General features: G+C 47.5%; 1 pseudogene; it reads right to left on the bottom strand.

Moving 5' to 3' along the window:
- Positions 1–19,421: 19,421 nt before the first annotated feature.
- On the bottom strand, positions 19,422–67,318 carry LOC124703991 (annotated as a pseudogene).
- Between the last annotated feature and the right edge of the window lie 4,771 nt (positions 67,319–72,089).

Genomic DNA, 72,089 nt, shown 5'->3' with positions numbered 1-72,089 from the left:
AAGCAGTCTATATTGCCTCCACCAACCTCCTATAGTTGTTGGTTGGTTATCGAGTCTTCCCTTGCGAGTCGTAGTGCATGCTAGTATTGTTTTATCTTGTTACCGTTATCGCTATCTTATCGGATTATCTGTTGGGGAATCATGACACATGGTCTATGGATATATTGTTGGAGATATTCGCACTTTACTTTAATGTTAACAACTAAAAGGGTAAGCAGAGGCATCTGTGAGCCCCTTTGCGAAAGCATCGGAACTTTGACTCACTAATGTCCCCTAGGACCCGAGTTCTTCTTATCTGTTCCGAGACTGAGCGCTCTAACCACACGTGGGTATGTTTTTGGGTCTCCCCTCGACCACTGCCGAAATCTACAGCTTTGTCCAGTGGCCACAACTAGTTTGCAATATTTTACCATTTGTTGTTGCGTGCATGCCAGGTTGTTACTTATTTACTTTGGGAAGCCCCTGGGTGCCTTGTATCCCTTGTTTATGGTATGCACGTATAGGTTTGCGGCCTGAGCGTTTATCGCATGCTGAAGCGGGTCATTCGCCCCTGTGTGTGTTTTGACCCTCGGAAGCCGTGCATGCAATAACTAGGTCCGCTTCGGAGATTCGGCCGGACTTCGATTCGGGTTCAAGTGGCTTCCTGGACATTGTTGTCGTGAAGGAGAGTGCGAGTTGTGATATCCATCTGTCGCAAGTGGGTTGATCGTGCGTGTGGGCACATTTGGGCACCCCTGTAGGGTTACAATCTTATCGATAAGCCGTGTCCGCGGTTATGGATGACTTGGAGCTGTATGACTCGACCATAGATAACTTACACCTGATGTTTCAATCATAATAACTTGTGTAGTAAGTTAGCACCACTTCAATAATAAATGATTAAAACTTGATAAGCGTGTGAGTGCCTTTGTAAGTACTTCTTTGCGAAGGGGGAACACATCGGCTGTGTTATGTTTGCAGAGTATAGAACTGGTAGTTTATACGCTCTCTCATCTTATCTGGTAGACGAATGTTGTAGAGTGTCTCTATAGGTTTTTAGTGCTTGCGCGCTGCCGCTTAACCCCACCATATTGCCTATGATGTTCCTCTTGCGTCCTCTAAGTCCCCTGCGTGCCTCAAGTACAAAGGATGACTGGTTGACGAACGCTTATATGTCTTGAAGTCTTGTTAAGTACGAACCCGTACTTATTGCTGCTTCTTTGGGACATCACCGGGCAGGTATGAAGTTGTGTTCGATGAAGACGATGTTAGCAATGTTACCCTTCCGGTTTGGCCTGGGTAAGAAAGGACTCTTAGTCCCATTTGTATATTGTCCATACTCGGACATTTTGATCTTCTGTATTATTTGGATCTTATGTTGTATGTTTGTATCTTGACTCGTTGGAGTCGTTGTTGTAATATATGTTTCTTGTGGGCTCTATTGTAATCCTGTTGTAATGTGACCGCTCATGTTAATTCCTCCGGCATCACATGTGTGATCCGTCACGCACGTCGTGTCGGAGGGCATCTCAGAATCGATATCGTGCGGATTTCGGCAAATTCACTGGGATCCTCATGGTACCGGTTGCGGGGCGTCACACCCCGTTTCTTCCTCAAAATTCTTCCTCTCCTTTTCAGTTTCGCAACCTCTCCGTGCATCAGCAATGGTCCGACCAAGATCATCAGCGGGCTCATCACGTGCATCTTCTTCACCTTCCCCTTCACCTTCCCCACCTTCAGCATCCTCCATGAAAGTATCACCGAAATGATCAGGATAGTTGTCATCGATGATATCATCCCCTTCTTCATCTTCTTCCATTATAACCCCTCTTTCTCCATGCTTGGTCCAACAATTATAGCTTGGCATGAAACCGTGCCGAAGCAGGTGCAGATGAACTTCTCTTGAGGAAGAGTAACCCTTCTTATTCTTACAGCCAACACATGGACAGATAACAAAACCCCCATGCTTGTTCGAATTAGCCACTACGAGGAAATCTTTCAAACTCGTAGTGAACTCGCCGGAGAGTCGGTTGCCGTACATCCATTGCCGATTCATCTGCATTATTATTATATAAAGTATATAATTAACCATCATGTATTTGTTAAACTAACTAGCTAGAAATAATAGAAATTAAACAATGAACTACACACATGCATATTTTATCAATGACACATGAAAGGTTCAAGTTGCTAACCGCGATCGAGGAGGAAAAATAAATGAGAAAGCTCAAGTGTGGCTCGGACACTTCATATCATATTTGTTTCATGCTCTCGGGCATTTCATCGAACACCTTATGTGCATAAGAGGAACCGAAAGCAAACCCACCACCCCTTGTGAAGATTGTGAAGACAAGTGGCACCAAATGGCTAAGTGAAATGAGCTGAGCTACCTTTTATAGGGATGGACCTTTAGTCCTGGTTGGCCTGGCCAACCGCGACTAAAGGCCTTCGGGCCAGGCCTGAGGGCCAACCGCGACTAAAGCTCCTCCCGTCCACCAGCTGGCCACCGAGCGCGTTGGGCCCAAGTCTTTAGTCGCGGGTCGCCTCCCGAACCGCGACTAAAGACCCCTTTAGTCCCGGTTCCTATATTTTGGGGACTAATGGGGCCGGATGGAAGCCTCTTTTTCTACTAGTGAAAGCCTAAACCGTGGCAGCGACACCGACCGCGCCACTCGCTCCATCGTCCCAGATCTATCCGGATCAGCATTGTCTCTGCTTGGCGGCGGCTCTGAACACGGTTTCCCAGCCCCTAGCCCGGATATCCCAAAGATGCCGACATGCATCACGCCTCCGAGACACCACGATACCGCCGCCGGCCGCCGCCACTCAAGTCTCCCAGCCGTTGAAAGCGAGGGGCTGGCGGGTGTCGGAATCTGGAGCCCTAGCCACCCGGAGCAAAAGCCTTCCAAGGGCCATGGCGGAGAGAGCCCCCGAGCAACTCCACCAGCTGAATGAAGCTCCAAAGAAGGACGGACACCATTGGCCGGAGTGGTGGACTGTCTGTTTCCCTTTCCAGATCCGAATCCACCCGGTCATTGTCGGCGGCGGCCGGCGAGCAATCCACCTCAGGCTCCCCTGGCTGTGCCTAGAACCTTCCCCGACACATCCCAACCCCCGGGGACGGCACCGAGCCCATGCAGCCCTCGCCGCGACCGTCGTCGCAGGCGGGCGGCCCCGGCGAGGTCGCAGTTGAATTCAAATTTGAATCGCCACTTTTGTCGCACGAGCCCATCTGTACGGACATACCTATTCGCGCACCTCCTCCCCAGTTCCTCCGCTCTAGAATTATTGAAGATGGTTTCGCCCCCTGCGCCCTAGGGCGCATTTTCGTTGACGGCTGCTTCAACAAGAACTGAAGCCATGCATGCGAGGCGGGCTGTGTCCGATGGTCTTTCTTTTCCGCTGCTTGAGCTGCCCTATATGTCCTGTTTGCGTGATTGTTTTGTATCTCTGTTTTTCTCTCTGCCTCTCTTCTGATTGAAAAGTTGGGTTCGCGTGCGATCCTCTCCTAATTGTTGTAAGATGTCTGCTGTAATGGTAATGTATGGTTATGTGACATCTGTCCGTCTAAGTTCTTCAACTAAACGCTGTTCAAAACAACTTCACCTCAAATAATTAGTACTTGCATGCGAATAGGTTGCCACTTTGATTCTCAAATATACACTGAATTCGTGCTTCTTCCTGGGACGTTGCAATCGCTGCTCCTTGGGCGTGTGTGTGCAGAGGATAATAATGTAGCATATCATTGGTCTCGCCGTCAAGCATCCACAATTCTTCAATTAACATGCTACGCCATTCATAGCCGAGTTAATTGAACATGACACACGCTTACGTTACAGGGAATAATTGAACATCCCAAAGAAAATCCCCTCACATTTTAGATTTCTCAAAAAGAAATTGAACACCACGTTCGTTTACACAGAAAACTAAACAATGCGACCTTTCCAGATATTAAACATGTGTCGAAAATATTCGTCTTGCCTTATTTAGGTACCAAAGTACCTTTTGGCATTTTAGTATTCATGGAACAACTAATATCAATTTTGTCAAGTTTTTAAAGCTCTATAAATCTGGGGATATTCACTTTGGCTCATAGGAGCATATGCTCCCGTTATGTGAATCTACATTTCAAAGTGTCGAAAAATCCTAAAATAAATTTCCCATTTACATCTACACATTTTATGTTCGTACACAAGTTTACAGAAAAAACTAAAAAAATATGTGATCCCTGTAAAAAAGATAAATTTTGATGCTATAACATGACTACGTATAGAACATTTTTTTGTCTTTTTTGTACGCGCCACATAAAATGTTGTTTCTCCATGAAAACTTGTGCACTAACATAGAATGTCACGACGTACACCAAAAAAATTATGTCAGAATTTTTTAACATTTTAAAAATTGTTTTTTAATTATTTGATATAATGGAAGCATTTGCTCCTGTGAGCCAAAACGCCGCCTCCTATAAATCAGTCACTAAAAAATATTATATTTACCTAATACTGAAAGCATTAACATTTTCCCAAATTTGTTGTGAGTTTACACCCATATGGCCTATTTATCTGCCCACCGAATTACTTAATATGTTATATTATACTAAATGGAGACTAAGTAAATTTAGTCATTGCATCTAAAATCTGTGGTTATGATCATATAAAGTATCGATGAGTTGTATTTAGATCTGGACTTGGGAGTCTTATAACTAGGTACGACGCCAACGTGTTAAGAGCATCTCCACTAACGGCCCTTGTAGTGACCCCAAAAACCCTATGGGGGTGCCAGGCACAAAACAATAATTCCATCGAATTGAGTATGACTCTATGTGTGATAGCATCTACTATACAAGGAATATCAATGAACCCCCATTCTTGCAATTGCTCAGAATACCCTCTTTTAGTTGCTAGGTCTATTTCTTTCAAAAAAATATACAAGAAGTGTGGGGGTTTAATCATGAATCCATTAATTCTTCTTGTTAATTAAAACTTATTTTTACTTAACCTCTTTTTTATTTGCATTTGAGGGTGAGGGGAGAGGATTTAGTCTTTATTTCAGAAGTGGTATAGCGGATCTTGTATCTGTGTATTCAGTATAAAGAGATATGTCGAAAAGGGACTTGCATCTGAAATCTTTCTAGGCGTTAGTGGATCTTTTTATATGGCTATGTTCTACTTGTACGAGCAAAATAGGGATTTGGCTGTGGAGAGATGGCTGAGTGGTTGATAGCGCCAGTCTTAAAAACCAGTATAGTTCCAGGAACTATCGAGGGTTCGAATCCTTTTCTCTCCTTTTGCTTATTGAATATGCTTGTTTCTTGATTTTTTATCTTTATTCTCTCTGATATCTTTCTTTCATAAAAAGGAATGAATGGCTCGGCTAGATGGAATAAACGAGCTAGAACAGAAAAAATAAACATTAGAATAGGTATAAATAAGAAAATCTTAATTACGAGGGTTTATTGATGGGGATATGCCCATAGGGGGTGGGTCGCCAGTCCCACTCGTCGTGAAGATGAAGGCCCAAGTGGACTGCCAGTCGCCCAAGCGACTGGGCCCAAAGGCGACTGGGCCGCGATCCTAAGGAGAAGATTTGTGCGACTGGATTAGAAGATTACTTGCAAGGGGGTTAACGAATCCCGGATTAATAGCAACGAATACGATTTGGAGTTATCGCCATGTAACCCTAGATCGGGGGTGTCTATATAAACCCCCGAGCTTAAACCCTAGAGGACACTTGATTCGAGATCTAATCTCTCCTTGTAAGCTCACGGCGTAGCCGCCGACTGAGCCCCCCCATTGTAATTCTCCACTGAGCAATAAAGATCTAGCAGGACGTAGGCCTTTTACTCTCCGGAGGGGCTGAACCTGGGTAAAACCCTTGCGTCTCTTGCACCTCGATCCGTAGATGGCGATGTTCCCTTCCCCTCGCATCAACGAAGTGCTACCCCTGTAGCATCTGCCGTGGCCACATCCACGACAGTGGCGCCCACCGTGGGGCATGGGACATCAAGCCTTCGAGCTACGGCGAGGCCCTACTCGCCAGTGCGGCGGCCGGTTGCTTCCGGCAGGATGATCGCCACCGGCAATTTCTTCCACATCCAGCCAAGCACCTACCGGCCCGCCTCGTCGCCTCTCAAGCACGCCTGGATGGTGCCGATCGGCTCCATCAACCTCTTCGTTGGGCTCGCCGGCGTCAGCGACCCCTCTGAGCCTCGCCCCAGTCGCTCGCACGACCCCTTCGCGCCAGGGCAGCTCCTCACTGCTACTCGCCCGGTCACCGGCGAGGTATACGCGGAGGCTGAGGCGGCCCTGGAGGACGATGCCGAGTCGGCGGTCGTGGCACCGACTGCCAACTCCACCATTGCCTTGGCAGCCGTTGACTCCGCCGACACCGCTCCAACCGCCGACTCCACCGACACCATCCCAGTCATCGACTCCGTCATCGCCGCGATCGACGCCGACTTCACCGACATCATCGCTATAACGTCGGTCGCAGGATCCACCGCTGCGTCCCCGACTGCTCGCTCCATCGCCACAGCGTCAACCAAGGACTCTATCTCCCTGGTCTCCCACCCGAGCGATTTCGAAGGTGGTTTCGAGGACGACTCCATCCTCTCCATCTTCGGCAGCGACTCCGACTCGGACTCCGTCGAGGCCCCGCGCTACCGCTACCCAACCGCAGTCTTCATGGCAGGGGGTGAGGAAGAGCACCCAGTCGACGCCTTCACCACTCCCCTCCCTGCAACCGCCACCGCAACCGAGATCGAGGCGCACCGAGCGGCCCTCGAGGAGCAGAGGAAAAAGGAGCTCGCCGAAAGGCAAAAATTCCGCCTCGAGCAAGATGAAGTGAGAGCCGTATCCCACTATCGCCAACAGCGAAACCGCCGGCGCATGGAGCGCGCCCGTGCGAACGACTTTCCCAGCGCACGCCTTAACTTCGACGACCCAGACGGAGAAATCCGGGTCGCCCGAGTCCAAAACCCTGACATCCCGGAAGGAAGTCGGGCTGCTGCGGATAGAGCGGCGCACGGAGCACCTCCGCCACCCCCACCACCACCACCCGAAGTTCCTCGGGCAGAAGTCGACGCCAACGGCCTACCACTGCACTCGTCTCCAGCCGACAACGTTGCAGCTGCGCAGGCTGTCCTCGCAAGAATCCCCGAAATGGGAGACGGTGCAATCCTCGTCCAGCACGCCAAGGCTTTGGTAGCCAAGGCATTGGAGCAGCAACACGCCGCAGCCGACTCGCAAGGGCGACTCTATTCGCGCACATCCGTCAGTCGCGCGGCGTCGTCAGACGCGGCAAACCGCGCAATCGTCAACGCCAACAATGGCCCGCCCCCAGCACCGCGCGCGGCCCACTCGTCTAACAACCGAGTCGAGCCGCGCCCTGCGCGGGTGATGGTCGCCGCCAACGGGCAGCCAGTCGATGCCCGAACCCACATCGTTAACGATCAAGAATGGCGGGCGCGCAACCGATTGAACGACCGCCACGCCGATGAAGCCCCGCGCCAGAGCGCGTTCACCCGAATCGGCCCCGCTTGCTTCGGACCGATGATCAGAGGCGAGCCGTACCCGGTGGGGTTCAAAGGACCCCGCGACATCGAGAAGTACGACACACACATCGACCCTACCGTTTGGATCGACTCGTACGCCATGGCAATGGGGATCCAGGGCCACTCCGAGCTACTCGCAGCACGCTACCTGCCTCTCATGATGGACGGCGTAAATCGTCCACCGGTTCAACACCCTCACCGCCAACAGCATCGACTCCGGGAAGAAGCTCGCGCCGCATTCATCCAGCACTTCGCCAGCGCATACACCCGTGCCACAACCATAGAAGACCTGGATCGCTGCGTCCAAGGCCCGCGCGAGTCGACCCGCCGGTGGGTGCAACGCTGGCAGGACATGTGGACGACCTCCAGCGGCATCAGCACGGACACGGCAATCTACTGCTTTCGACGCTGCTGCCGGTATGAACCACTAAGCGCCAAGCTCCGTCGCGTCAGTAGGGATAATATCTCAATATCCGAACTCTTCGACATCGCCACCCGCTACGCCGACGAAGACCCTACAGTCGACTCGGACGACGAGTACGGTCAACGACGCAATCGCCGCCCTGCACACACGGAGCCCCGGCGTGGCGACTACCGATTCGCCGGCCGGTCCAACAACGGCAAGCGTCGCGGAGAGGGAGGACACAACGAGCTGGTCGCCACCACCGACTACGAGCAGCGCGAGCCAAAATCATTCCGGCGCAACACTCGCGCACCTCGGGAGGATCGGCCCCAACCCAAGCGCTTCGACGCCCGCAGCCTCCTAGACGCACCATGCATCTATCACAGCAAGGAGGGCAAGCCCGCCAATCACACGACCGGAAATTGCTACTCCCTGAAGCAGATAGAAAGAGCTCGCCGCGCCAAGGAAAGCGACGGCGGCAACCAGCACAAAGACCGCGCCAAGGACCAAGACCAGCACAAAGGAGAGGGCTTCGGTCGCAGCGCCGGCTCGCTCCACACCTTCACCGGGGTCGGCGACCGGCGGGACAGGAAGGTCCTCGCAAGGGCTGTGGCGGTACACGCAGTCATACTTTCTGACGTGCCCCGGTGGCTTAACTGGTCCGAACAAAGTATCACCTGGAGCCGCGAAGACCACGCCCCCCGCATCGAGTACCCCGGGCGAGTGGCGCTAGTCGTCAGGCCTAAGGTCACCGACTACTGGCTACCAAAAACCCTGATGGACGGGGGAAGCTCCATCAACATTATGTACTACGAAACCTTCCGGCGGCTTGGCCTACCAGACTCACGCCTCGAGAACACCAAGGTTACGTTCCACGGCATCGTCCCTGGGCGGAAGGCCTTCCCGATCGGCAAAGTGACGTTGCCAGTCACCTTCGGCACGCCCGTGAATTACCGCACCGAGCGGATAACGTTCGAGGTGGTGAACTTCCGCAGCTCCTACCACTGCGTACTTGGCAGGCAGGCGTTCGCCCGCTTCATGGCGACCCCACACTACGCATACAACATGATGAAGATGCCAGGGCCTCGAGGCGTCATCACCGTCCACGGCGATCCGGAGATGGCGCTGGAATGCGAGGATGACAGCGCCAAGCTCGCCGACGCCGTCATTGCCGACGAACAAGACAACTCCGCCGAGCTCGCCAAGTACCCAGTCGACCGCAACAACCCCGCCATCCTGGAGAAGCCAACCGAGCTCGACTCGTCCGCAACAACCTTCAAGGCCGCAGCAGGCACTCGCCAAGTAGATCTTGTAGAAAACGATCCAAGTAGGCAAGTTACCATTGGGACGGGCCTGTCCGCCCAATAGGAAAGCGCGCTCATCAAGTTCCTCCGTGAGAATCGAGATATCTTTGCATGGAAACCATCTGACATGCCAGGTGTCCCGAGAGAACTTGCTGAGCACAAATTACACGTCGATCCCACCGCGCGACCCGTTAGGCAGGCAATGCGCCCTGTGGGAGAAGAACGGCGACGCGCAATCGCCGAAGAAGTAAACCAGCTACTCGCTGCCGGCTTCATCATAGAAATCAAGCACCCAAAATGGCTGGCGAACCCAGTCCTAGTGCTAAAGAAAAACAAGACGTGGCGAATGTGTATCGACTACACAAGCCTCAACAGTGCGTGTCCCAAGGACCCATTCGTCCTACCGCGAATCGACCAGATTATCGACGCGGTCGCCGGGTCCGAGTCGCTATGCTTCCTTGATGCATACTCCGGGTACAATCAAATAAAGATGGCCAAGGAAGACCAAGAGAAGACAGCATTCATCACGCCCCTAGGCGCCTACTTGCTACACGTCCATGACCTTCGGCCTCAAGAACGCCGGAGCAACATACCAGCGGTGCATGAACAGCTGCTTGGAAAGCCAGATCGGCCGCAATGTGCATGTCTACATCGACGACGTGGTGGTCAAATCGACTCGCCAGGCCGACCTCGTCAGCGACCTCACCGAAACATTCGCCAACTTACGGCGGTACAAAATCAAGCTCAACCCTTTAAAATGCACCTTCGGGGTTCCATCAGGACAACTGCTAGGCTACGTCGTCTCCAAGCGAGGCATCGAGCCCAACCCGGAGAAGACACTGGCAGTCATGCGCACCAAGCAGCCGACTTGCCTAGTCGACGCGCAAAAACTCGCCGGTCGAGTCGCCGCACTCAGTCGCTTCATACCCCGGCTCGGAGACAAGGCTATGCCACTCTACCGCTTGCTCAAGAAGTCAGAATCATTCAGGTGGACAGACGAGGCGCAGCGGGCCCTGGAAGAACTCCAGCACGCTCTCTCGACTGCCCCTATCCTCGCAGCCCCACTGCCAAAAGAAACCATGCTCCTATACGTCGCCGCGTCGAATCACGCTATAAGCGCAGTCATGGTCGTCGAACGGAAGGAAGAAGGAAGGGAGCAACTGGTACAACGCCCGGTCTACTACATCAGCGAAGCCTTAATCGAATCCAAGCAGCGGTATCCGCACTACCAAAAGCTGGTGTACGCAGTCCTCAGGGCCCAGCGGCGACTGGCCCCTTACTTCCACGAGCACCCCATCAAGGTAGTCGCCTCAACACCACTCGCCGACATCATACGAAACCGCGACGCAACCGGCCGAATCGCCAAGTGGGCAGTCGAGCTCGGCGTCCACAACATCACCTACGAGTCGCGCCACGCCATCAAATCTCAGGCACTCGCCGACTTCCTCGCCGATTGGGAAGAGGCCCAGCAGCCAAGCTCGCCCGCGGACCTTAAACACTCGGACACCGCACTTCGACGGTTCTAAAAACCTCGAAGGGGCGGGCGCGGGAGTCGTCCTCACATCACCAAAGGGCGACACGAGTGAAGTACGTCCTGCAACTTAGATTCGAGCCCTGCACCAACAACATGGCCGAGTACGAGGCGCTCCTACACGGCATGCGAGTCGCAAAAGAGATGGGCGCAACACGGCTGCGCTGCCTCGGCGATTCCGACCTAGTCGCCACCGACGCCAACATGATCGCATACAAGCGCGCCGTCGACCATGCCGGCGCCAGCTTCGCCGGCCACATCGTCGAATGGGTCGACAGGCGCAAGAACGAAGAAGCCGACGCGCTAGCCAGAATCGGGTCCAAGCGACTCCAACCCCCTCCGGGCGTCGTCCTGGACATCCTCAGCCACCCCTCGGTGCGCGCACCACGCGAGCTGGACATTGCCGAGCCACCTGCTCCCGACTCCACCTTAGTCGCACTCACCGCCGATAGCATCGATTGGACCGAGCCATACATAAGTTACCTTGAGCGCCAGGCACGCCAATGGATGAAGCCAAAGCACGGGCCATCGTGCGCGGATGCAAGTCCTTCACCATTATCAACAATGAGCTATACAAGCGCGGTGTCTCGGGAGTGTTCCAACGATGCGTCGCTACTACGGAAGGGCGCAACATCCTGCGCGACATCCACGCAGGGGACTGCGGCCACCATGCGGGCGCGCGTTCAATCGTCGCCAAGGCCTTTCGTCACGGCTTCTACTCGGCCAACAGCCCACGAAGATGCAGTCGCCCTCGTCCGTTCGTGCGCCGGGTGCCAAAAGTATGCAAGCCAGTCGCACATGCCAGGGTCGGCATTGAAGACCATCCCCCTCACCTGGCCCTTCGCCGTCTGGGGCGTGGACATGGTGGGAAAATTCAAAACGGCCCCCGGCGGATACACTCACCTCCTGGTGGCGGTGGACAAGTTCACCAAATGGGTGGAAGCAAAGCCCATAAAGAAGTGCGACGGGAAGACAGCCACAAAGTTCCTACGCGAGCTTATCTATCGGTATGGCTACCCTCACAGTATCATAACCGACAACGGCACCAACTTCGCGAAGGGGGAAATGGCTGATTTCTGCGAAGAGAAGGGCATCCGACTCGACCTCGCCTCAGTCGCCCACCCCGAGTCGAACGGCCAAGCAGAAAGGGCAAACCAGAGCATCCTTCATGGACTCAAACCGCGCCTGGTCGTGCCCCTAGAGCGCGCAGCCGGTTGCTGGGCAGAGGAACTCTCTTCAGTGCTATGGGGCATCCGCACAACGCCTAACAGGTCAACCGGCTTCACGCCTTTCTTCCTGGTGTACGGCGCCGAAGCCGTCATGCCTACGGACATCGCCTACGACTCGCCTCGGGTCGCCAACTACGCCGAACAAGACAACGAGCGAGCTCGCCAAGATGACGTCGACCTCCTCGACGAGGCCAGAGACCTCGCACTCTCCAGAACCGCCATCTACCAGCAAGACCTCCGTCGCTACCACAGTCGCCGTGTTCGGAGTCGCTCCTTCCAAGTCGGCGACCTGGTACTCCGGCTAATCCAGGACAAGAAGGGGATGCACAAGCTGTCCCCGCCACAGGAAGGACCGTTCGCCGTCAGCCGCGTACTCGGCAACGACTCCTACTACCTCATCGACGTCCGCAAGGACGACAAAGGCGAGCCACTCACCAAAGAGGTGGAGCGCCCCTGGAACATCAACCTCCTCCGACGGTTTTATACCTAAGGACAAAAATGTAGCCCGACAATTCGAGAGGTTAATAAAAATCGCCGACCATTTTTGATCTCCAGCTTCGACTACCTCACCCTCACCCGCCAGATATTCTCATCTCTCATCCCGGTATATACCGGCCCAGTCGCCGCGATAAGCGATTAGGTACTGAGAGACCTCCGGTCGCCGCTGCTGGCAGAGCGAAGTCCACGATCGGCCAAGTAACCGAGCTAACAAGGGCACGACGGAGTGACCGGTCGCAACACCAGGCCCGGCCACCCACCACCCCTTACGCTGTCGGGTGAAAACGGCGACTGGAACCCACAGCAGGGCCGCATGCTCGGCCAGCCCCACGGGCCACGGCGACCGCCTCGTGCTACGATATACAGCACAACAATGCCCTCCTCTACCTTAGGCTGGCGACTTGCGTGGCTAAGTACTTCGACTAGGGACCCCGCAAAACGGACCCGCGGCTCGCCAAGGAAAACACGCCCGCAATGACCCCCTTTGGAGTCGCCCAGCGACTGGCTCACCGAGCCACGACGAGTGGCGCGCTACATCCGAACAGCGCAAACTACAACTCACCGCTACTCCACCCATGAGGCTGCTATTTGCACTATAATGACTACGTACTTGCGGCCGGGGACGCCCAGCTCGAAAAGGAAAACAGTCAAGTCAATAGCCCTCATCGGGGTCGCAAGGCGACTGGCCCGAAGGCCATGGATAGTCGGAACCAACTCCAACACATTGCCGCAACAAATAACGCAAATTCAAAAGCAACCACCAAATTATATTTAAGCAAAAGTTATCACTGTATTTACAACTGACACCCGCCCGCGGGAATCCAAGCTCCTTCTTACACAGGGACTCAAGAAGCTACGAGGACGACCCCGGAGCCCCCTCTACGACAGGCTCGGCGCCACCATCGCCGTGACGAAACTTCGGCGTGTACAGCACGACCGGGTATGTCGACAACGAGCCGGCGGCCGCGGCATGGAAGAGGCGCTCCGCAGGGAAGTCCACCGGGCCTGGCTCCTTCTCCGCGTCCCCAGGCGCCGCTTGGCTGGGGATGTGAGTCTCCAAGTCCGCAGTCGCCAGCACTCGGTCGGCAAAGGGGCGTACCGCGTCCATCAGCCGCAGCACTTCGGCAACATCAAATTCGCCAGTCTCCGAGGGGAAGCCCGCGAGTAACCTCCTCCACGTCGAACCCCTCAGAGTAGTGCGCCAGCACCATGCTCAGAGCCATGGTAATACCAACGCGGCAGGAGGAACGGCGAAGCCAGTCCACAACAGCAGGAATATTGGACACGGCCTTGAAGACGGACGACGTGTCCCGCGGCATTACCTCCCGCGGACTCAGGTACTGGAGCGCGGCCAGTATCTCCCCCGCACAGGCGATGATATGCGCGGTCGCGGTCGACAGGCATTCCCGCGGGGTCGCCTTCTCCACGAAGTCGCACGTACCTGCCATCAACAACACAAAGGGAAAATGAGAACTCCACTCCAAAGCCAACTCGCCATGCTCGGGGACTGGCCCCCGAAACCGACTCGACATGCTCGGGGACTGGCCCCCGAAGCCGACTCGCCATGCTCGGGGACTGGCCCCCGAAACCGACTCGACATGCTCGGGGACTGGCCCCCGAAGCCGACTCGCCATGCTCGGGGACTGGCCCCCGAAACCGACTCGACATGCTCGGGGACTGGCCCCCGAAGCCGACTCGCCATGCTCGGGGACTGGCCCCCGAAGCCGACTCGCCATGCTCGGGGACTGGCCCCCAAAGCCGACTCACCGAGACCCGGGGGGCGACCCCCGGAGCCAAGCCGCCACGACCGGAGACTCGACGCCTCGGCAAGGAAAAACAGCAAACGTGAGCACAGGAGCTTACCGAGAATCTGCCGCGACATCTCCCGGACGAAAGCCTCGAAGTTGGTCTTCTCGGCCCGTACCGCCAGGACGGTGCCTTCGGACGCCTCCTTTTACGCAGCCAACTCCTTGGCGTGCTGCTGCCTTCAAGGCCGCAATCTCCTCCCGCGAGACGCGGCAGCCCCACGCGCGGAGTCCCGCGCTTCGGTCGCGGCCACCGGCTTCCCTTGTATTCGGTGATGACGTCTTCCGAGTTCCCGGCCCTTCGCTCCGGGACCTTGGTCAGATCGCCACCTCCGCTTTCGCCTTTTTCCGGGCCTCTTCGGCCTGCTGCGCCCGGAAGTCGGCTTCACGGTAGAAAGACTCCTTGACGAATCCTTCCCGAGCCTCGGCAAGAGCCTTTTCCTGCGCCTCTGCTGCCAAAAATAGAAAATGGTGAGAACTAAAGCTCAGCCAGGAATAGCGATACCGAAAGAAGAAGGCGAGTGGGCGTGACTTACTGCCCAGAGCAATCAACTTGCGGTTCTTTTGAGCCGCCTCCTCCACGAGCGTGGTCAATCTCTTAACCTCCGCCTGCAAAAATTCAAGAACAATGCAAAAGGTCAGCAAAAGGAAAACAAATAAAAGGAGACTCGACTCGCCCCTTCAGACCAAGTCGACCCTCGGGGACTGGGGGCGACTAGACTACGAGTTCAGAAACACTCACCGCGTGTGCTTCACCAAGTGCCGTGTGGAGCTCAGCGAAGGTCAAGGTAGAAGGCGGCGGGTGGAGCGACCCGGTCGCCTCTCCCGCCTGCGTCACCGCCTCAGTCGACGGCGCCTCGCCCACCCGAGTGTCGGCGTCATTGGGTGGGGCTCGGTCCCTGGCAGCCTTGGACCGGCGCTCCTTCGATGGCTCCGAGAGGCCGCCCTTTTCAACAATGATATCCTCGACCTCGGGCGCTTCCTGCTCCTTGGTCGACTCGACGACCGCCGACCCCTTCTCCCCCATGGGCGGAACGACGTCCGACCCGGTCGCTGCACTCGCCATCCCCCCATGAGCCATGCTGGGTAGAGGGAAGACCTTGGCGGTGGACTCGGCATGGCGGGCTCCCACTTTCTCAGCTTGGCTCGCGGCGGCAGGCTCTTCCGGAGCCAACCCCGCGCCCCCAAGATCGGACGGCGCCGCTTTCTTCTCCGCGGCTTTCTTCTTCGCCTCAGCCGCCCTTGTGGCCGCTGCCCCAGCCACGGCCGGCTTCACCAAGGTCTTCTTCTTGGACCTGCGGGGAGGCAAGGTGAGTCGGCACCCAATCCCGCGACAAGGAGAATAAGTCTAGCGAGGAGCACTTACTTCACGGTGGGGATTGCTTTTACGCCGGGGCCGGCCCGGGCTCCCGCGTCAATCGCATCCTTCAGAGGACGCTGAAGCCTCATGGAACCCTCCAGGAGAGTGGGGCGCAAGCGCTTCGACAGCGGCTCGGCCCCTTCCTTGGAAGGCTCTGCCTCGCCCTCCGGACGCGAGGTCGCCTCCTCCTCAACCGCGCCCTGGGATGAGGACCCGGCATTCCTCTTCGTCCCGCGCGGGAGTCTGATGAAGTCTCGCGCCTCGGAGTCCGACTCGGTGCGCTCCTCCTCATCATCGACCTCCTCCTCTTCGCCTTCGGTCATTTCTGGCGGCTCCTTCCCGGCAAGGGGGGGAAGGTGGTCAGCGATTTTCTGCCAGCGCTACATTTGGATCAAGGAAACAAGTCAGAAATGAGAAAATGAGGCCAAGCCATGCGGAGTCCCCATACTAAAGTGATACCTGGGGCGCCGGGGTTTCTTCAGAGTAAGGCTGCAGGCCGTCCTCGAAGGAAGTAAAAGTAGCCGTGGTGATCTTGGCGAGCGCCTTCCGGTACTCGCCCTCGTCCCACTCAGTCGCTGTCGACCGGGTGCAGTCGTTTTGCCCCCGGTATTCCCACATGGGGTGAGCTCGGCACCGCAGGGGGATCAGCCGCCGACCAAGCCAGCAGTTGTACATATCAACCGCCGTCAGGCCACTATCCTTCAGCGCCTGGATCGCTTGGCGCATCTCCTTCACCACCTCCTCCTGCTCGCGCGGTAGCGACCGGACATTGAGGCGCCGCGGGACGCTTGGCTCGGGGCTGTACTGGGGAATGCAGACCTCGCCGGGGGGAGTGTACTCCTTGGCGTAAAACCAGAAGCGGCGCCACAGTGACTGCGCCTTCTTGGGAAGCGCCATGTCGATGAAGCTTTCCCCGGACTTCACTTGGAAGGTGATCCCGCCGTTCGGGATGAGTGCTTCGCTGTTCTTGCTGGCCCGAGTCGCCCGCCCGTGGAAGATGGACACCCACAGCGGGAAGTAGGGCGGACAGCCCAAGTAGCATTCGCACAACGCCACGAACGAGAGAAATCTGTTGGACGCTCGTGCGGCCCGAGGTCGGAGACCTTGATGCTCGTAGAAGGCCAGCAGCTGCCGGAGGAAATCAGAGGTGGGGAGAGCGAACCCGCGATCAAGGAAGCTCAGGAAGAGCACGAACTCCCCAGGCCGCGGGAGGGGCTCCACTTCGTTCGCCGGCGGAACCCGCCATCGCTCCTTATTGAACTCGGGGATGACCCCGGACGCAACGTACGGGAGGAGAGACTCCCGCGTGACCTTCGATTTGCCCCAGCCTTTCGTCGCCATGGATGCGCGTGAGGCTCGGAATGAAGATGAGATGGGGAGAAGATGGGAGAAGAGTGCGGGGGAGTGACGAACCCTAATCCCAGGGGTGATCCTTTATACCACCCGCACTCTCCCAGATTAAGGATGAAATCTGTTCGTTAAATCGGCCCGGAATCGCCGCCCCGCAATCAACGGTCGAGATCCGCGCCGGTTCCGGCTGAATAGTCGTTAAACTAGCCGTTAGCGGTCACGTCAGGTCCAACGGTCAACAGCATGCAAGTGGTTCACGCCTCGGTCAACGTGAAATCCAGCCGTTGGCTCCTCCACGTGTCTTCATGGTGAATGCGCGCCGACTGGCCCACGACGACTGGCTAACGCCGACTGTCATACGCCGACTGGCCCACGACGACTGGCTAACGCCGACTGTCCTACGCCGACTGACTGATCAAGGCCTGGCAATTAGAGACTGGCGCCGAACCCGCAACTTTATCTTTGGGAGCCCGGAGGCGATTCAACTTGATCCATGACTGCACCTCTCCAAGACTTGCCATAAATCTACGCTTCATCACCACCGCGCTCGGGGACTACTGATGGGGATATGCCCATAGGGGGTGGGTCGCCAGTCCCACTCGTCGTGAAGATGAAGGCCCAAGTGGACTGCCAGTCGCCCAAGCGACTGGGCCCAAAGGCGACTGGGCCGCGATCCTAAGGAGAAGATTTGTGCGACTGGATTAGAAGATTACTTGCAAGGGGGTTAACGAATTCCGGATTAATAGCAACGAATACGATTTGGAGTTATCGCCATGTAACCCTAGATCGGGGGTGTCTATATAAACCCCCGAGCTTAAACCCTAGAGGACACTTGATTCGAGATCTAATCTCTCCTTGTAAGCTCACGGCGTAGCCGCCGACTGAGCCCCCCCATTGTAATCCTCCACTGAGCAATAAAGATCTAGCAGGACGTAGGCCTTTTACTCTCCGGAGGGGCTGAACCTGGGTAAAACCCTTGCGTCTCTTGCACCTCGATCCGTAGATGGCGATGTTCCCTTCCCCTCGCATCAACGAAGTGCTACCCCCTGTAGCATCTGCCGTGGCCACATCCACGACATTTATGTAAAGAACAGGTTCCAAATCACGATCGATTCCCTTTTCAAAACCTATTGCATCTGCTCAGGCTCTTCCTACATGCCACAAATGGCCCACAAAAAAGAATAATCCTAGAACAAAATGAGAATTTGAGAACTAAATTTTAGGAGAGACATAATTAACTGCATTGATCTCGGTAGCTACGCCACCTACATAATTTTAAGAGCCTAAAGCGGCGTGGGTCATATATTCTACTGAACGTTGTTCTTGCCAATGTTGTATGTCTTTTTTCAACCTATTCAAGTCCAAACCATTGGGGCCCCTTAGGGGTTCTAACCATGGATCTCGAAGGTCCCAAAAAAACGCATAGTTTCCCCTCCAAAGATAACCTTCCTAGTTGGGGAACACATTAGATATTTACCTAAACCTATGGGTCCTTGAGCAGATCCCACATTAGCTCCAAGACGCTGATCTCTAACAAGAAAAGTAAATGCCTGAGATTGAGAAGCTTCTGGCCCGGTGGGTCCATAAAACCCAGTCGGATAAGCCGTATTATTGAACCATACAAAATAACACACGATAAAACCAAAGACAGATAAATAAGCTAAACTATAAGACAAGTAAGCTTCTCCAGACAATACAAATGCACCGCGAGCACATGCAAATGGTTTGGTTAAGATATGCCAAATTCCTCCAAATACACAAATGAAACATGTCCACCAATTATATCTTCTAAATCATCCACACTAACAATCCACACTTCTCCCCAAAAGGAGATTTTAGTAAATAACCAAATATAACACTCAAGGTAAGAGTCAAATTTGTGATCTTTCTTACACCCCCACGGGCCAGGTATCATATACACCGCCAAAATATAGAGCCTTAATTACTAAAAGAAAATAACCTAGACCTAACAAAATCAAGTGAATACCCAATATTATAGTCATTTTATTTCTATCTTTCCATATATAACCAAAAAATGGAAAAGATTCCTCAAGAGTCTCAGGGCTTAGAAGCGCGTGATAAATGCCACTGAAGCCTAAGGCTGCGAAGGAAATTAGGTGAAGTACTCCAGATACAAAGTACCGAAAATATCGCGAACTTCTCCCCCGGTCCTACTCCACAACCTAGAGTAGCTAAGTGTGGAACTAAAATTAAGCCTTGTTCATACATGGGATTTTCGGGTACAAAATGAGACACTTCAAATAGGTTCTCCAGCCCAGAATACGATTAATCCGACATGAGCTACGTCGGCTCCAAGTAACTTATCGGACAAATTGATAAGTCTGGCATTCCCATCCCACCAAGTAAAGCCGGTGGTTTCTTGGTCACGACTAGCTAAATGAAAGTTCCATTAAAGAGCGTTTCCACATGGTAGAACCTCCTCAGGGAATATAAGATTTTCATGAGGCTGGTCCTGCGCTACCATCCACGCACGAATACCCCCGTTTAAATGAATATTTTTTGATGTAGAAAATGTCAAATTCAGGATCTTCGGCTGCACGGATTTCCTTGGAAACAAAGTCATAGTCATGTAAGTTCAGAGCCAGGCCAACTACGCCAAGAGCAATAATTCATAAACCGGTGAGGGGTACACATAGCATAAATAAATGTAGCCAACCGTTTATTGGAAAAAAAGCAACACTAAAGATTTGGGACCAAAAGCGGTTAGTAGTGACCATTGAATAAGTTCCTTCAACTTGAGTTGGGTTAAAAGCGCGGAAGGTATTGCACCATCACCGTCCTCAAATAGAGTGTTTTCTACGGTCTCTCCATGAATAATGCATAGCAGAGCCACGCCTAATACTCCGGGAACTCCCATCATATGAAATGGGTTCAACGCCCAATTATGAAATCCTTGGAACAAAAGAATGAATTGAAATATCGCTGCTACGCCAAATCTCGGCCCAAAAAGCCAACCAGATTGCCCCAGTGGATAAATAAGAAATACAGAAAAAACTGCGATTGGTTCAGAGAATGAGATTGCATTATAAGGCCGCAATTGACTAGACACCGAGCAAGTTCAAATTGGCGCAAGATGAAAACTATTAGTGCAAAAGCCCCGTGGAGAGCTACTCCATAAACCGCCTTTCACAACCACTGATGAAGGATTCCTCGAAAAGTTAAGAATTAGTAGCTCTTTTTTGAAATCATTTCAAAAAAGAATGGATTCGGTCTTATACATACGCGAGAAACGTAATCAACAAAGAAAGAAGACGAGTTCTTCTTTATTTTATCACCTAAGAGTCATGCGATATGAAAGTCCCCCACACGGTTTTGCATGAGAGAAAGAAGTGAGGAATCATCTTTTCTACTCTGACTCCCCCACTACAATCGTTGCTTTTCTTTCTGTTACTTCAAAAGTCGCTGCTTCAGCTTCAGCGACATGAATTCTCGATAATGTCCACGAATTCTCGATAATGTCTGAAGTTACTACTTTATCTCCAGACCTATAAACAATGGGTCTCAATTCGGGAGGATTAACCGGTAATAGGAACAAAACCATCCATTCTGGTTCTACGTTTGTTTGAATAAAATGTTTCACCAATTGCATGCGTCTAATAAAAAACATTTCTTATTCTTCTTTTTCTACCTTCCAATTCATCTCCACTATACCCGACGTCTTCTAATTACTTCCATTCGAACAAGGAATTCTTTTGTAATAATTCGTAAATCCAAATCTGCTAATTGTTCTCTAATATCACCTGCTCTTGTTGCAATTTCCCGATTTCAAAATGTTGCAAAGCTTGGGGTAGGAACAAAGAGAGAAATGTTGTGGTTACAAGATGCAACTTCCTCTACGAATAAACCGCGTAATCGTAAAAAAGTAGGTTTATAGTGTTGGGCCTAGCAAAAGATAAATCGTCGTATACTAGGCCTTCCAACTTCTTAAGAGGTCTAACTAAAATATTCACGATATAACAAGGAATACATTTCAAATACCACACATGAGTCACAGGACATGCGAGTTTGATGTATCCCATTTGATATATTCGTATCCGAGTATCCACAAATTCTACTCCGCATTTTTGGTAAAATCTTTCGTCTTTGTTATGAGCTCGACTCGCTCGAGAATCGCCAGAAGCGCAAATTCCGCTTTTTATGGGTCCAAAGATTTTTTCGCAAAATAATCCATCTTTTTCTAGTTTATCGGTTTTATAATGCAAACTAGAGGGCCTTGTGACTTTGCCAATGACTTCTCCATTAGGTAGTTTTTTGTTTGCCCAAGCCTTTATTTGTTGAGGGGAAACGAGTCCAATTTGAATTATTTGATGTTTATATTGGTCAATCATAAAATAGAAATAAGAAATAATTTATATTTATTCCGATCAAACTTCCTCCCTAGTAACATGGAAGTTCTTCTCAGATGCAAGGAAATGATTCAGTTCTAGAGCCAAAGATCGTAGCTCTTGAACGAGCACTCGAAAAATTCTGGAGGATCCTCGTGATTAGGTATTCTTTTTTCCCAGACCGTAGCATTAAGTATTTCTTGGCGAGCTATAAGACGGGCAGACTTATAAGTAAGTATCTCTTGTAAAATATGAGCAACACCAAATCCTTCTAAAGTCCAAACTTCCATTTCTCCTACTCGTTGTCCCCCTTGATTGGCTCTTCCTCTAACTGGTTGTTGTGTAACAAGTGAGTGGGGCCCAGTAGAACGCCCATGAATTATCTCATCAACTTGATGAATTAATTTTAAGATATAGGACTTCCCTATTAGAAAATGTTGTTCGAAGGGGTCTCCTGTTCTTCCAATATTCTTCTTTTTCCCGGGTACTCGGGTTCAAATACCCATGGATTTTTTGTTTTTTTACTGGCTTTATATAATTCTGAAAACACAAGTGTTCTTGAAGCCTCTTGCTCATATCTCTCATCAAAGGGTAATATTCTACAATTTTTCTTTAGCACATCCCCCGCTAATCCGAGTGAGCTTTCAAATATTTGTCCCACATTCATTCAGGAGGGTACCTGATACGTCTCAAACGAATCTATATTTTTTGATGTTTCATGCTTGTTTTACACCAATTACACTATGTTTTACTTACAGTTCGTTGCAATTTTATACATTTTTGGCACTGACCTATTGACAAGATGCCACAGTGTCAGTTCCCTATTTTCTGCTGTTTTTGGATTCAGAAATTTTTTACAGGAAATATTCTTGGAATTGGACGAAACAAAAGTCAAAGTGCCTATTTTACTATAACAAAGAAGGAGTCCAGAGGGGAGTCAAGGAAGTGCCACAGGGCGGCCAGACCAGGCCTAGGCGCAGCCCAGGCCCTGGCCGCGCCTAAGCATGGTGTGGGGCCCTCGGGCACCCACCGAGCTGGCCCCTTCGCCTATAAGTTGCCTACCGATGCGAAAACCCTAAATAAATAAGCCTCCGTTCCAGAAAAATTCCGTAGCTCCGCCGCCGTCGCAGACAAGATCCGGGGGCCAGAAGTCTCTGTTCCGGCATCCTGCCGGGACAGGAAATTTCCCCTAGAGCCATCTCCATCAACTCCACCGCCATCTCCATCGCTGTTGCTGACTCCTACGATGATGATAAGAAGCGGTAGAAAACAGTTAAGTCTGAGTTACAGTTGTGCCAAGGTTATTGCCGGTGCACCAGGGACCTGGTGCACCGGCAATAACCTTGGCACATCTGTAACCTGGGACTTGTTTAGCAATATGAGTTATATATACATGCATTACAAAATCCTATACTATTTTTATTTCTTTTCTCTTTCTTTTATGTTTCTTTTCTTTTACCCCAAATGCTATACTATTTTATTTTTCTTATCTTTTCAATATAATAACAAAGCAATATGCATGAGTTATGCAAAAACAAAAAGATATGAGTTATATATACATACATAAAATATTGACCAACACAATATTAGTTATACATAAAATATTGGCCAACACAATATGAGTTATGTATTACAAAAAATATGATTTATACATTGCAAATAAAGTTTTACATCATCGATTGAGAAGAGTGTTTCACTTTCTTCTTGATTTTCTTGCTCGTCGTTGAATAATTTAGCCCCGTGTCGTGACTTCTTCTTTTGAAGGGTTGACTTGACCTCGATAGCATGGTCCTGCTTCTTCTTGTGGTGTATGTTGTATCTTCGTCCTCGGATTCTTCCATCATTATTGGGTCTCCGACATGTCCTTCGAAGTCTTCCTCGTTGGTGACTCCATCAATTCCGACGATGGTCCTCTTGCCTCTCCTCACAACAACACGGCTAAGCCTAGATGGGTCTGTTATTAAGAAGCATTGGTCCATGTGTTTAGCCAATACCCAAGGCTCATTTTGCGCGGTGGCTTTCGTGGACTTTGATTTGTTGGCTTCGGGTAGAAACATGGTGGTGAAATACAGGTCTTCTTTTGTGACGCTCTTAGCCCATCTGATACAGAACATCGGCACTTTCTTCCATGCGTAGCTAAGCTTCCAGATTTCATCTATCCTTCCGTAGTATATAGTCTTTACGTCACCCGTATAGGATTCCATCGTTACCCCTGAGTTCTGGTAAACGATGTTCTTGTCTTTTTCTTCCGTGTAGAATATGTACCTGTTGATATCGTACGCTTGGTAAGTCATGATGTTGGGCGTGGGGCCATGTGACAAGGCCAATACTAGTTTATCATCGTTACAATCCATTAGTGGGGGATTAGCATCAATGTGGTCTTTGAACCAGGGCGCGAAAGAGGAGTTGTGCTCTCTGAATATTTCTGCTTACGTCATCGGCTTGCCACTGTTCTCTATGATGGTTTTGTGCTCTTTCAACCAAGGATCGATCAAGTCAATGTGTTGTAGCGCTACTAAGTTGGCCCTGTCAAAGTCGGTAGTCCGACCAGACATGTGCACGTGCAGTTCCTATGTAACATCCCAAAAACTTCAAAATCAATAAAGATATATTCTCCCTTGTTCAAATTTTGGAGCTAACAAAAACTTTATATAATTTCCATGTGTTGCATAATATGGATGCATGTATGTGTGACTTTGCCATGCTATGTGTTTGAGTTGCTTGACACCATCCCTAAACCCTCACCATGATCCTTTGAGATCAAAAAGGGAAGTGATACGTCTCAAACGTATCTATAATTTCTTATGTTCCATGATACTTTTATGATGATACTCACATGTTTTATACACATTATATGTCATTATTATGCGTTTTCCGGAACTAACCTATTGACGAGATGCCGAAGTGCCAGTTCCTGTTTTCTGCTGTTTTTGGTTTCAGAAATCCTAGTAAGGAAATATTCTCAGAATCGGACAAAATCAATGCCCAGCATCCTATTTTTCCACGAAGCTTCCAGAACACCCGAGAGCCAGCAGAGGAGGGCCACAGGGCCACCAGATGATAGGGTGGCGCGGCCACGGCCTGGGCCGCACCCCCCTATTGTGTCACCGCCTCGTCAGCCTTCCGACTCCGCCTCTTCGCCTATTTAAAGGTCCCTGATCTAAATCTTCGATACGGAAAAGCCACGATACGAGAAACCTTCCAGAGCCGCCGCCATCGCGAAGCCAAGATCTGGGGGACAGGAGTCTCTGTTCCGGCACCCTGCTGGGACGGGGAATTGCCCCCGGAAGGCTCCTCCATCGACACCACCGCCATCTTCATCACCGCTGCTGTCTCCCATGAGGAGGGAGTAGTTCTCCATCGAGGCTAAGGGCTGTACAGGTAGCTATGTGGTTAATCTCTCTCTGTACTCCAATACAATGATCTCATGAATTGCTTTGCATGATTGAGATCCATATGATGAGCTTTGTATCACTATTAGTCTATGTGCTACTCTTGTGATGTTATTAAAGTAGTCTATTCCTCCTTCACGATGTAATGGTGACAGTGTGTGCATCGTGTAGTACTTGGCGTAGGTTATGATCATAATCTCTTGTAGGTTATGGAGTTAATTATTACTATGATAGTATTGATGTGATTTATTCCCCCTTCATAGTGTAAAGGTGACAGTGTGTATGCTATGTTAGTACTCGGTTTAAATTGCAAAGATCTATTATGCTCTAAAGGTTACTTAAATATGAATGCCGAATGTTGTGGCGCTTGTTAACTCCGGCTTGAGGGAGCTCTTGTAGCCCGACACAACGAATGGTGTTCATTATCAAACAAGAGTATATGTAGCACAAAGGAAGAGAACTTATTTATTTATGGGATCAATGTTGAGAGTGTCCACTAGTGAAAGTATGATCCCTAGGCCTTGTTTCCAAATACTGCAATCATCACTTGTTTACTGTTTTACTGCATCTTTACTTCATGCAATATTACTACCATCAACTGCACGCCAGCAAGCACTTTTCTGGCGCCGTTACTACTGCTCATATTCATTCATACCACTTGTATTTCACTATCTCTTCGTCGAACTAGTGCACCTATACATCTGACAAGTGTATTAGGTGTGTTGGGGACACAAGAGACTTCTTGTATCGTGATTGCAGGGTTGCTTGAGAGGGATATCTTTGACCTCTTCCTCCCCGAGTTCGATAAACCTTGGGTGATCCACTTAAGGGAAACTTGTTGCTCGTTCTACAAACCTCTGCTCTTGGAGGCCCAACACTGTCTACAAGAATAGAAGCACCCGTAGACATCAAGCACTTTTCTGGCGCCGTTGCCGGGGAGGTAAGGTAAAAGGTATTCACATCCTCCGACTACTAAGCTATTTCCTAGCACTGTTGCCGGTGTGTGAGTGCTTGAAGCTGTTTCCTTTAGATCCTGCAATTGCATCTTTTTGTTTCTTGTTTTACACTAGTAAGGCATAATGGAAAACATCTGTGAGCTTTTTAAACTATTTCCTGAGTCAAGACATGAATGGTTTAATGCAAAAATTTAAAAACCTATGGAACCTTATTTGCATGCTAGTAGCAATGATATTAGTATGAACGCTTTGAACACCATTGTTGCTAATGATATAGAAAATTCTAAGCTTGGGGAGGTCGGTTTTGATGAAAATGATCTCTTTAGCCCTCCGGGTATTCAGGAGAAAGTTTATGTTGATTATGATATGCCTCCCATATATGATGATTATAATGATAGTGGTCTTCTGGTGCCGCCTACTATGGAGAGTAAATTTTATTATGATGATACTATACCTCCTATATTTGATGATGAGAATAATAATGATAGCTACTTTGTTGAATTTTCTGCCACTACAACTAATAAAATTGATTATGCTTATGTGGAGAGTAATAATTTTATGCATGTAGCTCATGATAAGAATGTTTCATTTGATAGTTATATTGTTGAGTTTGTTCATGATGCTACTGAAAGTTATTATGAGGGAGGGAAACATGGTTATATGCATCTTAATAATATTAAGTTTCCCCTCTTTATGTTGAGAATCTTGAAATTGTGCTTGTGTTACTTTTCTATGATTGTTGCATTATGCTTCATGAATTTGTTTATTTACAAGACTCCTATGCATAGGAAGCATGTTAGGCTTAAAATTTGTTTCATACTTGCTTTTGATGCTCTCTTTTGCTTCAACTCCTATTTCTTGCGAGTGCATCATTGAAATTACTGAGCCCATCTTAATGGCTATAAAGAAAGCACTTCTTGGGAGATAACCCATGTGTTTATTTTACTACAGTACTTTTGTTTTATATTTGAGTCTTGGAAGTTTTTTACTACTGTAGCAACCTCTCCTTATCTTATTTTATTGCATTGTTGTGCCAAGTAAAGTCTTTGATAGCAAGGTTGATACTAGATTTGGATGCTACCGCGCGAAACGGATTTACGTCTGTCACGAATTTGGGCAGGGTTCTCTGTAGGTAACTCAGAAAAATCTGCCAATTTACGTGCGTGATCCTCAGATATGTACGCATCTTTCATTCAATTTGAGCATTTTCATCTGAGCAAGTCCAGTGCCTCTAAAAAATTCGTCTTTACGGACTGTTCTGTTTTGACAGATTCTGCCTTTATTTCGCATTGCCTCTTTTTTTCTGTGTTGGATGGATTTCTTTGTTCCATTGACCTCCAGTAGCTTTGGGCAATGTCCAGAAGTGTTAAGAATGATTGGGTCACCTCTGAACATGTGAATTTTTGATTATGCACTAACCCTCTAATGAGTTGTTTTGAGTTTGGTGTGGAGGAAGTTTTCAAGGGTCAAGAGAGGAGGATGATATACTATGATCAAGAAGAGTGAAAAGTCTAAGCTTGGGGATGCCCCCGTGGTTCATCCCTGCATATTTCAAGAAGACCCAAGCATCTAAGCTTGGGGATGCCCAAGGCATCCCCTTCTTCATCAACAATTTATCAGGTTTCTTCTCTTGAAACTATATTTTTATTCGGTCACATCTTATGTACTTTACTTGGAGCGTCTGTTTGTTTTTATTTTCGTTTTTGTTATTTTCATTCTCTGAATAAATTCATGCTTGCGTGGGAGAGAGACATGCTCCGCTGTTGCGTATGAACACATGTGTTCTTAGCTTTACTCTTAATGTTCATGGCAAAGGTTGAAACTGCTTCGTTCATTGTTATATGGTTGGAAACAGAAAATGCTGCATGTGGTAATTGGTATAATGTCTTGAATAACTTGATACTTGGCAATTGTTGTGCTCATATAGATCATGTTTAAGCTCTTGCATCATGTACTTTGCACCCATTAATGAAGGACTACATAGAGCTTGTTAAAATTTGGTTTGCATGATTGTTCTCTAGAGTCTAGATATTTTCTGGTTAAGGTGTTTGAACGACAAGGAAGACGATGTAAAGTCTTATAATGCTTACAATATGTTCATATGTGAGTCTTGCTGCACCATTTTATACTTGAGTTTGCTTCAAACAACCTTGCTAGCCTAGCCTTGTATTGAGAGGGATTCTTCTCGTGCATCCAAATCCTTGAGCCAAAAAACTATGCCATTTGTGTCCACCATACCTACCTACCACATGGTATTTCTCTGCCCTTCCAAAGTACATTACTTGAGTGCTACCTTTAAAATTCTATTCTTTGCCTTTACAATACATAGCTCATGGAAAAATAGCCTTAAAAACTATTGTGGTGAAGAATATGTACTTATGTATCTTATTTATTAATAAGTTGCTTGTTGAGCGGTAACCATGTTTCTGGGGACGCCATCAACTTTTACCTTTGTTGAATATCATGTGAGTTGCTATGCATGTTCGTCTTGTCTAAAGTAAGGGCGATTTTCATGATCAAATGGTTTGAGTATGCATATTGTTAGAGAAGAACATTGGGCCGCTAACTAAAGCCATGAATCATGGTGGAAGTTTCAGTTTGGACATAAAACCTCAATCTCTTATGAGAGTATTAACTGTTGTTGAATGCTTAAGCATTAAAAGAGGAGTCCATTATCTGTTTTCTATGTTGTCCCGGTATGGATGTCTAAGTTGAGAATAATCAAAAGCGAGAAATCCAATGCGAACTTTCTCCTTAGACCTCTGTACAGGCGGCATAGAGGTACCCCTTTGTGACACTTGGTTGAAACATATGTTATGCAATGATAATCCGTGTTAATCCAAGCTAATTAGGACAAGGTGCGGGCACTATTAGTATACTATGCAAGAGGCTTGCAACTTATAGGATGTCTTATACATAACACATATGCTTTATTACTACCGTTGACAAAATTGTTTCTATGTTTTCAAAATGAAAAGCTCTAGCACAAAAATAGTAATCCATGCTTCCTCTCGCGAAGGGCCATTCTTCTACTTTATTGCTGAGTCGGCTTTTCCTACTTCTTTCTATCTTAGAAGCAAACACTTGTGTCAACCGTGCATTGATTCTTACATGTTTACCTATTGCACTTGTTATATTGCTTTATGTTGACAACTATCCATGAGATATACATGTTACAAGTTGAAAGCAATTGCTGAAACTTAATCATCCTTTGTGTTGCTTCAATGCTTTCTACTAAGAATTTATTGCTTTATGAGTAACTCTTATGCAAGTCCTATTGACGCTTGTCTTGAAAGTATTATTCATGAAAAGTCTCTGCTATATGATTCATGTGTTTACTCATTGTCTTCATCATTGCTTCGAATCGCTGCATTCATCTCATATGCTTTACAATAATGTTGATCAAGATTATGTTGGTAGCATGTCACTTAAGAAATTATCATTGTTATCGTTTACCTACTCGAGGGCGAGTAGGAACTAAGCTTGGGGATGCTTGATACGTCTCAAACGTATCTATAATTTCTTATGTTCCATGCTACTTTTATGATGATACTCACATGTTTTATACACATTATATGTCATTATTATGCATTTTCCGGAACTAACCTATTGACGAGATGCCGAAGTGTCAGTTCCTGTTTTCTGCTGTTTTTGGTTTCAGAAATCCTAGTAAGGAAATATTCTCGAAATCGGACGAAATCAATGTCCAGCATCCTATTTTTCCACGAAGCTTCCAGAACACCCGAGAGCCAGCAGAGGAGGGCCACAGGGCCACCAGATGATAGGGCGGCGAGGCCAGGGCCTGGGCTGCGCCCCCTATTGTGTCACCGCCTCGTCAGCCTTCCGACTCCGCCTCTTCGCCTATTTAAAGGTCCCTGACCTAAATCTTCGATACGGAAAAGCCACGGTACGAGAAACCTTCCAGAGCCGCCGCCATCGCGAAGCCAAGATCTGGGGGACATGAGTCTCTGTTCCGGCACCCTGCCGGGACGGGGAATTGCCCCCGGAAGGCTCCTCCATCGACACCACCGCCATCTTCATCACCGCTGATGTCTCCCATGAGGAGGGAGTAGTTCTCCATCGAGGCTAAGGGCTGTACCGGTAGCTATATGGTTAATCTCTCTCTCTGTACCCCAATACAATGATCTCATGAATATCTTTGCATGATTGAGATCCATATGATGAGCTTCGTATCACTATTAGTCTATGTGCTACTCTTGTGATGTTATTAAAGTAGTCTATTCCTCCTCACGGTGTAATGGTGACAGTGTGTGCATCGTGTAGTACTTGGCGTAGGTTATGATCATAATCTCTTGTAGGTTATGGAGTTAATTATTACTATGATAGTATTGATGTGATTTATTCCCCCTTCATAGTGTAAAGGTGACAGTGTGTATGCTATGTTAGTACTCGGTTTAAATTGCAAAGATCTATTATGCTCTAAAGGTTACTTAAATATGAATGCCGAATGTTGTGGCGCTTGTTAACTCCGGATTGAGGGAGCTCTTGTAGCCCTACACAACGAATGGTGTTCATTATCAAACAAGAGTATATGTAGCACAAAGGAAGAGAACTTATTTATTTATGTGATCAATGTTGAGAGTGTCCACTAGTGAAAGTATGATCCCTAGGCCGTGTTTCCAAATACTGCAATCATCACTTGTTTACTCGTTTTACCGCATCTTTACTTCTGCAATATTACTACCATCAACCGCACGCCAGCAAGCACTTTTCCAGGCGCCGTTACTACTGCTCATATTCATTCATACCACTTGTATTTCACTATCTCTTCGCCGAACTAGTGCACCTATACATCTGACAAGTGTATTAGGTGTGTTGGGGACACAAGAGACTTCTTGTATCGTGATTGCAGGGTTGCTTGTGTAACATCCCAAATTTCAATAAAAGAGAGAAGCAAAGTTTCAGAGATCCAAAATTCAGAACAAACAAAAACTTTTCTTTTGCATATAGTACCCTGCATAGGACTTGTGCATTTTGAGTGATATGCCATGATGATTGTCTAATTGCTTATGTGATGAACTCTAAAACCCTAAAGTGATCAAGTGAAGATCACCAACCAAATAAATCAAAAAGAGAAAGAAATCAAATAAGAGGAAAGCCCTAAAAACCCTAACATATGGCTTATGACATTTTTGCAAATTTTGACCCTAGACCCATTTGACTTCACCATTACTTGTAATATGCTATTAGATGGTTATTACAACCTTGGGGAAATCAAAGAGATACCTTTTTGAACCAAATCCAAATTCAATTTTGGCTCACATGAGATACTGGTCATTTTTGAATTTTATAGTCTGGTCACCACTTTGAGCCTCTAGTTTTCAAGTTTTCTAAACCAAACAAATCCTATTCTTTGCATGTCATCCAAGTAATCAACAAGATGAACAACTTTTGTAAAGATCATCATACCAGATTCTTTTTGCATCAAGAGTTATGATCAAGCAAAGATGAGACTTTGAATCAAATGCAAGATTCCCAATTTTCAAAATGTGATCAAACCATGCCAAGTCTTGACCACCACCTGCCCTAGCACTGACCCCTGGACACCACCACACCTAGCCCATGCAAAGGAAACACCAAGAGAGGGTCAGACATGGCGTGGCCATGGCCATGCCGGCCACGTTCCACCTCGACACCCTCCCCTCTCTTCTCTCCACGACAGGCCTCACCACCTTGCCAAACACGTAGCCCTGGATCCCAGAAGATCGCCCGTACTCGCCATTGACCGAGAGGACGACGCCACGACCCGCCATGCACGCGCCCAGTATGCTCCAGGTACGACGCGAGCGGCATGGGCGACGTCACCGTGCACGGACGCGCGCGACACGGCCACGCGGCGCTCGCCGAATCTCGCCGTACCCCGACCATATCCGCACGCCCTGGTACCCTCCTCGCCACGTGGAGCTCGCCGGACAAGCTGGTCATGCCTTAGCGCCCACGGTCACCGGAGAGGACGAGCGCGCCCGCCACGGCCGCGCCAGTACGAGCAAGGACCCGACCACCCTAGGCACCCCCTTGCCGCGCCATTCACGCTCATAGCCTCGCCATGGCGTCGTGAACACGACCGCGTCGTTGCCTAGCCCTCTACGCCGCCGGAGAAGCCGCGCCCTTGTCGACTTGCTGCAGCACCACGGCACCCTCATGTGCCTATAAAAGGAGGCCTCCCCTCGACGATCTGAGCACACCACCATGACCACCTCTCACCACCGCTTCGCCTAGCACCGTTAGCCACCTCGATTGACGCCAGAGCAAGCCCAATTGGACGATCGGAGCCGCCAGTACCCGGAGGTCACCGCCGTCGATTGAAGCCGCCCCTGGAGCCGCCGCCGGTACCAGGAGCTTCGCCGTCGTCCACAACTTCACCGAGCACACTGCCAACCCTAGCTGGAGCCACCGTAAGCCCTCCGACCCCCTACCTGAGCCGCCGGCGAACTCCTCTCTCGCCGTCGACGACGACGAGCGTGAGCCGTCGATCTGTGATCTAATCCAACGCCCCACGTTAGTTCATACCGCTTCGGGTTTTTGACTCGCTGATGGGTGGAGCCCACTGTCAGGCAGCCTGCGCGTGCGTGGACGCGTAGTGGGCTGGCCTTGGGCCGTTTTTAAACTAATTAGGCCCAACTGTGTTTCCCGCCGGCCTTTTAATTCAAATCTAGTTTAAATAATTTAGTTCAAATTCAATACTGGACCCAACTTTGGAAATTCATAGAATCTATTTGGCTTGGCCAAATTTGACAAATTTCATATTATTAGAAAGCTATGGAAAAGCTCTACAACTTTCCACTGGTCTCACCTTGAGATTAGTTGTAGAAATAATGTGACAAAAAGAACAAGCCAGAGACTTTTGCACATTCAAATAAATCTTAAAAATCAACAAAAATAGATATTAAGTTAATTCCAACTCCAATAGCTCACAATTGACTTACACTAATTGTTTCTGCAAGAAAATGGTGTGGTCACTTTGCATGATCATGCCCTAGTTTATATAATGGACAATATGGCTATTTTACTTAAGTGATATCATCCAAAACTATTATGCAAACCATATGAAGTATTTTTACTTCATTTAAATCTTGTCTCAAGTGAATTCATGAGATGTTTGAACCCCTGGTCAAACACTCTTATATGAAATACTTGGAGATTTAAATCATTTGTAGAGTTATGAAATGGTATGAGGTGTTCTACCTCATTTAAATCATTTTCTCCAATAATGATAATGAATGGTTGACTTAGGTCAACATAAGTTCATGTATTATTGTTTGAGAAATTAAATCTTAAGAAGATTTCAATGAGAGGAAATTATTCCTCAAGCACCCTATGGAAATTAACTTTCACATATGAATGTGAGAAAATTCTTTTCCTCAAGTCACACAACCAATGCACCTTAATTGAAATATTTGTGTGCTTAGAATAGTTTGTGTGTTTGTTTATGATGTTTGGGAATAGCCATTGAATTAGTGAGTAATTATACTCATATTCAAATTTAGACGCTAGCACCGGAGAATACCAAGAAGAGGAGGGATACTATCAAGAGGAGGAAGAAGAGAACCTTGAGAACTACCAAGGCAAGCTAATACTCTTGCAAAGTGCAAAGCTCCTTTCGAGCAAGGCACCATGATTCTTATCTTGTTTAACACAAGCCTATCCCAAGTTTTTACTATACAAGTTTTACTTGTTTATTTCAAAGAGTTACTTTGGATAACTTAGCTTGATCTAAGTGGTTATGAATATTAGGGTAGCAAGTTAGTCTCAAACTAGCCAAGCAAGATAGCACCCCTCATGATTAGTGCTAGTGCTAAAATACAAAAACTTGACTACTCTAGATGGGAACTTGTGACTTTGAAATAAATTTGAAACCTTGGAATGATAGGTCATTCCATTGAATGATGTTTGAAGGTGAAAATGACCAAGAGAAGATGGTGATTTTTTTTATACAAAACTGATGTTGGTTTGGATGCGATACCTTTCCAATATTGAGTACCCCCACAATACCTGATTATGGGTAGGGCTTAACTGGAAGTTTATGCATCTTAGTATGGGTTCCCTCTGAACACACATCATAGGGGTTATGCCGAGGCTGCCTCCGTTGTTGAGAAAACATGTGAATTGAGGTGACTTGTAAGGCCAAGCCCTGTGCAGTTCCCAGGTTGACAGTTGGTCTTCACTGGGAGGCCAAGCGCATGGGGAGAGGTGCTCATACTAGGGTTTGTAAGTGAAAGGTTATGGTTTATGATCCGTGTACTGTGTTATGATGATTCGGGGTTATCCCGAAGGATGAAATCAAATGTTGTGGCACCAGTGTGCAAACTCTGCAGAGTGTAAATCTATTCAAATAGCCGTGTCCACGGTTACGGACGGTTGGAAAGGCCATACAGTTTCCGGTGTCAGATTTTTGAAAACATGGGTGAAGTGAATGATGACTTTGTGACTTGTTGAAATACAACCAATGTTGTGGGAATGACACTAATGTTCCCACTTGAGTTAGTTAGCTCATGAATAAGTCTTTGCTCAAAAACTTGTGAACTAAAATTGGCTTTATGCAAATCAAACTAGAGCTTAGCACTCCTTACTAAAATTGTAGCACTTACCTTAGTATTAGTTTGCAAGTACTTAAAGTACTTACGGCTTTGTCCCTGGCTATTCAAATGGCCAGAGTATGAAGATGAACAGAATTACCAAGGAGATGACCAGCAGGACGCCTACGACAACTAGGAGTCTTCCGACGTCAAGCGTTGGCCTGTGGACTAGAGAGTCCCTTTATCTGTACGCTTCCGCTATGAACTTGTGTTTGTTCGTTGATCAATAGATCAACTATTTGTGTAATATGGATCATGTGATTCAAGCTGTAAGACAATATGGTTTGTAATAAATGATGACTATGCTATTCGACTATTATGCCTCGCAACAACATTATCCTGGGATTGCGATGAATGACATAATATTAATTCAGACTTAAAAATCCGGGTGTTGACAGCTTGAGAGGGATATCTTTGACCTCTTCCTCCCTGAGTTCGATAAACCTTGGGTGATCCACTTAAGGGAAACTTGCTGCTGTTCTACAAACCTCTGCTCTTGGAGGCCCAACACTGTCTACAAGAATAGAAGCACCCGTAGACATCAGGAAGAAAAGAAGAAAAAGAGAAATTGCCAAATGTTGGCGTCAGAAACCCACCGTCGAGCAACGACTGGCAACACAGTAGAGCCGGGAACAACTAGGGCTGCGGCTGGCCCCAGTCCCTCTGAGCGACGGCCCGCAAAGCCTTCTGGTCACACGCCCGATGCTGTCGCAAGGGCGTGCCACCTGACCTATACCTGGTCAGGAAGGTGTGGATGATGCCTCGCTTAGTTTCCTGCAGGGCACACACGTAAACGTTAAATAGTAAACGTTAAATACGAGCCTCGATCGGCTCTCAGGTTATCCTGTGAATCGGCTCAAAGAGCCGATCCACCCATGATTCGTACAAGGTGTCCGAATATATGGTGGTCCTGCTTGATCAAGATAAAGCTGAAGTGATCTACGACGATTTAGGGTTTTCACCGCATAATCGGATCATCCTACTCACGATTGGGCCTCGCGCTCGCGTACGGTGATCGTAAGCCGATCCTAGACAGGGCCTAAAAACCAACACGAGGTTGATCCTCGAACGTCCCGTCTAGGGCTAGCAAACTACACCCTACACGCCGCTGGATCCTCCAACCCTTTGTAAGGCCTAACTATTGCGGATATTAAACTAATCCTTGAAGAATCAAGGAGCAACCGTAACGGATCGGATCTACTAAACCATAATCAAGCGGGGTGCCGCCCCTACACCTAGGATAGGTGTAAGGGCGGCTAGACATGCAAGGGTCGCACTACGATAGCATATGATATGAAGAACAATGCTAACCCTAACATATCTAAGATAACTACGTTGCTCGCCATCAAAAAGGCTTCAGTACGAGCAACGCATGCACAACGTGATAGGCATTACGCTGCCTAGATCGCAAGATGCGATCTAGGCAGCATTGTGCTTACCGGAGAAACCCTCGAGACGAAGGAGTTGGCGATGCGCCGAGATTTGTTTGTGGTGAACGTTGGTTGTTGTTTATTCCATAAACCCTAGATACATATTTATAGTCCAGGGGACTTTCTAATGTGGGCGTGCACCAAATCGTGCACGGGCAAAACTCTAATTTCTAAACTAAGATGCGATCTAATATGTTACAGATACACGGGCAATTAAGCCCAGCTTGGTATAAAAGGCCGATTCACGTATTTCTTCCGTATATAATCTTCAAGCCCATCTTGATCGCGGCCCACCTCTGACTCGGTCAAATTCTGGTGATAACACCAAAAACCTCACATATGGGCCTGTGGTCATTTTTTAAAATCTTTAACCTAGGTCATATTAATTTGTGCCAATGGTTTGGAAACACATCTAAACTCAAAAGAATCCCTTTTGCATCAAAGAAACCCAAATCAAATCAAAGAAAAATTCAAAAACTAGCCACATGTGATAATGGTCATTTTTGACTTTCACATCAGGGTACCCACTTTGAGCACCTGGATTAAGAGATTCTTAAACCAAACTCTCCCAACTCTTTGCACCTCATTCAAGACCTCATCAATTTGAACAACTTTGCTGTTGACCACATTGACTAATTCTCTTTCTATTGCTTAATACAAAGAGGCAAAGTGGCAATATCAAATCAGATTCTAGATTGGGTCCATTTTGGATTTTCACAAACTTACACCATTTTGCACACCACCACCACCAACATGTGCCAAATCATATTTAAATCAACTCCACCAAAAATCTTTGCAAAATTCAAAAATAAATCTCTTGCGGCCATTTGGTCGAGGACCTTGTGTGCAACACCCTGCCAACCCTAGACATGCTATAAACTGCTGGGTTTTAGCCTAAACCATCATGCCCAAGTCAGCACACAAGCTCTACTCAACCCCCTGGACCAAAGCCAAGCGCCAGAGATAGAGTTTGAGCATGATTGCATCGAGGACAAGGCCATGTCGTGGCATGATGCCACTCCACCATGCCATTCTCCTCTCCCTCCCATCCAACGTGCACCACCATGTCCTGGAGGCTCTACATCATCCCTTGGTCACGCTCGTGCCAACCCCTGGCCAGTAGACGCGCGGCAACGTCGAGATCGTAACATGCCCGTGACGCACAGACGCGCCAGAGCGTGCACGCTCGGGTCACCGGAGCGTGCCAGAGCATGGCCTGCCCTCGTCACTCTCGTCCTCCCCTTGACTTCTCCTCTCGCCCGTAGCACCACCACGTCACCCTCTACCTACTAGACATGCTCACCTACGCCGGAGAGGACGCTCGCCGTCGTCACCATCGAAGATTTCCGCCGCAGTACTGAGCGTTCACGTCACCCGCCAGCTCGCGTCACTGCATCGTTTTCAACGCCGTCATGCACGTCGTGCTCGCCATGACGTCGCCAACACTGCAGCATCGTCGCCCAGCTCGCTCCGCCCCTATAGCATCGTTGACAACGATGACCTACCGCACCGAGCCGCTATAAAAGGAGGCCTCCCGCGCCTCAATTCACCACACCATTCGCCTCCTCTCTTCTCTCTGACCCTCCTCGAGCACCGCCGCTTCCCAGTTCCACCTGTAGACCACCAATCGACCGCCGGAGCTCCGCCAGTACTGCCTCAACATCGCCGGAGCTAGGAGCCGCCCCTGGAGCTGCCGCTTGTACCAGGAGGACCGCCGTCGTCCACAACCCCGCCGTACATCATCGCCGATCATCGCCGAAGCGCCGGTGAGCTGCCAACCCCTGCCCTCGCCGCGCTAGTGAGCTGTGCTCGTCGTCGACGACGACGCACGCCAGCCACACGATCCTCTTCTAATCCTGCGTCCCAGATTGATCGATACCGTTTCGCTGTTAAATAGTCACTAACTAGTGGGACCCATCGTCAGACGGCCCGTGCATGCGAGACGCGTTACTGGGCCGGTCTGTTAGGCTTTTGCACTCATGGGCCCATTTGCGTCTCCCGCGCAAGCCCAGTATTTCAAATTTCGTTTAAATCTTTTCAGTTGAATTCAATACTTGTTCCTTTTTCAAATTTAAATTTAGGAAGATCCACTGGGCCAAATTTTACGAATTTGGTATTGTTGGAAAGCTTATAAAAAGCTCTAACCAACTACACTGGCCTCAACCCTAGATCTATTGTAGAATTAATTTAGCAAAAAGAACAAGCCAGTACCTTTTTAAAATTTAAAATTTTATTAAAAATCAACCATAAGTGATTTTGAGTTGATTCCAACTCTCATAAATCACATTTAACATACTCTACATGAATATGTAAAAACATAACCTACTTATTTGCATGATCATGGGCTAGAGCAAAATAATGGCTATGTGGCTATTTCTAGTCCATTTAGGGGGTGTTTGTTTGGGCTTTTTTTAGCTTTTCAGTGGAAAAAGCAGGCAAACAGAAACAAACAGGGTGCTTTGAAAACTGGCTTTGCCAAAGCCAAAGCAGCCTACAGGCAGATACGGAGAAGCACGTTTTGAGGTGCTTCCCGCAGCTTCCCCTTTCCACCCGAATCGTTTTCTAGATCTAGTCATGTCGTTTCGCAGTATTTACGTTAGAATGCCACCCCGCTGGACCGATCAGTTTTCTTCAATGGGATGGTTTCTTCCCCATCGCGACAGGAGACGTGGGGAAATCGCCCGCGCCTCCGCGGCCACTCCGCCGGCGACCCTCCCCATTCTCCATCTCCCGCCGTCGTCCGCCGTCTCAGGCCGGTTCCCACCTTCCGCGTCCTACATTCGCCGCTCGCGCCCTATCAGATCGACCGCGCCCGTCTTCTGCCGATCCAGATCTATGGAAGCCACTGTCGACCTGGACGGAAGGACGCGGGAGGGCACCGCTGCTGTCCTTGCTAGAGAATCTCAGCTCCAACGTGGTTACGAGCTCCGCGTGAGATCCTGTCGCTGGTTACGGCCACCCTTGACATCTCCTTGCCATTATCAAACGCGACCAGGTCTTGGCAGATTCTATGTACTAGTATTTCTTGCAGCTCTGCTGAGTACAAATACGAGTTGCAGCTTCTTTGTACAACTAGTAGTATTGAGCCATGGACACATCCAAGTTAGCTCTGTACGTGGAGTGTAAATATATAGAAATGTATGTGTGCAAGTCAATTGTGCAATAATCTAAGAAACAAATTCATGGTAGTTTATAGTGATCAATATTTTAAATTAGTACAAATACATGTTATGAAAACTCTGGGTATTTTAGTCATTTCTCTATTCACAGCTAAACAGCCAGCCAAATTGTCAAACAGTGAAACTAGGAGCAGCAGCTTTTCCTGCACAGCTGCTTTCCCTACACAGCAGCTTTCCCTACACAGCCAGTCAGCTATAGCCCAAACAAACATGCCCTAAGTATTTCAATAGGAGGTAATTAATTTGGTCTATAGCACCTCATAGTTGATTACTTAGTGATGTTAAATTGTGCTTAGTAGTGTTTAAATTGCATGAGGTTTAGTACCTCATTTAAATCCTTTTTATCAAATAATAAGGGTGAAGTGTTGACCTTGGTCAACATAATCCAACAATTATTGTTTGAGGAAATTAAATCTTAATAAGTTTCAATGAGAGGAAATTATTTCTCTTACAAGTTTTCTTAAACACAAAGCCAACCCCCTTGTGATTAATGTTGTGAGGATATGATGGCTTGTGTGACCCATTTATGTGTTAAGTCTAGTACTTAAACTTTGTGTGGTGATTGTATACCTCATATCCGTTTATAGACGCTAGTACCGAGGACTACCAGAAGGAGGAGGTATTCTACTAGGAAGAAGAAGAAAGCTTTGGTGGTGCTCCAGCTCTGAATCATTAGTGAGTTCATCAAGTCTTGTGCTTAATTATATCTTCTAGAGCCGTAGCTCACGCGTATAGATATAGGCACGTGATGATCCATACAACTCTGGATCGATACATGTGAGTACTATGTGAGGAATTAGTTTTTGCATGCGAGCGGATCCATCCATGCACTAGTGGAAAACGGGGCAACATGCCCGGTTTGTTTGGGCCTTCAGTCCCGGTTTGCAAACCGGGACCAACAAGGCGGGACTAAAGGGTCCCCCCTTTAGTCCCGGTTTAAAGATGCACCGGGTCCAAAGGTCCCGCCACGTGGTGCGGCTCTGGGGGTTCTCTGCCGCGGCACGGGTTTAGGGTGGAGCAGCGTTTCTCTGCCGCGGCAGAGAAACTTGGCGTTTCTCTGCCGCGGCAGAGTTTCAGCAATGCATACATATCATTCAAGAAACCACAAAACATCGTCATGAATATATAGACATCATCAACAGTACACGTAATGCATACGTATTTACAATATAAAGTCGAACCTCTTTACTAAATCTATCTCATATGCCTAATGACTACGAAGTACACGATCAAGATCTACGAACTTCCGATAGTACTCTCCCGTTGGGCAATGGCCTCGTTAAGAAAGAATCCCGCGAGTTCCTCTTGAATTGCTCGTATGCGATCCTCCGTTATGAGAGTGTCCCACAGGCGTATCATCTATATTTAAAAAAGGAGATCAATATATATATGAATGGAACTCAATACAATTGATGGTACTAAGATTAATTGTCAAATATTGTTCACGTACACGAGTGTGGTGTATAGCTTCCTCTGCATCCCTGTGATAGGCCATCTCACGAATGAAGTCGCAGACGTAGTATCCACATAAGTTATTCCCGGATTCCTGCCTCATACACTTTACGAAAAAATAGTTCGATCAAACTAATAATCAAGCATCGTATTGAAAGAAAATATATCAAAGAGATTCACAGACATAGATATATATATAGTACAACTTACAGGGTAATCTTTAAATGTAAGCTCCGATTTCCATTTACCTGGAACAGTAGTGATGAACCATTTCCAAGCCCTGCCCGGCAGAGAAAAAAATGAGTAAATGAGTTATTGATTAGTTGATGATATCGTTGAATTAAAACAGATGAAGATGCTGATTCGAAATTGATTGAAATTACCTCTGGAGGATGGCAGCCATGTCCGCCCATTCCGCATGTTATTTACGTTTCCAGTCCATGACAAGTACGACTCCTTTGTTAAGTTCAATGATTAGGAGAATAAAGTGGAAGCTGCACAAACATAGCTCAATGATTAGGAGAATAAAAGTGGAAGCTGCATAAACATAGCTCAATGATTACGAGAATAAAAGTGGAAGGTGCACAAGCATAATGTATGCTATAACACTCACTTGAAGTTGTAGGGAAAGAATATATCCTCTTTGCTTGCTTGCTTCACTAAAAACCTTAGCATGTTGTCCTCTGTGTCCTTTGCGTACTGTCGAACCGTAACTTCATGAACTGTGTTTGGGTCAATGAACCCCATGTCGTGGAGCTTGCCTCTTTTGCATTCAAGCTTCTTCATTCTGCATAATTAATATATAGCGTACACAAAGAATATAGTGAGGATAATTCTTAGTGCAAATGAATGAGCTGAGCTACAGACTTAATTACATAAATAAATCACTTACAGGCAGTAGCAACTGATGACTTATTTGTCCAGGGCATTTTGATTGAATAACTGAAATAGTTCTTCTAACTCAAGGTTTATCTCCTCCTGCCCCCGGAAGTAATGCTCATCTCTGAGATGCACCATGAGATAGAGATCACCTCTTCGACAGGCTTTCAGGTACCATTCATGCAACCTTCACATCTATATTTGTCGAGATCATATCCGTATCTATATTTGTTTACGACTTGAGTCATTGGATAGTAATCTTCATATTGAACATCTGCTCCCTGACCTCTAGCCTCCCGTTCGATCATCGATGCCGTCTCTGGATCATCATAGGACTGCACGACGAAGTGGGGTATGGACTGATTGTCCTGATGTCCAAGATGGGCGACATTTTTTTGCTTTGCTTGCTCTATAGGACTGTCCAAGAGAGCGGTCATAATCACTTCTCGGCTCAGCTCTCTTTATTCTCATCTCGACAAAGTGCTTCATTTTTTGCGGTGGAATAAACATCTTATTCGGTGCAAGAAACGCGTTTTGCTCATCAGTCTGCTCATGTGGTAACAACTCTGGAGTCTGTGCCCTCATCGGAGTTGATGATCTCTTTGGAGCTGTAGGAGGTGTCGCGGTTAGCTTCCTCTTTTGCTTAGGTGGAGGCGGCGGAGTCTCCTGACGAGGAGGAGGAGGCGGCAGAGTATTGTCACGCGGAGGAGACTGCTCATGCACAGGGGAATCATCATCGCGCAGAGGAGAATCATCACGCGGAGGAGACTGCGCAGGTGGCGGAGGAGGCGGACGAGGTGCCTGCTTGGTGGCTTCTCACCTGGAAACTGTAGGGATTCGTTGCATAGAAAATAAAAAATTTCCTACCGCGAGAACGCAATCCAAGCCAAGATGCAATCTAGAAGACGGGAGCAACGAGGAGATCATCGAGACTCACCCTTGAAGATTTCCAAAGCCTACAAGATGAGGCTCTTGTTGCTGCGGTAGACGATCACTTGCCGCTTGCAAAAGCGCGTAGAAGATCTTGATCACGGCGCCACGATCGGGCAGCACCTCCGTACTCGGTCACACGTTCGGTGTTGATGAACATGACGTCCTTCTCCCCGTTCCAGCGGGCAGCGGAAGTAGTAGCTCCTCCTTCAATCCGGCAGCACGATGGCGTGGTGGTGGTGGCGATGGAGAACTCCGGCGGAGCTTCGCTAAGCGTGCGGGAGAGGTGGAGGAGGTGGGGCGGCTAGGGTTTGGGATAGGGGGGCGCCGGCCACTATAGGGTGCGGCCACCTTGTGGTCTTGGGGTGGCCGGCCCCCTCCCCTTGGCCCTCATTATATATGTGGAACACCCAAGAGTTGGTCTACAAGTCTTCGAATAAGACCCCAAACCAAAACCTTCCATATGACATGAAACCTACCCAAAGTGGGATTCCCACTTGAGGTGGGATTCCCACCTTTCCTTGGGAGGGGGTGGCCGGCCACCTTAGGTGGAGTCCACCTGGGACTCCACCCCCTAGGGTTGGCCGGCCATGGTGGTGGAGTCCCTCCGGGACTCCGCCTTCCAAAGTGATTTCTTCTAGACTTTTCTAGAACCTTCCATAAATGCACCGGATCATTTCCAAACTTGGAATATGACTTCCTATATATGAATCTTATTCTCCGTACCATTCCGGAACTCCTCGTGATGTCGGGGATCCCATCCGGGACTTCGAACAATACTTCGAACTCCATTCCATATTCAAGTTCTACTATTACAACATCAAACCTTAAGTGTGTCACCCTACGGTTCGTGAACTATGTAGACATGGTTGAGATCTCTCTCCGACCAATAACCAATAGCGGGATCTGGAGATCCATAATGGCTCCCACATATTCAACGATGACTTAGTGATCGAATGAACCATTCACATACGATACCAATTCCCTTTGTCACGCGATATTTTACTTGTCCGAGGTTTGATCATCGATATCATTCTATACCTTGTTCAACCTCATCTCCTGACAAGTACTCTTTACTCGTACCGTGGTATGTGGTCTCTTATGAACTTATTCATATGCTTGCAAGACATTAGACGACATTCCACCGAGAGGGCCCAGAGTATATCTATCTGTCATCGGGATGGACAAATCCCAATGTTGATCCGTATGCCTCAAGTCATACTTTCCGGATACTTAATCCCACCTTTATAACCACCCATTTACGCAGTTGAGTTTGATGTAATCAAAGTACCTTTCCAGTATAAGTGATTTACATGATCTCATGGTCGAAAGGACAAGGTAACTATGTATCGAAAGCTTATAGCAAATAACTTAATGACGCGATCTTATGCTACGCTTAATTGGGTGTGTCCATTACATCATTCATATAATGATATAACTTTGTTATTAATAACATCTAATGTTCATGATTATGAAACTAATCATCTATTAATCAACAAGCTAGTTAAGAGGCTTACTAGGGACTCATTGTTGTTTACATAACACACATGTATCAATGTTTCGGTTAATACAATTATAGCATGGTATATAAACATTTATCATAAACATAAAGATATATAATAACCACTTTTATTATTGCCTCTTGGGCATATCTCCAACAGTCTCCCACTTGCACTAGAGTCAATAATCTAGATTACATTGTAAGGTACCTAATGATGACGCATAAAGCACACGCCCGTTGGGAAGCCCAAGTGGAAGGTGTGATGCGTACAGCAGCAAGTTTCCCTCAGTAAGAAACCAAGGTTCATCGAACCAGTAGGAGCCAAGAAGCACGTTGAAGGTTGATGGCGGCGGGATGTAGTGCGGCGCAACACCAGAGATTCCGGCGCCAACGTGGAACCTGCACAACACAACCAAAGTACTTTGCCCCAACGAAACAAGTGAGGTTGTCAATCTCACCGGCTTGCTGTAACAAAGGATTAACCGTATTGTGTGGAAGATGATTGTTTGCGAGAGAAAACAAGAAAACAAGTATTGCAGCAGATTTGTATTTCAAGTATTAAAAGAATGGACCGGGGTCCACAGTTCACTAGAGGTGTCTCTCCCATAAGATAAAAGCATGTTGGGTGAACAAATTACAGTCGGGCAATTGACAAATAGAGAGGGCATAACAATGCACATACATGTCATGATAAATATAGTGAGATTTAATTGGGCATTACGACAAACTACATAGACCGCCATCCAACTGCATCTATGCCTAAAAAGTCCACCTTCAGGTTATCGTCCGAACCCCCCCAAGTATTAAGTTGCTAAACAACGGACAATTGCATTAAGTATGGTGCGTAATGTAATCAATAACTACATCCTCGGACATAGCATCATTGTTTTATCCCTAGTGGCAACAACGACAACACAACCTTAGAACTTTCGTCACATCGTCCTGGTGTCAATGCAGGCATGAACCCACTATCGAGCATAAATACTCCCTCTTGGAGTTAAGAGCAAAAACTTGGCCGGAGCCTCTACTAATAACGGAGAGCATGCAAGATCATAAACAACACATATGTAATAACTTGATAATTAACATAACATGGTATTCTCTATCCATCGGATCCCGACAAACACAACATATAGCATTACAGATAGATGATCTTGATCATGTTAGGCAGCTCACAAGATCCAACAATGAAGCACAATGAGGAGAAGACAACCATCTAGCTACCGCTATGGACCCATAGTCCAGGGGTGAACTACTCACTCATCACTCCGGAGGCGACCATGGCGGTGTAGAGTCCTCCGGGAGATGAATCCCCTCTCCGGCAGGGTGCCGGAGGAGATCTCCGTAATCCCCGAGATGGGATTGGCGGCGGCGTCTCGGGAAGGTTTTCTCGTATCGTGGTTTTTTCGCATCGTGGGTTTCGCGACGGAGGCTTTAAGTAGGCGGAAGGGCGAGTAGGGGGCCGACGAGGGGCCCACACCACAGGGCGGCGCGGGCCCCTCCTTGGCCGCGCCGCCTTGTGGTCCGGCCACCTTGTGGCCCCACTTCGTATGCTCTTCGGTCTTCTCGGAAGGTTCGTGGCAAAATAGGACCCCGGGACTTGATTTCGTCCAATTCCGAGAATATTTCGTTACTAGGATTTCTGAAACCAAAACAGCAGTAAAACAAAGAATCGGCCCTTCGACATCTTGTTAATAGGTTAGTTCCAGTAAAATGCACGAATATGACATAAAGTGTGCATATAACATGTAGGAATCATCAATAATATGGCATGGAACATAAGAAATTATCGATACGTCGGAGACGTATCAGCATCCCCAAGCTTAGTTCTGCTCGTCCCGAGCAGGTAAAACGATAACAAAGATAATTTCTGAAGTGACATGCCATTATAACCTTGATCATACTATTTGTAAACATATGTAATGAATGCAGCGATCAAAACAATGGTAATGACACAAGTAAGCAAGTGAATCATAAAGCAAAGACTTTTCATGAATAGTACTTCAAGACAAGCATCAATAAGTCTTGCATAAGAGTTAACTCATAAAGCAATAAATCAAAGTAAAGGTATTGAAGCAACACAAAGGCAGATTAAGTTTCAGCGGTTGCTTTCAACTTGTAACATGTATATCTCATGGATAATTGTCAACATAGAGTAATATAACAAGTACAATATGCAAGTATGTAGGAATCAATGCACAGTTCACACAAGTGTTTGCTTCTTGAGGTGGAGAGAAATAGGTGAACTGACTCAACATAAAAGTAAAAGAATGGTCCTTCAAAGAGGAAAGCATCAATTGCTATATTTGTGCTAGAGCTTTTATTTTGAAAACATGAAACAATTTTGTCAACGGTAGTAATAAAGCATATGAGTTATGAAAATTATATCTTACAAGTTGCAAGCCTCATGCATAGTATACTAATAGTGCCCGCACCTTGTCCTAATTAGCTTGGACTACCGGATCTTCGCAAGGCACATGTTTTAACCAAGTGTCACAATGGGGTACCTCCATGCCGCCTGTACAAAGGTCTAAGGAGAAAGCTCGCATTTTGGATTTCTCGCTTTTGATTATTCTCAACTTAGACATCCATACCGGGACAACATGGACAACGAGATAATGGACTCCTCTTTAATGCATAAGCATGTGACAACAATTATTATTCTCATATGAGATTGAGGATATATGTCCAAAACTGAAACTTCCACCATGATTCATGGCTTTAGTTAGCGGCCCAATGTTCCTCTCTAACAATATGCATGCTCCAACCATTACGGTGGTAGATCTCTCTTACTTCAGACAAGACGGACATGCATAGCAACTCACATGATATTCAACAAAGAATAGTTGATGGCGTCCCCGTAAACATGGTTATCGCACAACAAGCAACTTAATAAGAGATAAAGTGCATAAGTACATATTCAATACCACAATAGTTTTTAAGCTATTTGTCCCATGAGCTATATATTGCAAAGGTGAATGATGGAATTTAAAGGTAGCACTCAAGCAATTTACTTTGGAATGGCGGAGAAATACCATGTAGTAGGTAGGTATGGTGGACACAAATGGCATAGTGGTTGGCTCAAGGATTTTGGATGCATGAGAAGTATTCCCTCTCGATACAAGGTTTAGGCTAGAAAGGTTATTTGAAACAAACACAAGGATGAACGGTGCAGCAAAACTCACATAAAAGACATATTGTAAACATTATAAGACTCCACACCGTCTTCCTTGTTGTTCAAAACTCGATACTAGATATTATCTAGACTCTAGAGAAAGCAAATATGCAAACCAAATTAGCAAGCTCTAAGTGTTTCTTCATTAATGGGTGCAAAGTATATGATGCAAGAGCTTAAACATGAGCACAACAATTGCCAAGTATCAAATTATTCAAGACATTTTAGAATTACTACATGTATCATTTTCCAATTCCAACCATATAACAATTTAACAAAGAAGAAACTTCGCCATGAATACTATGAGTAGAGCCTAAGGACATACTTGTCCATATGCTACAGCGGAGCATGTCTCTCTCCCACAAAGTGAATGCTAGGATCCATTTTATTAAAACAAAACAAAAACAAAAACAAACCGACGCTCCAAGCAAAGTGTATAAGATGTGACGGAATAAAAATATAGTTTCAGGGGAGGAACCTGATAATGTTGTCGATGAAGAAGGGGATGCCTTGGGCATCCCCAAGCTTAGACGCTTGAGTCTTCTTAGAATATGCAGGGGTGAACCACCGGGGCATCCCCAAGCTTAGAGCTTTCACTCTCCTTGATCATATTGCATCATACTCCTCTCTTGATCCTTGAAAACTTCCTCCACACCAAACTCGAAACAACTCATTAGAGGGTTAGTGCATAATAAAAATTCACATGTTCAGAGGTGACACAATCATTCTTAACACTTCTGGACATTGCATAAAGCTACTGGACATTAATGGATCAAAGAAATTCATCCAACATAGCAAAAGAGGCAATGCGAAACAAAAGGCAGAATCTGTCAAAACAGAACAGTCCGTAAAGATGGATTTTATTAGCCCACCAGACTTGCTCAAGTGAAAATGCCCAAATTGAATTAAAGTTGCGTACATATCTGAGGATCATGCACGTAAATTGGCTTAATTTTCTGAGCTACCTACAGGGAGATAGACCCAGATTCGTGACAGCAAAGAAATCTGGAACTGCGCAGTAATCCAAATCTAGTACTTACTTTACTATCAAAGACTTTACTTGGCACAACAAAACTCAAAACTAAGATAAGGAGAGGTTGCTACAGTAGTAAACAACTTCCAAAACACAAATATAAAACAAAAATACTGTAGTAAAAACATGGGTTGTCTCCCATAAGCGCTTTTCTTTAACGCCTTTCAGCTAGGCGCAGAAAGTGTAACTCAAGTATTATCAAAGGGTGGTGCATCTACAGCGGGGTTTGGAATTTTCTCAACCATGCATACTATATTGGATACATAAGTTTCAGCGTCTCCCTTCTCATTAGTCTTGGGCTTGCTACTCTCATCGAACAAATTTTCAGGAACAAGCCAAGCATAGTTATTTTCTAGTGCATCATTCATAGCTAGGAGTTTACATGGTATTGGTGCTTTGATCTCCCCACCATCATTAGTATTATTAGTGTACCTTATTCTATCCATGTCCATTTTTTCAAGGAGACCAATAAAATTAGTATGCGAACCAAGCATATTAAATTTAGCAAAGACCTTTCTAGCCTCTCTTGCTAGACCACCAAATTCTCTAAGAAGGGTTTCTAAGACAAAATCTTTCTTTTCCCCTTCTTCCATATCACCGAGTGTAAGAAACATGTGTTGGATTATAGGATTGAGATTAACAAATTTAGTTTCCAACATGCGAACTAAAGCAACGGCACCAATTTCATAAGTGGGAGCAAGTTCTACCAAGTGTCTATCTTCAAAATCTTCGAGTGGTACCGACATGAGTGAAAAATTCTTCTATATTGTTTCTCCCAATTATAGACCCGCGTCCTACCGGTATGTCTTTTGTGGTAAAATTAAAAGGAAACATGTTGAAATAAGTAAAGTAAATGCAAGTAACTAATTTTTTTGTGTTTTTGATATAGCGTGCAAGACAGTAAATAAAGTAAAGCTAGCAACTAATTTTTTTGTGTTTTAATATAATGCAGCAAACAAAGTAGTAAATAAAATAAAGCAAGACAAAAACAAAGTAAAGAGATTGAGAAGTGGAGACTCCCCTTGCAGCGTGTCTTGATCTCCCCGGCAACGGCGCCAGAAATTTAGCTGCTGGCGTGCAGTTGACGTGGGAGTTAGAAATCTTTGTGGTGTAACTTTTCTTCGATCCCCGGCAACGGCGCCAGAAATTTAGCTTGATGACGCGTAAAGCACACGCCCGTTGGGAACCCCAAGTGGAAGGTGTGATGCGTACAGCGAAGAAGTTTCCCTCGTAAGAAACCAAGGTTTATCGAACCGAGTAGGAGCCAAGAAGCACGTTGAAGGTTGATGGCGGCGGGATGTAGTGCGGCGCAACACCGTAGATTCCGGCGCCAACGTGGAACCCGCACAACACAACCAAAGTACTTTGCCCCAACGAAACGAGTGAGGTTGTCAATCTCACCGACTTGCTGTAACAAAGGATTAACCGTATTGTGTGGAAGATGATTGTTTGCAGAGAAAACAAGTAAAACAAGTATTGCAAGCAGATTTGTATTTCAGTATTAAAAGAATGGACCGGGGTCCACAGTTCACTAGAGGTGTCTCTCCCATAAGATAAAAGCATGTTGGGTGAACAAATTACAGTCGGGCAATTGACAAATAGAGAGGGCATAACAATGCACATACATGTCATGATAAATATAGTGAGATTTAATTGGGCATTACGACAAAGTACATAGACCGCCATCCAACCGCATCTATGCCTAAAAAGTCCACCTTCGAGGTTATCGTCCGAACCCCTCCAGTATTAAGTTGCTAAACAACAGACTATTGCATTAAGTATGGTGCGTAATGTAATCAATAACTACATCCTCGGACATAGCATCAATGTTTTATCCCTAGTGGCAACAGCACAACACAACCTTAGAACTTTCTGTCACTGTCCCGGTGTCAATGCAGGCATGAACCCACTATCGAGCATAAATACTCCCTCTTGGAGTTAAGAGCAAAAACTTGGCCAGAGCCTCTACTAATAACGGAGAGCATGCAAGACCATAAACAACACATATGTAATAACTTGATAATTAACATAACATGGTATTCTCTATCCATCGGATCCCGACAAACACAACATATAGCATTACAGATAGATGATCTTGATCATGTTAGGCAGCTCACAAGATTCAACAATGAAGCACAATGAGGAGAAGACAACCATCTAGCTACTGCTATGGACCCATAGTCCAGGGGTGAACTACTCACTCATCACTCCGGAGGCGACCATGGCGGTGTAGAGTCCTCCGGGAGATGAATCCCCTCTCCGGCAGGGTGCCGGAGAAGATCTCCAGAATCCCCCGAGATGGGATTGGCGGCGGCGGCGTCTCTGGAAGGTTTTCCGTATCGTGGTTTTTCTTATCAGGGGTTTCGCGACGGAGGCTTTAAGTAGGCGGAAGGGCAGATTCGGGGGGCTGACGAGGGGCCCACACCACAGGGCGGCGCGGGCCCCTCCTTGGCCGCGCGGCCCTGTGGTCCGGCCACCTCGTGGCCCCACTTCGTATGCTCTTCGGTCTTCCGGAAGGTTCGTGGCAAAATAGGACCCCGGGACTTGATTTCGTCCAATTCCGAGAATATTTCGTTACTAGGATTTCTGAAACCAAAAACAGCAGAAAACAGCAACTGGCACTTCGGCATCTTGTTAATAGGTTAGTTCCAAAAAATGCACGAATATGACATAAAGTGTGCATATAACATGTAGAAATCATCAATAATATGGCATGGAACATAAGAAATTATCGATACGTCGGAGACGTATCACCTAACACCCATGGCATTCTGGTGTTGGTCATGTTTTGCCCTAGGGAGAGCTTTAGTCAACGGATCTGCTACATTCAGATCAGTGTGTACTTTGCAAATCTTTACTTCTCCATCTTCGAGCATAGAAAATAAAAAATTTCCTACCGCGAGAATGCAATCCAAGCCAAGATGCAATCTAGAAGACGGGAGCAACGAGGAGATCATCGAGACTCACCCTTGAATATTTCCAAAGCCTACAAGATGAGGCTCTTGTTGCTGCGGTAGACGATCACTTGCCGCTTGCAAAGCGCGTAGAAGATCTTGATCACGGCGCCACGATCGGGCAACACCTCCGTACTCGGTCACACGTTCGGTGTTGATGAAGACGACGTCCTTCTCCCCGTTCCGGCGGGCAGCGAAGTAGTAGCTCCTCCTTGAATCCGGCAGCACGACGGCGTGGTGGCGGTGGCGATGGAGAACTCCGGCGGAGCTTCGCTAAGCGTGCGGGAGAGGTGGAGGAGGTGGGGCGGCTAGGGTTTGGGAGAGGGGGGCGCCGACCACTATAGGGTGCGGCCACCTTGTGGTCTTGGGGTGGCCGGCCCCCTCCCATTGGCCCTCATTATATAGGTGGAACACCCATGAGTTGGTAGACTTGTAGACCAACTCATGGGTGTTCCACCTATATAATGAGGGCCAATGGGAGGGGGCCGGCCACCCCAAGACCACAAGGTGGCCGCACCCTATAGTGGTCGGCGCCCCCCTCTCCCAAACCCTAGCCGCCCCACCTCCTCCACCTCTCCCGCACGCTTAGCGAAGCTCCGCCGGAGTTCTCCATCGCCACCGCCACCACGCCGTCGTGCTGCCGGATTCAAGGAGGAGCTACTACTTCCGCTGCCCGCTGGAACGGGAGAAGGACGTCGTCTTCATCAACACCGAACGTGTGACCGAGTACGGAGGTGCTGCCCGATCGTGCCGCCGTGATCAAGATCTTCTACGCGCTTTGCAAGCGGCAAGTGATCGTCTACCGCAGCAACAAGAGCCTCATCTTGTAGGCTTTGGAAATATTCAAGGGTGAGTCTCGATGATCTCCTCGTTGCTCCCGTCTTCTAGATTGCATCTTGGCTTGGATTGCATTCTCGCGGTAGGAAATTTTTTATTTTCTATGCAACGAATCCCTTCTAGAACCTTCTAGAACCTTCCATAAATGCACCGGATCATTTCCAAACTTGGAATATGACTTCCTATATGTGAATCTTATTCTCCGGACCATTCCGGAACTCCTCGTGATGTCCGGGATCCCATCCGGGACTTCGAACAATACTTCGAACTCCATTCCATATACAAGTTCTACTATTACAACATCAAACCTTAAGTGTGTCACCCTACGGTTTGTGAACTATGTAGACATGGTTGAGATCTCTCTCCGACCAATAACCAATAGCGGGATCTGGAGATCCATAATGGCTCCCACATATTCAACGATGACTTAGTGATCGAATGAACCATTCACATACGATACCAATTCCCTTTGTCACGCGATATTTTACTTGTCCGTGGTTTGATCATCGGTATCATTCTATACCTTGTTCAACCTCGTCTCCTGACAAGTACTCTTTACTCGTACCGTGGTATGTGGTCTCTTATGAACTTATTCATATGCTTGCAAGACATTAGACGACATTCCACCGAGAGGGCCCAGAGTATATCTATCCGTCATCGGGATGGACAAATCCCAATGTTGATCCATATGCCTCAACTCATACTTTCCGGATAGTTAATCCCACCTTTATAACCACCCATTTACACAGTGGCGTTTGATGTAATCAAAGTACCTTTCCAGTATAAGTGATTTACATGATCTCATGGTCGAAAGGACTAGGTAACTATGTATCGAAAGCTTATAGCAAATAACTTAATGACGTGATCTTATGCTACGCTTAATTGGGTGTGTCCATTACATCATTCATATAATGATATAACTTTGTTATTAATAACATCCAATGTTCATGATTATGAAACTAATCATCTATTAATCAACAAGCTAGTTAAGAGGCTTACTAGGGACTCATTGTTGTTTACATAACACGCATGTATCAATGTTTCGGTTAATACAATTATAGCATGGTATATAAAAATTTATCATAAACATAAAGATATATAATAACCACTTTTATTATTGCCTCTCGGGCATATCTCCAACAGAAACACAATGTTCTCGTTCCGCCATTGCACGGTGGTTCTACGGGCTTCTCCAAGTTCTTTGATTTCCCCATCTTCACCTGCAGGGTGCTCAAGGACCAACTCCTCATTATCTCTCATCACTTCATCCACCATCACAATAGCAAAGTCGTCTTGGACCGGACGGCAATGGTAAGTCCTTGTAGGTAAGAGAATGTCGACCGCCGCCTTGAAGGATAGGTTGAAAACTTTAACATGCAGCTCACAAGGACGACTCTCAGTGAGATCATCCACGGGGGGGGGTAGCGAGGAGGCTCGACAACATGGTCATCATCATCATTATCCTGCTGAGTGGAAGCCACACAGCTTTTCCGGTGTTGAGATTGCAGCGGGTCGATAGCATCGAGCAATGCAGGATCTACAGCCTGCCCCTGAGCCATCTAGGATGTAAGTACTTGGGTTACTATAGTTAATTGGGCTTTCATGGTGCTCATAGAATCCTCTAAGGACGCTATGTGGTCTGTTTCCCTTGCCTTTCTCCTCTCATGGCTTTTATCAGGAAATCTCTTCCTTTTCGCAGGAAAGCCATACTTCCACGGAACGGAGCCTTCTGTGCCCCGTGTCCGTCTACCGTGTTCTTTGTTCCCAGGGGCGCATGTCAGCTCATCATTCTCTCTTTCGGGCTGGAACCTCCCCTCCTCCACATCCTTATGTGCTTGTTGCAGGGCTTCAATGGGGTGCTTCAGATGAGATTTCTTATAGATAAATTTCCCTGTTTCTGGATCCAACTTTCCCCCAATCCCGTAGAACCACTCCTTCGACCGTTCGGTCCAACCGTGTGTCCCTAATCTGATCCCTTTCCTGGTTAGTTCCGCCTCAGCTGCCTGCCACTTAGGACGGTTTGCCCTGTATCCACCGGGACCCATAACTTGGTGATATTTCTTCAACGCAGCATTTGCCTTATTTGTTGCCGACCTTTTCTTAAATTCTTCTGACTCCGTGTTGTACTTCACGAATTCGTTCCAGTGATTTTGTACCTCCTCACTGTCCGGAGTCTTGTCTTTCTTGATAAGGACACGCAATCTTTTCTTGTGGTTCTTAAATAGTTCGGCCATCTTCTTCTTGGCAAAGTCACAGACTGCCTTCTCCATCTTTGCCTTTTCATTGGCATCCCCCTGTGGAGGTACTATATTGAAATGTGCCATGAGCTTGGTGAGAATGTTGTTTTTGGCTACATCATCGATATAAAGACCTTGAGCTTCTTCCTCTGCAGACAGCTCTAGTCCTTGCGGCTTGTTCCAATCTCGAACGGTGATCGGGATGCAGTCCCTAACAAGCACTCCACATTGAGCTATAAATGACTTTGCATGCTTCTCGGGAGCAATCGGTTTACCATCCTTAGCGATATGGGTGATGTCGCGCCTAACACCGTCGTCCAACTTTTCGGCCTGGCCTCGCTTCTTCGACTTTACAGAAGAAGTGCTCAATCTGGAGGGCTAAAAAAGAAATAATTCATCGCCAGTATAATTTAATTAGTTAATGCATCTAGTCAGCAGTGGTTTAATTTATATACCTGGGTGATAACTACGGTTCCATCACCGAAGCCATTATGATGATCTTCTTCCTCACAAGAGCCATTAGGATCTTCTTCCTCATCGTAGCCATCTTCTCTTCGAACAATATTCTCCGCTCCCTCACCGGAGTCATTCAAAAAAGTTGCGGTGACATCGTCACCGCCATCATCTGGAATAACGTCATCGTCGCGATCATCCAGAGTACCGTTGGCTATGAGGTCAGCCATGATTTTTTCTTGGGCTTTGTCTCTATGTCCGTCCATGCTTTCTACAATGACTTGCAAGTTATATATAGGAACCATCATATGATCAAATTAAGGATAATGCAGAAAACTGAAATTGGAGTTACATATATAGTTATTAATTAAGGATCGATAATGTAGTGCTGAAAGCAGATAGTGCAGTTACATGCATACATAGATCTAATTTAACTCTAATACATCGATCACTTCTAGAACCTCTCAACGGCGCGACCGGGTGCTGAACCGCGCCGGCTAAACACCCAAAGCCACGGAACAGTAACAGGGTCATAGCTAATGTGAGATCCCTGCATAACTGACCATCCGGTCCTATAAAAGGTGTCTAATGCATACATGTAACGGCGAACATGCTCGTCCTCCTCTATAATGCGCTGAGACACCACTTCCTGCGGGGCCGGCTCCCTCTGAAACGACCGTGGCCCACGCGACCTCCACCAGAGAATATCCGGGTCAATGGCGGGACCCGGATTCCGCACAAGGGTGCGCATCCCGTAAGATAACACCTTCCAGTGCCACCCCGGCGGAGCCCAGTCCCGGACCTCCCCCATCGACAGCATCTGCTCCAGAATGGACCCTCCACGACGCGGCGGCTAGCGCGGCATCGTTGCTATGAAACTAAATCATATACTTACTAACATAAATAAAAACACTTTATATTCTAACATGTAAAAATTTCTATCATATAATTTTCACAACTTTTCAAATTTCAATATTTGAATTTGAATAACTTATTTCTAACAAATATTCTTTTCACAAATTTTTTCTAACTATAATTTTCACTACTTTTTTCTAACATATAATTTTTTATCTAACAAGTACTTATAACTAATTTTCTAACTAATATTTGTAACTAATATTTCTAACTATATATTATTTCTAACTAATATAAATTTCACTATTTTTTATATAACAATTTTTTTCGAATTAACTATACTAACAATAAAATAACAACTATATATATATACTAACAATATATATAACAACTATACTAATTAACAACTATACTAACAATTTTTCTAATTAACTATACTAACAAATATACTAACAATATAATAATTTTACAAATATAAATAACAATAATAACAATGAAAAAAATAGAGGGGGCCGGCCGGCTCACCTCTTGCAGGTGGAGAGGAGGCGGCGGTCAAGGAGGAGGCGGCTGACGCGGCCGGCGCGCGGCGTCGTGCGGCGGTGGTCCAGAAGGAGGCGGTGTCGGCGGGCGGAGAGGAGGAGGCGGCGGGCGGGCGGCGGCGGAGATGGCGCCCGGGAGGAGAGGAGGGGCGGCCGGGGCGCGCGCGCGAGCGGCGGAGGTAGCGGCGGCGGCACACTGCGGCGGCGGTTGCGTGCGCGGCGGCGGCAGCGACGGTGCGAGCCAGATTTGGGCAGCCTGGCGGCGTGCACTCGTTCGTCTCCGCGGGATTGATCTCCGCGGAGATGAAGGGAGCAGTTATAAATGCACCCCCCCTTTGGTCCCGGTTTGTGGCATGCACCGGGACCAAAGGTATTTTTCGCTTGTTCTGCTTCCTTGGCGCCAGAGGCAAATTTTTTTCGTTTCCGGCTTATTTCAAATCAAAAAAAGGGCTATGATATATCAAAATGTTCAGAAAAAAATTCTCTATGTAATAAAAGTATAATTTACACACGATTTTAAATATAAATTTAAATAACTTATGAATTTGAATTTGAAGCCACCGCCGCCGCCGTACCACACGTGTCCCTTCCACGTGTCATGCCCCACCACTTTCCCGCGCCACGTGTCGCCGCCCCTTCCACGTGCCACCGCCGCCACAGCCGCCACTGTGTCACACGTGTCCCTTCCCCGTGCCTCGTGTCGCCGCCGCTTCCACGTGCCTTGCCCCGTCGCCGCCGGCGTGCGACGTGTAGATGCCGCTTCCACGTGCCATGCCCCGCCGCCCCACGCCTCCTATCACCAAACTTGCCACGTCGCTTCGCGTGCTATGAAGCGCCGCGTGCGCGTGGAACCACACGTCGTCGTCGCCTCCGCTGATTCATCTCCGGAAAAGGGCGGGAAACAATGGGCGGGAATAAAATAATTATTACGATTGAACTGGAACTAAAGTACAGAGATCAACTGAAAATTAAGATACATGGCCAGATTCGACTGTTGGAGTCATTCAGTCATACTCGTGCCTAGCCCTATAGTAGTCGCCACTCTGGTCGTCATAGTCGCTGACATCATCATCGCTGGCATCGGGGTCGCGGTAGTCGAACCTCGGTGGGTGAGCACGCGTGGGCTGGGACTGACGGTAGCGCAGGTGGGGGGCACGATAGGCCATGAAGCTCTGGAGAGTCCGGTCGCGCCACCACAGCCGATGGCCGGCCTCGTTGAAGTTTGAACGAGGCGGGTCGTCCTCCTCGTGCCTGGCAAGCGCACTCTCATGCCGATTGATGAAGAAGTTGTCCCAAGTCGGGCTGTAGTCGGGATGCCACTGGGGATTCCTCCACTGCTCTGGCGTGAGCTCGAAGTAGTAGTGGTTCGTGATGGCCATCTCGCGCGCCACACCTAGAGGGACAGGAGGGACCGGTACGCCTCCGACGCTCAGCAACCAGCCAGTCGGGACGCGGTAGCCCGGCGGGCAGGGGTAGTTCGAGGCGCAAAGCGCCTCCGCCTCCCGGGGAGTTAGAGATATGATGGAAGCCATGGAACAGAGTGGCGAGATTTGCAGATATGAGTCAAGATGTGATATGTAAATGGAGACCAAGCCTACATATATATAGTGAAAAAATGGCGGAAAGACGGAGGCGGGAAGCAGTGGAAAGCGCGGGAAGAAAAATAGGCGGGAACGCAGTGGCGCCGGAAACTTTCATCCAGGGTGGGGGCTCAAACCGGGACAATAGATGGGAGGCTTATCTGGTTTTTGCATTATCTGGGGAGGATTAGTCAGGAAAACATTAGTCCCGGCTGGTGGGTACAACTAGGACTAAAGATCCTTTTTTTGTCATCTAATAAAACTATCGGTGGGATAAGGACGTGTGGGTAACCTTTAGTCCCGGCTGGTGGGTACAACCAGGACTAAAGATCCTTTTTGTCATCTAACAAAACTGTCGGTGGGATAAGTACGTGTGGGTAACCTTTAATCCCGGCTGGTGGGTGCAACCGGGACTAAAGATGTCGGCAGGATAAGAACGCAAGGGTGGACGCACTGCTCGATGAGATAAAGCATGTAGCGCACGACGCCCTGTCGAAGGAACAAGACAAATTAGAAGCGGTGATGTGCCTATATAAGGAGCATCGATACGCCTTGCCAAGCAGATCAACAAGCGAAGCAGAGTTTCATTCCCATGGATGAAGGAGAGGGTTGGGAAATCTCCCGTGGCGCAGTTTCTCGAAGATGTTGTTGGTGCACACGCCCTACGGCATCTTCGGAACCTGCGCCTCGGAATTTTTTCCTGCAAGCCCGTGAACGACTACATCTCCTCTAACAGTGTTGGGGAAAGGGTTGGAAAATCTCCCGTGACGCAGTTTCTCGAAGATGTCGTTGGTGCACACGCCCTACGGCATCTTCGGAAACTGCGCCTCAGAATTTTTTTCCTGCAAGCCTGTCGTCGTGGTGAACAGACAGATGCCATGGGATGGCTTAAGTTGGGGCCGGATGTGCGCTAGAGGATTCGGGGGAGGGTTTTGGTAAGGATGGGATGGATTCCGGATGCTTTCCTGACGAACTTGGCCTTAGCCAGAGGTAGAAGATGAACAACACAAGAACTATCTCAGCTAGGAATCTCTCTATTCCATGGAACTAGGTTACAAGCTCTCAGATACAATGCAGAACATAGCTCTCTATCTCGTGCCCGCGTTAGGGCGTGCCCCCTCTCCTTATATAGGGGAGAGGGTGGCTTACAGGGGAAGAAACCCTAGGAAACCCTAATGGCATCTTTGACTAGAAAAACTACTTTACAAAGCCTCTTTGGCTACCGGTGACGCCGGTATCTCTTTAATCAGGGAGGCTGACGTCCTCCGGTACCTTTTACGTCATCATCTGCTTTGGCCCCAGAGCTTCGATTAAAGCTGAAGTGCTTCGCTCATCTTTGTCCTCTAGCTCCTTAGAGAATCTTTGACCGGTCTTGCCGACGTGCTACAGTGTAGCCTGTACCGGTAATCCGGTACCTTCTTAGCTCATTCCGGTATACCCCTCCTGGGATACCGGTATAGATTCACTTAGCCAAAAGCTTAGCTTCATAGCCCGGAATAACCTTTAAACCGGTATCTTGATAGCTCAAACCATCCGGTTTGGCATGCCTTTGGCATACCGGGGGTCATCCCCCCAACATTAGTCCCCGAAGCTGGTATAGTCCGGTGGATCCTATCCAACGGCCATGCCAGGTTCCCATCGTTCAAGGTACCGGTTTAATCCTTCCGGTAACCAGTTCAAACCTTCCGGCTTCTCTGCCGATCTTCCCTTTTCATACCGGTCTCTTCCGGCATCTTTGTCATTAAACTCTCCTCGGCAAAGTCGAGAATTTCTCGGACACGGTGCCTGTCAGTGAGATGCGCACTGTTTCTGACGCAGCAGTGTCAGGGGTCACTTCCCTTCGACTTCTGCGCTAGCATTTATGGAGCCACACCGGATCCTCGCCACCGTTACGGATCCGTGTGGTATCACCGCGCTACATGGCGGCCCACGAAGCGAACCGCCGCGGCCCAACGGTTTCTGGCCCACTACTTCTTCTCCCTATTTAAGGGCGAAGCGGTTCCTTCTCCTCTTCTTCTCCGCATTCTCCCAGTTCTCACGCGCTCTGAGCCTTTGCCCTTGCGCTCCTCTCGCCGCCGAAGCTCCGTTCTCCGACGAACATGCGAAGAAGCTCCGCAGGGCTCTGCTCCGCAGAGAGTCACCGCGCACCTTCGCCTCTTCTGCCTCGAGCACTTCACGGCACTTCATCTTCCTCCTTCTCTGTTCGTCTTCATCGCCTGCAAGTTCGTCCCCTGTCCGGCGGTCGTCATCCTCAACGTCCTCCGCCGCCTCAGGTTAGCTTCAACGCCTCTTTACTCTCTTCTTTTTGCCTTCTAGTTATTGGGCCGGTAGGGGATTTACTTTTCCTTTTCTTCTGGTTTTTCTCTTACCCGTAGATCTTCGCGCGAGGCTAGATCTTGGGAAATCTGTTTGTGGGTAGGTTTGAGCATCTTTAGACCGGTATGTCTTCTGAGGACTATGTTTCCGAATCTGCCGGCAGCAGCTGATGACGCGTAAAGCACACGCCCGTTGGGAACCCCAAGTGGAAGGTGTGATGCGTACAGCAGCAAGTTTCCCTCAGTAAGAAACCAAGGTTTATCGAACTAGTAGGAGCCAAGAAGCACGTTGAAGGTTGATGGCGGCGGGATGTAGTGCGGCGCAACACCAGGGATTCCGGCGCCAACGTGGAACCTGCACAACACAACCAAAGTACTTTGCCCCAACGAAACAGTGAGGTTGTCAATCTCACCGGCTTGCTGTAACAAAGGATTAACCGTATTGTGTGGAAGATGATTGTTTGCAGAGAAAACGAGTAAAAACAAGTATTGCAGCGAGATTTGTATTTCAGTATTAAAAGAATGGACCGGGGTCCACAGTTCACTAGAGGTGTCTCTCCCATAAGATAAAAGCATGTTGGGTGAACAAATTACGGTCGGGAAATTGACAAATAGAGAGGGCATAACAATGCACATACATGTCATGATAAGTACAGTGAGATTTAATTGGGCATTACGACAAAGTACATAGACCGCCATCCAACTCGCATCTATGCCTAAAAAGTCCACCTTCAGAGTTATCATCCGAACCCCTTCCGGTATTAAGTTGCTAAGCAACGAGACAATTGGATTAAGTATGGTGCGTAATGTAATCAACAACTACATTCTCGGACATAGCACCAATGTTTTATCCCTAGTGGCAACAGACACAACACAACCTTAGAACTTTCGTCACTCGTCCCGGTGTCAATGCGAGGCATGAACCCACTATCGAGCATAAATACTCCCTCTTGGAGTTAAGAGCAAAAACTTGGCCGAGCCTCTACTAATAACGGAGAGCATGCAAGATCATAAACAACACATATGTAATAACTTGATAATTAACATAACATGGTATTCTCTATCCATCGGATCCCGACAAACACAACATATAGCATTACGGATAGATGATCTTGATCATGTTAGGCAGCTCACAAGATTCAACAATGAAGCACAATGAGGAGAAGACAACCATCTAGCTACCGCTATGGACCCATAGTCCGGGGGTGAACTACTCACTCATCACTCCGGAGGCGACCATGGCGGTGTAGAGTCCTCCGGGAGATGAATCCCCTCTCCCGGCGGGGTGCCGGAGAAGATCCCAGAATCCCCCGAGATGGGATTGGCGGCGGCGGCGTCTCTGGAAGGTTTTCCGTATCGTGGTTTTTCGCATCAGGGGTTTCGCGACGGAGGCTTTAAGTAGGCGGAAGGGCAGAGTCGGGGGGCTGACGAGGGGCCCACACCACAGGGCGGCGCGGGCCCCTCCTTGGCCGCGCGGCCCTGTGGTCTGGCCACCTCGTGGCCCCACTTCGTATGCTCTTCGGTCTTCTGGAAGGTTCGTGGCAAAATAGGACCCTGGGACTTGATTTCGTCCAATTCCGAGAATATTTCGTTACTAGGATTTCTGAAACCAAAAACAGCAGAAAACAGCAACTGGCACTTCGGCATCTTGTTAATAGGTTAGTTCCAAAAAATGCACGAATATGACATAAAGTGTGCATATAACATGTAGAAATCATCAATAATATGGCATGGAACATAAGAAATTATCGATACGTCGGAGACGTATCAGCATCCCCAAGCTAAGTTCTGCTCGTCCCGAGCAGGTAAAACGATAACAAGGATAATTTCTGAAGTGACATGCCATCATAACCTTGATCATACTATTTGTAAACATATGTAATGAATGCAGCGATCAAAACAATGGTAATGACATGAGTAAACAAGTGAATCATAAAGCAAAGATTTTTGATGAATAGTACTTCAAGACAAGCATCAATAAGTTTTGCATAAGAGTTAACTCATAAAGCAATAAATCAAAGTAAAGGCATTGAAGCAACACAAAGGAAGATTAAGTTTCAACGGTTGCTTTCAACTTGTAACATGTATATCTCATGGATAATTGTCAACATAGAGTAATATAACAAGTACAATATGCAAGTATGTAGGAATCAATGCACAGTTCACACAAGTGTTTGCTTCTTGAGGTGGAGAGAGATAGGTGAACTGACTCAACATAAAAGTAAAGAGAATGGTCCTTCAAAGAGGAAAGCATCGATTGCTATATTTGTGCTAGAGCTTTTATTTTGAAAACATGAAACAATTTTGTCAACGGTAGTAATAAAGCATATGAGTTATGAAAATTATATCTTACAAGTTGCAAGCCTCATGCATAGTATACTAATAGTGCCCGCACCTTGTCCTAATTAGCTTGGACTACCGGATCTTTGCAATGCACATGTTTTAACCAAGTGTCACAATGGGGTACCTCCATGTCGCTCGTACAAAGGTCTAAGGAGAAAGCTTGTATTTTGGATTTCTCGCTTTTGATTATTCTCAACTTAGACATCCATACCGGGACAACATGGACAACAGATAATGGACTCCTCTTTAATGCATAAGCATGTGACAACAATTATTATTCTCGTATGAGATTGAGGATATATGTCCAAAACTGAAACTTCCACCATGATTCATGGCTTTAGTTAGCGGCCCAATGTTCTTCTCTAACAATATGCATGCTCCAACCATTAAGGTGGTAGATCTCTCTTACTTCGGACAAGACGGACATGCATAGCAACTCACATGATATTCAACAAAGAATAGTTGATGGCGTCCCCGAAGCATGGTTATCGCACAACAAGCAACTTAATAAGAGATAAAGTGCATAAGTACATATTCAATACCACAATAGTTTTTAAGCTATTTGTCCCATGAGCTATATATTGCAAAGGTGAATGATGGAATTTAAAGGTAGCACTCAAGCAATTTACTTTGGAATGGCGGAGAAATACCATGTAGTAGATAGGTATGGTGGACACAAATGGCATAGTGGTTGGCTCAAGTATTTGGATGCATGAGAAGTATTCCCTCTCGATACAAGGTTTAGGCTAGCAAGGTTATTTGAAACAAACACAAGGATGAAAGGTGCAGTAAAACTCACATAAAAGACATATTGTAAACATTATAAGACTCCACACCGTCTTCCTTGTTGTTCAAAACTCAATACTAGATGTTATCTAGACTCTAGAGAAACCAAATATGCAAACCAAATTAGCAAGCTCTAAGTGTTTCTTCATTAATGGGTGCAAAGTATATGATGCAAGAGCTTAAACATGAGCACAACAATTGCCAAGTATCAAATTATCCAAGACATTTTAGAATTACTACATGTAGTATTTTCCAATTCCAACCATATAACAATTTAACGAAGAAGAAACTTCGCCATGAATACTATGAGTAGAGCCTAAGGACATACTTGTCCATATGCTACAGCGGAGCGTGTCTCTCTCCCACAAAGTGAATGCTAGGATCCATTTTATTCAAACAAAACAAAAAAAAAACAAACCGACGCTCCAAGCAAAGTGCATAAGATGTGACGGAATAAAAATATAGTTTCGGGGGAGGAACCTGATAATGTTGTCGATGAAGAAGGGGATGCCTTGGGCATCCCCAAGCTTAGACGCTTGAGTCTTCTTAGAATATGCAGGGGTGAACCACCGGGGCATCCTCAAGCTTAGAGCTTTCACTCTCCTTGATCATATTCCATCATACTCCTCTCTTGATCCTTGAAAACTTCCTCCACACCAAACTCGAAACAACTCATTAGAGGGTTAGTGCATAATAAAAATTAACATGTTCAGAGGTGACACAATCATTCTTAACACTTCTGAACATTGCATAAAGCTACTGGACATTAATGGATCAAAGAAATTCATCCAACATAGCAAAAGAGGCAATGCGAAACAAAAGGCAGAATCTGTCAAAAATAGAACAGTCCGTAAAGATGGATTTTATTAGGCCACCATACTTGCTCAAATGAAAATTCCCAAATTGAATGAAAGTTGCGTACATATCTGAGGATCATGCACGTAAATTGGCTTAATTTTCTGAGCTACCTACAGGGAGATAGACCCATATTCGTGACAGCAAAGAAATGCGGAACTGCGCAGATAATCCAAATCTAGTACTTACTTTACTATCAAAGACTTTACTTGGCACAACAAAACATAAAACTAAGATAAGGAGAGGTTGCTACAGTATTAAACAACTTCCAAGACTCAAATATAAAACAAAAATACTGTAGTAAAAACATGGGTTGTCTCCCATAAGCGCTTTTCTTTAACGCCTTTCAGCTAGGCGCAGAAAGTGTGTATCAAGTATTATCAAAGGGTGGTGCATCGGCATTATAACCAGGGGTGTTGGGAGTTTTCTCAACCATGCATTGTATATATCTATGTAAGTTTCAGAGGCTCCCTTTTCATTAGTCTTAGGCTTGCTATTCTCATCAAACAAATTTTCGAGAACAAGCCAAGCATAATTATTTTCTAGAGCTTCATGTATTGCTAGGAGCTTACATGGTATTGGTGCTTTAATCTCCCCATCATCATTAGCATTATTAGTGTATTTTAGTCTATACATATCCATTTTTTCAAGTGTTCTTTTAAAGTCGGTATAAAAGCCAAGCCTCTTATGCTTAATAAAAACTTTTCTAGCTTCTATAGCTATATCTTCAAATTCTCGCACTAAGACTTTTAGAACAAAATCTCTCTTCTCTCCCCGCTCCATATCAGAAAGTGTAAGAAACATGTGTTGTATCATGGGGTTGAGACTAATAAATCTAGCTTCCATCATGCGTACCAAACAAATAGAGGCATCTTCATAAGTAGGGACAGCTTTTGCAAGTGGTATATCTTTAAGATCTTCATGCATACTAACATGGGTGAAAAATTCTTCTATATTATCTCTTCCAATTATAGACCCTTGTCCCACAGGTATATCTTTTACAGTAAAATTAAGAGGAAACATGTTGAAATAAGTAAAGTAAATGCAAGTAACTAATTTTTTTGTGTTTTTGATATAGCAAACAAGACAGTAAATAAAGTAAAGCTAGCAACTAATTTTTTTGTGTTTTGATATAAGTGCAGTAAACAAAGTAGTAAATAAAATAAAGCAAGACAAAAACAAAGTAATGAGATTGAGAAGTGGATACTCCCCTTGCAGCGTGTCTTGATCTCCCCGGCAACGGCGCCAGAAATTTACTTGCTGGCGTGCAGTTGACGTGGGAGTTAGAAATCTTTGTGGCGTAACTTTTCTTCAGATCCCCGACAACAGCGCCAGAAATTTAGCTTGATGATGCGTAAAGCACACGCCCGTTGGGAACCCCAAGTGGAAGGTGTGATGCGTACAGCAGCAAGTTTCCCTCAGTAAGAAACCAAGGTTTATCGAACCAGTAGGAGCCAAGAAGCACGTTGAAGGTTGATGGCGGCGGGATGTAGTGCGGCGCAACACCGGAGATTCCGGCGCCAACGTCGAACCTGCACAACACAACCAAAGTACTTTGCCCCAACGAAACGAGTGAGGTTGTCAATCTCACCGGCTTGCTGTAACAAAGGATTAACCGTATTGTGTGGAAGATGATTGTTTGCGAGAGAAAACAGTAAAAACAAGTATTGCAGCAGATTTGTATTTCGGTATTAAAAGAATGGACCGGGGTCCACGGTTCACTAGAGGTGTCTCTCCCATAAGATAAAAGCATGTTGGGTGAACAAATTACAGTCGGGCAATTGACAAATAGAGAGGGCATAACAATGCACATACATGTCATGATAAGTACAGTGAGATTTAATTGGGCATTACGACAAAGTACATAGACCGCCATCCAACTGCATCTATGCCTAAAAAGTCCACCTTCGAGGTTATCATCCGAACCCCTTCCGGTATTAAGTTGCTAAGCAACGGACAATTGCATTAAGTATGGTGCGTAATGTAATCAACAACTACATCCTCGGACATAGCGCCAATGTTTTATCCCTAGTGGCAACAGGCACAACACAACCTTAGAACTTTACATCACTGTCCCAGGTGTCAATGCGAGGCATGAACCCACTATCGAGCATAAATACTCCCTCTTGGAGTTAAGAGCAAAAACTTGGCCGGAGCCTCTACTAATAACGGAGAGCATGCAAGATCATAAACAACACATATGTAATAACTTGATAATTAACATAACATGGTATTCTCTATCCATCGGATCCCGACAAACACAACATATAGCATTACAGATAGATGATCTTGATCATGTTAGGCAGCTCACAAGATCCAACAATGAAGCACAATGAGGAGAAGACAACCATCTAGCTACTGCTATGGACCCATAGTCCAGGGGTGAACTACTCACTCATCACTCCGGAGGCGGCCATGGCGGTGTAGAGTCCTCCGGGAGATGAATCCCCTCTCCGGCAGGGTGCCGGAGGAGATCTCCAGAATCCCCCGAGATGGGATTGGCGGCGGCGGCGTCTCAGAAGGTTTTCCGTATCGTGGTTTTTCGCATCGGGGGTTTCGCGACGGAGGCTTTAAGTAGGCGGAAGGGCGAGTCGGGGGCGACGAGGGGCCCACACCACGGGCGGCACGGGCCCCTCCTTGGCCGCGCGGCCCCGTGGTCTGGCCACCTCGTGGCCCCACTTCGTATGCTCTTCGGTCTTCGGAAGGTTCGTGGCAAAATAGGACCCCGGGACTTGATTTCGTCCAATTCCGAGAATATTTCGTTACTAGGATTTACGAAACCAAAAACAGCAGAAAACGGAACTGGCACTTCGGCATCTTGTTAATAGGTTAGTTCCAGAAAATGCACGAATATGACATAAAGTGTGCATATAACATGTAGAAATCATCAATAATATGGCATGGAACATAAGAAATTATCGATACGTCGGAGACGTATCAGCAGCCATCACAACAACACCCCCACCGCATCTACCGGGGAAGAAAACTCAGCGAACCAGGCCTCCGACGGGCTCGAGGCAGACCTCGCCCGGATGGATGCCTCTTCATCCGCTCCGGAAGCCGGTACCAGAAGGGGCCAGGAGGCCAGCAGCTCCGGCCAAGGTTCCGGTGTGGACTTGGCTGCGATCACCCGCGGAGCCTGGAAGGGCTCCGATGTAAAGCAACCGGAGATCGATTGGTTGTACTGTACCGCTCCCGCAGGATACCGGTACAGGTGTCTTGCCGGATTCCGGGCAACGAGCGGGAGCCCGCGCTCGAACCCGGAGAAGTCGTAGTTTTTTCTGCTCACTTTGAGCGCGGCTTCGGCCTTCCGGCCTCTGACATCTTCCGCCAGTTTCTTGATTTCTACCAACTCCAACCTCATCACCTTCCTGGCAATGCCATTTTTTATCTTTCTTGCTTTGTTTCTTTCATGGAGGCCTACATCGGTCTTCTCCCTACAAAAGAAGCTTTCGCTCGCTTCTCCGGCCTTCGGATCAACTCGGTCAAAGGAAAAAACATTCCCAAGCCCAAACCTCCGGTCCAATGCGGATCTTGCATCATCAGTGCGCGCCAGGGGAGCCCCTTTTTCAAATTCTCTGGTCTAGAGTCATGCTGGGCATGGCAACATACCTTCTTTTATGTGAGGAACAAGGGCGCCGCTCATTTCATCAATCTGCCGGCCTACCTTCCGGGGACGCCATCGAGGGTCAACTTGAAATAAAATCCGGGGACTTCCCATATCGAAACCAACTGGAGTGTCCGGTTCATGGAGCAGCTCATCAAGGACACGGACATCTGTTCCGACGATATCATCCGCACGTTCATCTCACGCCGGGTGCTTCCCCTCCAGCGTCGGGTTCACAAGATGAGCCAGATGTGCGGCCCCCGTGATCCCACTAAGATCACCAGCTACACATTAAGCAAAGAGGACGTGGTCCTTAAGGCTAGGCAAATTTGCCAAACCAACATGCCGATGGAGTGGGAGTGGGGCCTCCTTCCCCTCAGCTCCACCAATCCTCCATCAGCCGAAGTAAGAACTTAAGCAATCCGGATTGTTTTTCCGGTAGCCTCTGATGTGTAGCTAACTATCTTTTTTTCCCTTTTTCAGGCCTGCGAGCGCTTCCCTCGCATTGCTGCGGAGGCACGAGGCCCTTGCCGCAAGCGTACCTTGGACGAGGTGGACCCGGATCCTTACGTGGTCGGGAATAAACACAAGATGGGTCGGACCCATACGTCGCGCCCCGGTAACTTTTCAACCAATGACTCCGGTTCTGATGACGAGGTCACTATTCTCGAGGTATTTTGTTATTTCGCTTCCTCATATATTGTCTTTCTGTAGATCTCCCTTCAGCCAGCGCCAACCCACAGGTTGTGGAGCGTGCCACCCCGCTGCAGGCCGAGGTTGGCCAGGAGTTCCTGGAGAAACTCGCCTCTCGGGGCCAGAAGAACAAGGCGTCGGCGCCCGAAGCCGGCTCGAGCGATGCTCCTCCTGCCAAGCGCCCCAAGAAGGGCGACGCCGGCAAAAAGGGCACCGTGAAGCATTACCGGAAACATTTTCCGATAGCTTCCGGGTAAGCTTCCGGATTTCTTCCTTTCTTTTGTCTTTTGCTTGAGACTTTCTTCATCCGGTCTCTTTTTCTGATTCTCTGTTTTCTTTTATGTTTTCAGTCCTGCGCTTAAGCTTACTAAGAGCGCTACCGGCATGAGGTCGGAGACATCCGAGGACACTGCTGATACGTCTCAAACGTATCTATAATTTCTTATGTTCCATGCTACTTTTATGATGATACTCACAAGTTTTATACACACTTTATGTCATTATTATGCATTTTCCGGCACTAACCTATTGGCGAGATGCCGAAGAGCCAGTTGTTGTTTTCTGCTGTTTTTGGTTTCAGAAATCCTACTAAGGAAATATTCTCGGAATTGGACGAAATCAACGCCCAGGGTCTTATTTTTCCACGAAGCTTTCAGAAGACCGAAAGGGTTACGAAGTGGGGCGACGAGGCGTCGACACCACAGGGCCGCGCGGCCTGGGTGGGGCCCGCGCCGCCCTATGGTGTGGGCCCCTCGCGCCGCCTCCAACCCTACCCTTCCGCCTACTTAAAGCCTTCGTCGCGAAAACCCCAGTACCGAGAACCACGATACGGAAAACCTTCCAGAGACGCCGCCGCCGCCAATCCCATCTCGGGGGATTCAGGAGATCGCCTCCGGCAGGGAATCATCTCCCGGAGGACTCTTCATCACCATGATCACCTCCGGATTGATGTGTGAGTAGTTCACCCCTGGACTATGGGTCCATAGCAGTAGCTAGATGGTTGTCTTCTCCTCATTGTGCTATCATGGTAGATCTTGTGAGCTGCCTATCATGATCAAGATCATCTATTTGTAATGCTACATGTTGTGTTTGTTGGGATCCGATGAATATGGAATACTATGTCAAGTTGATTATCAATCTATCATATATATGTTGTTTATCTTCTTCCATGCTCTCCGTTGCTAGTAGAGGCTCTGGCCAAGTTGATACTTGTAACTCCAAGAGGGAGTATTTATGCTCGATAGTGGGTTCATGCCTCCATTGAATGCGGGACGAGTGACAGAAAGTTCTAAGGTTGTGGATGTGCTTTTGCCACTAGGGATAAAACATCAATGCTTTGTCTAAGGATATTTGTGTTGATTACATTACGCACCATACTTAATGCAATTGTCTGTTGTTTGCAACTTAATACTGGAAGGGGTTCGGATGATAACCTGAAGGTGGACTTTTTAGGCATAGATGCATGCTGGATAGCGGTCTATGTACTTTGTCGTAATGCCCTGATTAAATCTCATAGTAGTCATCGTGATATGTATGTGCATTTTTATGCCCTCTCTATTTGTCAATTGCCCAACTGTAATTCGTTCACCCAACTTGCTATTTATCTTATGGGAGAGACACCACTAGTGAACTGTGGACCCCGGTCCATTCTTACATCTGAAATACAATCTACTGCAATACTTGTTCTTTACTGTTCTTCGCAAACAAACATCATCTTCCACACTATACATTTAATCCTTTGTTTACAGCAAGCTGGTGAGATTGACAACCTCACTGTTACGTTGGGGCAAAGTACTTTGATTGTGTTGTGTAGGTTCCACGTTGGCGCCGGAATCCCTGGAGTTGCGCCGCACTACACTCCGTCACCAACAACCTTCACGTGTTCCTTGATTCCTACTGGTTCGATAACCTTGGTTTCATACTGAGGGAAAACTTACTGCTGTGCGCATCACACCTTCCTCTTGGGGTTCCCAACGGACGTGTGTCAACTACACGCCAGCAGCTGCCAGGGCCTCACCTCCTCCTCAACCAAGTCTAGTACCTTCTGGTGCCGGCAACTCTCCTGCCTCCTCTCGGGGAGGCAACACAAGTGCGGGGCGCATGGCCCCTGAACCTACTGATCACCGCGCGGAGGAGGACCTTGTTTCCCCTCCTGAAGCCCAAGACACCGGCGCCGGCACTGAACATGCCGGGAGGGCGGAACCCCTGGTTCCTCCCGTCCCCAAGAAGAAGAAGAAGAAGGCAACTGCCTCCCCTTCCAAGACCGTGCCGGTTTCTTCCACGCCGGCAAACTCTCCCCCGGCCGAGGAAGCACCGGAAGCTTCCGCGCCGTCGAAGGACACGCCAACACCTCCACCAGCTGCCTCTACCGGCAAGCCAGCCACCGCCTAGCCAACACCTCCGGAGGGCGCCAAGCTCACCGCGCAGTAACTTGCCGCGGTGGTCACTGCTGCAACCGCTCCCTCCTCCGGCTCGCGGTCCCTTGTACTGCACGCCGGCCGCGCCGCCGTTGTGGCCGGTGAGACGACCTCAGCTCAGCTAGGCCGGATCACCGAGCTTAACCGCGGAGGAGCCGACCTGGGCTATCTGCTTGACTATGCTGAAAAGTGGAATCAGGCAGATCTGTCCCCAGCGACGCGCGGCCTCGGGAAGGACAAGCTACCGGTGGTAGACCCTGCTGGCCCTCGGAGCACCGGGCAACACTTTGGCCAGCTCAGGCGCGCGGTCAAAGAGTTTGACACTGTGTGGCATGACGCCAACAACAATGTGGTGGTAAGTTTCACAAACTTCGAAGCTCTTTTAAATTTATGCCGGTTTTCAAACTTCCAACTTATATGTATATCCTCTCAGTCCCCGAGTATCGGGTTGAGAACGCAGTTCTTAGCGCGAAACTTTCTTTGAAACATAAAAAACCGGCATAGCCAGTCCCCGAGTTTCGGGTTGAGAACGCAGCTCTTAGCGCGAAACTCCTTTCAATACCGGCATCTTCTTACCGGAATTTTTAACTTGAACAGAGCACGCTGGACACCTGGAAGCATCTCTTCGAGGAGCTTCTGTGGGAGCACCGGTACCTCTCTGAGGCCCACAGCAAGTGCCAAGGTTAGTTTCTGCGCCTGACGTGGGCATAACCCTTCGGGTACTCGACATTGCCATACCTGGTGCGAATTATGAAGCTGGACCAGCACAATGACTCGACAAGCTAGACATGCACGTGCCTCAACTTGGACTACAAGGAAAGAAGACTCCAATACGAATCCTGCTAGGACTCTTGTAAACCCTAGCTTGGCTGATATATAAATCCAGGCAGGGGCACCCCTTAGGGACAAGCACAATCAGAAACATAATCATATAGGCGACTCGCCTAGACACCGCAACCCGCGGATTAGAACTAGACTAGATCAAACAACTCCGCCTATGGCGGCCCCCTGTACACATATATTCATATAGTGGATTGCTAGAAGGACGTAGCGATCCTCCACCGCGGGGACGTGAACCTGGGTACGTCGTGTACCGCCTCGCTCCCGGAACTTTCGTCGTCGCCTTTCTCTAAAACCCAAGCCCCTCATGGTGGGCATTACCGAGGAACCGCCTCGTCAATTGGCGCCGTCTGTCGAAAAGCGTCGGCTGGATTTCATCATCCGCACTACAAAGGAAAACATTTTTTTTGACAAATCAATTCGTCATGTTAAGGCCAATTTTCGTCAAGGATTACTTCGCGGTGACAAAATTTGATCGTCATGGGGTTCGTCAAGGAAGCTCCGTCATAAAATATCGGGGGTGATATGCATTTTTTCGTCAACGTCAAATGTTTGATGGTGACGACCTGCAAATTCGTCAACATCAAAGGTTCATTGTTGACAGACAGGATTGTCACGAAAAATTGCAACTTTCGTCAATATTTAAATCTTGGGAAGTTTCTGATTGGTCCAAAAAAAGCATACGTGGCCTTACATGTGGGTCCATTTGGCTTCGACAACATGGGTCCGACGGCGCCGACATGGATATCCGTCAGGTGGGACCGGCATGGTGCTGGCTGATGGTACCCACAAAATATTATGACAAAGTCTGGACCCACAATATTCTGACCGGTGGGATCCACAAAATTCAGACAAGTGGGACCGAGGTTGTTGCCGACATATGGGTCCCAATAATGT

The sequence above is a fragment of the Lolium rigidum genome, chromosome 1 (genome assembly GCF_022539505.1).
Source record: "Lolium rigidum isolate FL_2022 chromosome 1, APGP_CSIRO_Lrig_0.1, whole genome shotgun sequence".
In the NCBI taxonomy this organism is placed as follows: domain Eukaryota; kingdom Viridiplantae; phylum Streptophyta; class Magnoliopsida; order Poales; family Poaceae; genus Lolium; species Lolium rigidum.
This window is presented reverse-complemented; position numbering and strand designations above follow the sequence as displayed.